This window comes from Coregonus clupeaformis, chromosome 8, assembly GCF_020615455.1.
Source record: "Coregonus clupeaformis isolate EN_2021a chromosome 8, ASM2061545v1, whole genome shotgun sequence".
NCBI classification, from domain to species: Eukaryota; Metazoa; Chordata; class Actinopteri; order Salmoniformes; family Salmonidae; genus Coregonus; species Coregonus clupeaformis.
The window spans coordinates 13,781,854-13,838,905 of NC_059199.1; the positions used below are offsets into that span (position 1 = coordinate 13,781,854).

The following is a 57,052-nucleotide window of genomic DNA, read 5'->3' on the forward strand; positions in this document are numbered from 1 at the left end:
CCAATCACAACCTTAACCATTAGTGGGGGAAATGCAAAACTGACCTAAGATCAGTGTCTAGGGGCAACTTCACCTTACTCGACTTCCTTCACCCTGAGAAAAGCGCAGGTACAACTGCCTTTTGTCTCAGATCGCTAAATGAACATATTAGAGGTGAAGTGGAGGAAAGCTCTCATGGCAGAAAAACAGCAGAGGTGAAGTGGAGGGAAGATCTCATGGCAGAAAAACCGTAGAGGTGAAGTGGAGGGAAGATCTCATGGCAGAAAAACAGTAGAGGTGAAGTGGAGGGAAGATCTCATGGCAGAAAAACAGCAGAGGTGAAGTGGAGGGAAGATCTCATGGCAGAAAAACAGTAGAGGTGAAGTGGAGGGAAGTTCTCATGGCAGAAAAACAACCTCCTCGTTTCCTTATCATAGTCATAGAAAATGACTTGTAAAAAATGTATCTCATCCAACATCTCCTAATTTATCGTACGCTGTAAATTCTTTTAGGAGTCTTCAGGTAGGAGGAAAACCTTTCATTCATTAATTCGGTATATTTCATCCAGCACACTGAGCAAATCCAACAATAATATCCATCTGGAGAAATACATGAACAGGAAAGAAAAGCTAGCCTGTGGATGAACAGTATCATGAATAGAGTTGCAAAATTCTGGGAACTCGTAATAAATTCCCTGGTTTTCCCGAAATTAGAAGGGAATAAACAGAAAATCCACAATCCTCCAACCAGGATGATTATGAAGACCTTAGCAGTTGCTAAGCAAAGTTTAGGAGGAGCGATAGGACTTGGGACAGGGAGGTAGTGGTATTCCGTAGCCAACCCAGGGGTGCTCATTAGAAGACATTAAGGTGCTAGAGAGGGCTTCTACACACTTACACAAAGACAATTACTGTTGAAGACACCCTGTTCTCATTCTAGCAGCCACTCGGCATGTCAAGTTCCAGTAAGCTCATCAGTGATCGCTTGACTTAGTCATCCAAACAATGACAGCGTTTAGAGAAGTGTGATGCTGGGTGGTCGACAAGCTGATTATGAAGCACTGTAGCTGTAACCTGTCTTTCACAATAAAGAACCATTGCCAAACCATTGCAAACATAGCCCTTCTAAAAGCTGCTCGGGCTTGACCTGTAGGCAGTCACAGACACAGTGTCACAGCTCAAATGATATTTCGTTAAACAGAATGAGGTCTAACATATTGACAGGTACTGTAGCGAAGTCATTTATAAGACAGCAGCGGCGCCGGCGGTCAGACATACCTCAAAATGTAGTTTGCCTCTCAAAAAAGGCTATTTGGACAACTTGGGCCAACAATACCTAACATAAATGCCCTTTAAATTCGATCATACGTCAAGCTGAAGAAGAAAAAGAACTGGTTGAGCCTGGCCAAAACAGGTTGTAGAAGAGAGGGAGTAACTGTAAGTTACTAACTGTAGGTCGCTCTGGATAAGAGTGTCTGCTAAATAACTCAAATGTAAATATAGAACAACAGAAACATTCAGAAATAGTGATAGAGAAATAAACCAGAACTTACCATCCACCAGGTCCTGGCTGACATATCGTAACATAGCTGCCATTTGATGGCACTGTCTGTTGCTTTCTGTTCAGCCATTGTTGTGTTTGCTACCTTCATCGGATGCCGCTCAGTGGAGGATGAGATACCTAATCAAGGAGAGATCAGTCACAAGTGGTATGCTGTGCTACATGTAAACCAATCCTACCTGACAGACTGCATTATGGGAAGGAGGCTACAACACGACCACGGACTTTAACCTCTATAATTACAAGGATCATGATCTGTGTCCAGACTCCCTCACATACCCCCAGGTTTCTCTCAGTCTGTGTGTGTACGTCTGTCTATTTCTCTCTCTCTCTCTCTCTCTCTCTCTCTCTCTCTCTCACACACACACACACACACACACACACACACACACACACACACACACACACACACACACACACACACACACACACAAACACACACACACACACATGCAACACAAACACACACACACACACCCCTTCAGTCTGGATTAATCTTGAGAACAGGAGCATCATTCTTTTGTAAAGTCTCAGAGTCAGCCAGTGGTTGTTAAGCTGCTTTGTTGTGACGCAGTGCTGGCTGAAGTTTACTTGTATTCTTGAGTATTTCAACTGGTCTTGCCTAGGTTCCATACAAACATTTTATAAAACAACAAAAGTCATATGGTCAACTTCTGCAGACTAATGTTACATATTATACATCCCCAAACAACCAAGAGAATACCTGCTTTGTTACTTGGTTGGGCCACACAAGAAAACAAGTGATTTTTCTTCTGAGAAACAAGTACCAACATATTATTTAAAAGGGCAGTAGAAAAGACCTTCTCTCTCCTGCCACATTCCAAGCCACCAACTGGTCACATTGTCCTCTTCCAGGCAGCTGGGTTACCCCACGTGAACTGTGGGTGGACTGAGCAGTAAAACATGAATGGCAGTGGTTCTGAACTGTTGGCATTCAGAGTCCATGGCATTTAGACAGAAGGCCATTGGAAATAATACCTTGAGTGTTGTGCAAATAGCCTCTTGCATGTATTTACCCCCATGCTCGTAGAAAGGGGTTGTGAGTTATGAACTCTTCGTCTTGTGAAGCACTTATTGCATGTTGCTAAAGTTAGCTACTTGATTAGTTAATACCAATACAATAAGGGCCTGTTTCCCTGACAAAGATTAAGCTTAGTCCTGGACTACAAAGCTATTTCAATGGAGATTCTCCATTGACCAGGCTTTTTGGTCCAGGACTAGGTTTAATATGTGTCCGGAAAATGTAGGCACCAGCCTACAAATGGTATCATTTTATTACTGTTATTGTTCTAAATGGTACTGCAACATCGTATTAAAATCGAAGGTTCTACGCCCATTTATACTTACTTGAAGATAATGTACTTTAAGATAATATACTTACTTTAAGGTCTGATTCACTATACTGCTTGGACCCCCAAAACCTCTCAAAACACATGGAATAATCTGCCACGAACTGAAAACAAAATACATTATTGCCTTGGCATAACTTACACAATACAATTCTGAATATGTCAAGGATAAACAAACACTGATAACCAAAGTCAACATGTACCTTCCAATAAAAATCTAATCAAAGTGTATTGGTTGCGTACACATATTAGCAGGTGTTATAGCAGGGGTAGTGAAATGCGTATGTTTCTAGCTCCAACAGTGCAGTAGAATGTCTCACAAATACAATAAAAATACACAAATAATCAAAAATCTAAACTGGAAATCAAGAAATAACAGAACAGATCCAATTAACAATCCAGAGTGAGCATGTGTCAGAATCCAGAATATAAATACGTGGTGTGTATAGACAGTATATCATTTGGAAAGAAAATGGCATGTACAGTATTATGGACCACACCCCAAAATGGTCCTCTGTAGCTCAGTTGGTAGAGCATGGTGCTTGTTACACAAGGATAGTGTGTTTGATTCCTGGGACCACCCATATTTAAAATGTATGCACTCATGACTGTTAAGTCGCTTTGGATAAAAGCGTCTGCTAAATGGCGGATATTATTTCCCCTCAAATAGCATGGTCACAAAATGGCTGCCCTCAAACAAATACACTAATGCAGCAACAGCACATTGTACATTCAGAATGAAGCTCTCACCTGAACAGGGTTGTGACTAGTTACCACATCCACAACATCAAAATTGGCTATCTCATAAAAATGCATAAAAACTTAATTTAAGGTTAGGTATAGGCATTAGGTTAGCAGTGCGGTAAAGGTTAGGTTTAAAATCAGATTTTAAGAAGATACATTTTAGAAATAGGCAGGGTTTAGCCATAATAATGACTTTGTGGCTGTGGTACATAGTGATGACCCCTGAAGAGCTCTAGGGGTGCTCTTATACTGTTTGTCATGTCCCTTCTTAATTAGGGCCCCCTGGGAAACACTGACCAAAGAAATGGTAACTACCCTATAAAAATACTTTATCGCACAAGGGCACTTGTGCAGACAGCAATAACATGAGACATACATCATGAAACATGGAAATACAAGTTATAAAAGTTGATTTATTGAAACAGCATAGCCTAGTTGCCTTGGCTTGTTCATGTGGTTCAGGCCTGCAGAAAGGAAAGTCAAGGGCCACGCTCACACACACTGAAGGGTCGACAGTCAGCACGCACTTTATTGATTTGGAACGAAAAATCGATAGATTTCATAGTCTTGATTGGATTAGGCTTAACTGTATGGAGATCCAGCTTTAATTGGATTTCTACTTTCTTCTTTTTTCTTCTAATGTGAAAATCAATAGGCCAAATCAATACCTTCAGTGACCAGTCCAGAAAGTTGTTCTGCTACAGCTGCTAGAGTCGGGAGGGGGGACATTCCAAACACCTGCTAATGGAGACAGTATTGAGGTAGAAAACCCACTTTTAGAACCACCTGCTAATGGAGACAGTATTGAGGAAGAAAACACAGTTTAAGAACCACCTGCTAATGGAGACAGTATTGAGGTAGAAAACCCACTTTTAGAACCACCTGCTAATGGAGACAGTATTGAGGAAGAAAACACAGTTTTAGAACCACCTGCTAATGGAGACAGTATTGAGGTAGAAAACACACTTTTAGAACCACATAACCTTTTACTGCAGCTCAATGTGATTCAAAGCAACTGGTATCAAGTAAAAAAAATTGTTTACTTCATGAAAAACATGTATATTCTTCAGTTGATTAAATCACACGTTTGCTGTCAAGTAACCACAGCATTTTAAAGATTGCAGGATTGTAGATACACTTTTGAACCTCTAACATTCATGCTGATCATGGAAAGTTCTATGTGGTTGCTCTTATGTGAGAAGGCACCAAATATTTCATTTTTATAGAGATGAGACATGTTAGTGGTTTTGGCTATGATTTTCTTTGTTTGAAGATAATTGTGTTCGAATTAATAAAACATTGTTGGAAATATAATTAATGTCCTAAGGACAATTCCAACACACTACTAGATGCATATTGTATATCAATTAAACTGGCAAATACATTTGTATGTGTAGTACATGTATTTGAAGTTTCTTTGTTTACCAATTGAAATAAAGAGCACATCATAACATTTGTATGCAAAGTATCACCAGTCTTTTCTATGCCACAATGATGTGCCAAGAAGACCGAACGCTGCTCAACATTTGTCATAAAGGCTTGGATTAAGCATGACCCATATAGAAACAAAGAGACCTGTAATAAAAAAATAAAAGATAGTCTGTGATTAATTTCCAATTACATTTTTTAAAAGATGTTTCACAAAATGTCTATCGCATACTTAATCCTAGTCTAGGCTTGGTGAAATGGAGCAGAGCCATTTGGGGCAGTAATACCTCCAATCATACTGCTAATAAAGCTCTATGTAGACATGGCTTGCGTCCACCTCGCTTGAGTTATGTTTATATCAAGCCTATAATTGTTTCCTTTGTTCAGCCAGATGTCCTCTCCTGTACTGGTAACAGGTGGCCCACTTGTTTAATTAGTCCACTTGACGAAGCAGGTCCAGAGATTAAGGAAATAAATTAACATGGATTCTTGGTAGAACATTTTCATATCATATAATTACTTAAAAGAAATATGCCATTGGGATCAACCACTCATGATAGGTAAGAAGTAGGCCCATCTCATCTTCATCAATGATTTTGTAAGTTCACTCAGACATACATAATGTATGTGGACATGTCTGAGCATGGGCGTATAGGGTATGTTTCAATATCAACGTTGCACCAAAGTTTCATTGGTTCATAAAAAAAATCCACCCCATTTTCTGAATACCAATTTGCGAAGGGACTCGTCTGGTCCCAGGTGGCTCAGTTGGTAGAGCACGGTGCTTGCAATGCCAAGGTTGTGGGTTTGATTCCCATGGGGGACCAGTACAAAAATGTATGGACTTACTGTAAGTCGCTCTGGATAAGAATGTCTGCTAAATGTAAAGTCTTAGCTCGGTGCCAGACTGGAAGCGTATGGTGTATTTATGCATACAATGCATTGTTCTAAAATCCACTGCAACACAAATCATATTGTCCCAGATTTACTACGTTTTCGCACTAGTCGCAAAGTTTGCACCTGTTCTTTCCTAAAGTAAATTAAACATTGAGAAATAAACAAAAGGTTCAGATTTAGTCAGAAGAAATTATAAAACATTAAGGTCAATTGTAATGTCACTGGATTAGAGAATAGCCCCATAGTACCATACACTAAGTATGAACATTTTTTACTTTGTAAATTTAAAGACAGAAATTGCCTCTATGTCAGCTTTGCTTGGGGCATCCAAAAGGCACAAATCATCAGGGTTTCTGAGGAACGTGTGCCAGACATGTTGCCAGTTTACATCGTCTGAAAGACAATGGTTGCATAAATTAAATTAACGGATCATGCACACACTATGAACGCTTGATTGAGTTGTTTGGACCTGGGGGATAGGGACAATGGAGGACAACCCACATATTATTTTACTGAATTTTAGGACACCATAGTTACATCATGGTCATCTTACGTACGAAGTCATTCAAACAGTGAATATTCATAACTACATCACACACCTATAACCACAACATAAATGTGACATAACAGCTCTATAGAGAATCATATTATCTATTTGTACTTCATTTAAATAACCAGGGAGGTCATAATGAGATATACATTTAAGAGCTTGAATGTACAGGGGTTAATGGCCAGCCTGTTCTACTGAATGTACAGGGGTTATTGGCCAGCCTGTTCTACAGAATGTACAGGGGTTAATGGCCAGCCTGTTCTACTGAATGTACAGGGGTTAATGGCCAGCCTGTTCTACTGAATGTACAGGGGTTAATGGCCAGCAGGTTCTACTGAATGTACAGGGGTTAATGGCCAGCCTGTTCTACTGAATGTACAGGGGTTAATGGCCAGCCTGTTCTACTGAATGTACAGGGGTTAATGGCCAGCCTGTTCTACTGAATGTACAGGGGTTATTGGCCTGCCTGTTCTACAGAATGTACAGGGGTTAATGGCCAGCCTGTTCTACTGAATGTACAGGGGTTAATGGCCAGCCTGTTCTACTGAATGTACAGGGGTTAATGGCCAGCAGGTTCTACTGAATGTACAGGGGTTAATGGCCAGCCTGTTCTACTGAATGTACAGGGGTTAATGGCCAGCCTGTTCTACTGAATGTACAGGGGTTAATGGCCAGCCTGTTCTACTGAATGTACAGGGGTTAATGGCCAGCCTGTTCTACTGAATGTACAGGGGTTAATGGCTAGGAGAGGGCATTATCTGGTTTGCCAGCAAAAAGGAAGTAAAGAAGAGCCTCTGTTGAATTTTCACTGGAGAGACATTGTGTTAAAACACTGCCTGACCAAGACCAGAGGTCTGTTAAGTTTATCCTTCCTCGAAGTCTTTGGGGAAGCAGGCAACAACTGATTGAGTAACTGACTAGTAGAACCAGGTGTGTTTTAGTGGGGTTGGCGCGAAAGCCTGCACACCCAGTAGCTCTCCAGGAGGAGCAGTCGACTACCCCTGCTGTACAGAAATGATCAAGTAAGAAATAACAATAAAACCCATTTCAGAACTTTGTTACACCATTTATTTAATACATTATAATAACTCTTGGCAGCATTCATGTTCCCTTGACAAAAAACTATGGTAAAATAAAATGTATATAATTATAACCCGAGACATTACATTAACTTTACATTATTTCTCTCCTTACATGTTCCCAAAACATATTTAAACTGAACAATAAAAAAATAAAAAATTAAACAGAATTACAAGTCATTAACAAATTCCTTCAATTCCACCAGTCAAATTCTTTTTTTAAAGATATTTTTTTCCCCCTGAAATAGATTCTCAAATGGACAATATTAGGCCCAAATTGATGTGCTATTCCTTACGCCATACGATAATATATCTGGAAGTTAACTAAAATCGGATCATTTTCACAAAATATACTGAACAAACATATAAACGCAACATGTAAAGTGTTGGTCCCATGTTTCATGAGCTGATGTAAAGTGTTGGTGCCATGTTTCATGTGCTGAAATAAAAGATCACAGAAATGTTTGTGCACAAATTTGTTACATCCCTGTTAGTGAGCATTTCTCCTTTGCCAAGATAATCCATCCACCTGACAGTTGTGGCATATCAAGAAGCTGATTAAACAGCATGATCATTACATAGGTGTACCTTGTGCTGGGGACAATGAACGGCCACTCTAATATGTGCAGTTTTGTCACACAACACAATGACACAGATGTCTCAAGTTGAGGGAGCGTGCAATTGGCATGCTGACTGCAGGAATGTCCACCAGAGCTGTTGCCAGAGAATTGAATGTTAATTTCTCTCGAGAATTTGGCAGTATGTCCAACCAGCCTCACAACCGCAGACCACGTGTAACCACGCCAGCCCAGGACCTCCAGATCCGGCTCCTGCGGGATAATCTGAGACCAGCCACCTGGACAGTTGATGAAACTGAGGAGTATTTCTGTCTGTAATAAAGCCCTTTTTGGGGGAAAACTCATTCTGATTGGCTGGGTCTGGCTCCCAAGTGGGTGGGCTGCACCCCTACCCAGTCATGTGAAATTCATAGATTAGGGCCTAATTAATTAATTTCTATTGATTTACTTATATGAACTGTAACTCAGTAAAACTGTTTATATTTTTGTTCAGTATATATATTATGAGTACAATAAAAAACAGTAATGGCGTGTAGGTGGCCCACCAACATCTTAGAGACATTTCCCTTAAATATACATATTATGTTGAGTATATTGACATCTGCATTATGAGTAGAGTAATGGAGATACATAAAACATTAATGTTAATGGAAAAATGTTAATGCCAATTTCTTACCAAAATAAAAAAAGTGCAAAATCCCAACATCATGGCACATAATGAAGTGCAGACCTCAGTGCAGTAGTATGAAGTCCAATGATTACAGCGGTACTGGTACATTACATTACATAGTGCTATAAGACAACACACCATCACAAGTCATTAAGTTAGGGGGAAGATAAGAGGAGGAGGGTTGGGTCAGAATTGGCCCCTACAGTGACTTCAGAAAGTATTCACACTCCCTGACTTTTTCCACATTTTGTTGTGTTACAGCCTGAATTTTAAATGGATTAAATTGAGATTTAGTGTCCTACACACAATACCCCATAATGTCAAAGTGGAATTATGTTTCTCGACATTTTTACAAATTAATTAAAAATCAAAAGCTGAAATGTCTTGAGTCAATAAGTATTAAACCCCTTTGTTATGGCAAGCCTACATAAGTTCAGGAGAAAAAATGTGCTTAACAAGTCACATAAGTTGCATGGACTATAGTGGTTAAAACCACTAAAAATAGTGGTTAACATGATTTTGTTTTTAATTGACTACCTCATCTCTGTAGCCTACACATACAATTATCTGTCTTATCTGTAAGATCCTTCAGTCAAGAAGTGAATTTTAAACAGATTTAAAAAATTGAATCTCCCCTTTGAGCATGTCAAATTATGAATTACACTTTGGATGGTGTATCAATACACCCAGTCACTACAAAGATACAGGCGTCCTTCCTAACTCAGTTGCCGGAGAGGAAGGAAACCGCTCAGGGATTTCACCATGAGGCCAATGGTGACTTTAAAACAGTTACAGTTTAATGGCTGTGATTGGAGAAAACTGAGGATAGATCAACAACATTGTAGTTACTCCACAATACTAACCTAATTGACAGAGTGAAATGAAGGAAGCCTGTTCAGAATAAAAAATACTCCAAAACATGCATCCGGTTTACAACAAGGCACTAAAGTAATACTGCAAAACATTTGGCAAAGCAATTCACTTTTTGTCCTGAATACAAAGTGTTATGTTTGGGGCAAATCCAATACAACACATTACTGAGTACCACTATCCATATCTTCAAGCATAGTGGTGGCTGCATCATGTTATGGGTATGCTTGTAATCGTTAAGGACTGGGGAGTTTTTCAGTATAATAAAGAAACGGAATGGAGCTAAGCACAGGCAAAATCCCAGAGGAAAACCTGGTTCTGTCTGCTTTCCACCAGACACTGGGAGATGAATTCACCATTTTGCAGGACAATAACCTAAAACACAAGCCCAAATCTACTCTGGAGTTGCTTACCAAGAAGACAGTGAATGTTCCTGAGTGGCCTAGTTACAGTTTTGACTTAAATCTGCTTGAAAATCTATGACAAGACCTGAAATAGTCTAACAATGATCAACAACCAATTTGACAGAACTTTGACAGAGACTTACCCAGAAAGACTCACAGCTGTAATCGCTGCCAAAGGTGCTTCTAACATGTATTGACTCAGGGGGTTGAGTACTTATCTAATCAAGATATATTAGTGTATTCTATTTTTTTTTTCTTTTCTTTTTTCAACAAAATTGTATAATTTTTTGTGTAGATCGTTGACAGAAAATGACAATTAAATCTATTTTAATCCCACTTTCTAACACAACAAAATGTTGAAAAAGTCAAGGGGTGTGAATACTTTCGGAAGGCACTGTAAATGGAAAACAGCAGGGGACCCAGCACTGAGCCCTGTGGGACATAGTGAGGATACAGATCCTCACAAAAGTTCCTTGTTAGATGCCAAAGTAGTTTGGTGATTCTGTAAGCAACAGTTGAAGTAGTGTTAACAAAGATTTTTTACATACATCTATGGTTCAAGACAGTTGTTGGTAGCACTCCTATTTGTGACGTGCATTAATGCAACATTAACATTCCCCATTTATTTATTTATTTATATATATATATATATATATATATATATATATAAAATGCATCCTATATGATGAAGAAAGTATGGAGTAGAAAACATACAAATCAATACCAACCAGGAAATTAAAATTAAAGACAATATTGTTATAAAAAAATAATTCAGTGTCCACTACCATTTACGAAGAATCAAGGTACAGAAAAGAGGAAACTACAAATATGACAGACAATTGACAGCAGCTGTCCTCACAATCAACATGAAAACAATTCAACATCAATGTCTAGATACTAACATAAACAGTGTTCTGAGACTCCATTAACCCAATGAGTCCCACCATAACGCCAGCGCGTATTGGACTTCTAACCCCTTTTAAACATTGTGTGTTTGAGCTACAGACTTCTGGGTTGTACCATTGGATTCATCTATTTCTTCTGCATCCGTAGATACTTAGTATGTGTGATTAACGGGGGCTGAGCTTGAGCTGTGTTGTGAGACAAGGGCGGATCCCGAAGGGGCTCAGGGCCGGGTCTTGACGCTCACATGCTACACACGAGTCGTTAGAAGGTAAGGGCTTCTTCTACATAGAAGATCATAGGAAATCCCAGGACATAGTGTCTATAATACTGTACTAAGCTCACATAGTTGCTATCAAACTCCAAAGAGTTGTCACTAACGAGTTGGATATTCGTTTCCCAGTGAGCAAAAAAATTCTGTAATTACAGCATTCATATAAATTCTTTTTTAGCAAGTTTTTGCTTTGGCTGAACTTTTTGTATTGACATTTGTCAAAACTGTGTTCTACTTGTAGCCCTGGTAACACAATCCATTGTGAGGCTAAATATAAGGGCTGTACATGCAGATACATTTAAATCAGATTTTTGCTGGGGTCTCGGGACTGATAGGGTTAAGTCACATTAGGATCAGAAAACTCAAACATTATTATCATACATTCAAATTATCAAAAGTAATCGACTCAGCAGTAGTGAAAACATCTACATAAAAACAAGAAAACTTAAGAGTAAAAAAAAAAAGTGGAACGTGTACAAAAAAATACACAGAGGTACAGTATACATTTAAATTTAAGTCATTTAGCAGACGCTCTTACAAATTGGTGCATTCAACTTAGGATAGCCAGTGGGACAACCACTTTTTTTAAATGTATTTTCTATGGGGGGGTGTAGAAGGATTACTGTTATACTATTCCAGGTATTCCTTAAAGAGGTGGGGTTTCAAGTGTCTCTGGAAGGTGGTCAGTGACTCCGCTGTCTTGGGCGTCGTGGGGGAGCTTGTTCCACCATTGGGGTGCCAGAGCAGCGAATAGCTTTGACTGGGCTGAGCGGGAACTGTGCTTCCGTAGAGGTAGGGGGGCTAGCAGGCCAGAGGTGGATGAACGTAGTGCACTCATTTGGGTGTAGGGTCTGATCAGAGCCTGAAGGTAAGGAGGTGCCGTTCCCCTTACAGCTCCGTAGGCAAGCACCATGGTTTTGTAGTAGATGCAAGCTTCAACTGGAAGCCAGTGGAGTGTGCGGAGGAGCAGGTGACATGAGAGAACTTGGGAAGGTTGAACACCAGACGGGCTGTAGCGTTCTGGATAAGTTGTAGGGGTTTAATGGCACAAGCAGGGAGCCCAGCCAACAGCGAGTTGCAGTAATCCAGATGAGAGATGACAAGTGCCTGGATTAGGACCTGTGCCGCTTTCTGTGTAAGGTAGGGTCGTACTCTGCGAATGTTGTAGAGCATATCAGAGCATATGTAGTGGTAGTAGTAGGAGGATTTATGAACAATGTTAACACTGTCATAAGGCCTGCATAACACTGTCATAAGGCCTGCATAACACTGTCATAAGGCCTGCATAACACTGTCATAAGGCCTGCATAACACTGTCATAAGGCCTGCATAACACTGTCATAAGGCCTGCGTAACACTGTCATAAAGCCTGCGTAACACTGTCATAAGGCCTGCGTAACACTGTCATAAGGCCTGTATAACACTGTCATAAGGCCTGCATAACACTGTCATAAGGCCTGCATAACACTGTCATAAGGCCTGCATAACACTGTCATAAGACTGACATTATAGATATTAATAGGCGTCATGCTAGTTTATAACAAAATTATGTATGACAGACAGTCATGTTGCAAGCAAGGGTCTCTTTCATTGCCGGTCTCTACCATATATCTGTGGCAGGGGCGCAACTTTGATTTTAGAAGTGGGGGGGACATTATTATTATTATTTTTTTTCAGTCTGATAAACACTCCAAACAGCCTACCCGACCGCTCGGAGGCGTCCGCATAGTCCTAAAGCCCACCGTTACCTTGTTTTGTATCAAATTCCAATGATAAAACTGTGGGGGGACAAAAACGCAATTTCAGAATATGGGGGAGGGCATGTCCGCCCGTCCCCAGTGAAAGTTGCGCCCCTGATCTGTGGTACACTAAAACGTTTGTTTCAGTGCATAATATATTACTAATATAACATAATATATAACTTTATTCAGCCAGGTAAGTAAATTCTCCTTCAAACCATTCATTAAAGGTTTATGGAGCAAATATCAAAGATATAACACATAATGACAGTTTCATGGCAACTTTAAGTTTACCTTATGATCTAGGCATTATAGCATTGTTCAAATAAGGTGTTACTAGTGGAATTTCTTTTTGGTAGGAACATCATAACACATTCTTTAAAAAAGATGTGTAAAAAAGTCAAGCAAAGGAACTCTTTTACCATATAATTATGGAATGCAGTTCAATCACGGAACTACTCTTCCTTATAGCAATCCATAAACCAACTTTCCCACAACTTGATATCGAACTTCTTCCCAAAATAATTACTTGTATAGCCTTCTGTAAAAGACTGACTAAAAATGACATTTTTTATCTGGAAAACAACAGGCCACAGCCTACCAGACAACAGCAGAAACACTGTTGATTTATGACACATAAATGGACCAAAAGTCCAAAGAAGAAGGTACAAATTATATCTATTTTTTTAAAGGGCTGTCTATTGGCTATGAGGTTAGAGTTAACATTTAGTGTCGTTTGAAGTTCTACATGGCCCTACAATCAACTTGTGGTTCTTAGTGATTTCCCTTTTGTCAAAGTTTCCTTCAAAATAAATGTCCCATTAAAGTGGTTTCCTCAATGTGACAACAGAGCACAAAGGAGCCCCTAGTAAGTAAAAGAGAGGGCACTAGGTTGCACTGGGTAAAATGTATCTCGACTGTCGCAGAAGTTTGTGACCCAGTTCAAGTACTTTCAATCTGATTCCTATAGAAAAAGACAAAAAAGGTATCCACAGCCAACCAATACTACCACCCAGCTTAGATGGCACAAAACAGGGAGGTGAAGGCAGACGGGGGGCACTGAGAGTGTGCACAGTGTATTCTCTGTCAGAGATGGCAGCCTACCGTCTGGACAGAAGTGGGACAGAGCTCCACTTATCTACACATGACTGCGGAAGTGGTGGGGAAAGGTCAGTGGTTGCCTGCTCCTCAACGGGATGAACCACAGAATTTTCCAGGTAGTGCCAAACACCTCGGCCAGAGTCCGCTGCCAGGATTTATTTGACCCACCACCAGACCCGCCTCTGAAAGAGAAAGTGAAAATAATGTGCACAAGCATGCGCACAGATCTCAAGTCTGAATGGGCCAAAAAGAGAAACACCAAATTCAACTTAATGGTACTGCAATGTTTTGTCAACTAGCTGGACAAATTGTTTCCAATCAGATAAGTAAAATCTGAACCTGAAGAGGCTGTCCACAGAGCTCAGCAAAGGATTTTCTTGTCAGCACAAAGGAACAAACCCATGGTACTTACATTTCATTTGAGAAGTGAGCCATTTTCTCAATGGTGGTGGTGTCCTGTTAGGTGGTAACACAAGAGGAACATAGTCTAAACATTGATAGATTTCACATCTTTGAGTAGGGTGGCTTCGAGCGTTGGGCCAGTAACCAAAAGGTTGCTGGTTCGAATCCCAGAGCCGACTAGGTGAAAAATCTGTAGATGTGCCCTTGAGCAAAGCACTTAAACCCTAATTGCTCCTGTAAGTCGCTCTGTAATGTAACTGTAGTTTGCATGATCACAGGCTGCCCTGGAATATGTATTTGCATGTGTACTAATTAGCCAGGTAAATGTCTTCAAATGGAGGCCTTACACACAAAGCGCTACATCAAACAGATAACACACCACATGCAAATTAGGAGACATTAATGCGCCCGCCCGCCCGTGCTGTGAGGCCCAGGTTTACAAATTAAGTTGTTTTTTGAAAAGGACATCTCTACGTGTTAATTCAACAAGCAAATAGCCTAACTAGCACATTACTATCCATGGTTATTCTCAATTGTTAACATGCTGTTATCATCTTTACTTATTCCTGACGGGTTGTTTTTCTCTGTGAACAACAAACAACTGATCAACATCCTGCCGTTCCCTTCCTTACCATATGATTTGTTGTCTGAAAAGAACCTATGGCTTCTGGTGGCATGCACCCATACATTGAGACCTGGACGTGTAGGGATTTGGCCAATCACCAAATCTGTTACTAAGCTTGTTCATGGGTCTATGCAACAAGACAAGTACAGAACTAACTAGGCCTTCCAGGCCCCAATCCCTTAATGTCATCAAGTAGAAAAAGTATGTGTGGCTACCAGAAAGACCCATGTTTACCCAGAGGGACAGTAACCGAAATAAAGACTTAGCAGTCCAGATAAGAGGGTTTTACACAGCTGGGCTCACATGTAAGCTGTTAAGTCTACTGCACCTTGGTGCTGGTGTATTACATCCTGGAAATCCACTCACAGAGGTTAAAGGTGAGGGCTCATCTGGTTAGGAGTCATGACAGTCAAGGACACGGTCAAGTTTACAAACACATCCTAATATTCTCACTACTCCAACAACAATAGCTAAGAATCTGGATTGAGTGTGCGGACACTAGTCGCATACCCAGGGAATGGAATTGAGGCAGATTGGCATACATCAGAATTAGAAAATAACTAGGTTGCATGAAATGGGCAGTGTAAACAGTGCATAACTTGCTACTTTGATATATAACAAATACATTGATATTTACTTGACTACAATTTTCTGACCACAATCTCTAACAAGAGACAGTAGGAAGAGTAGCTGCTGCTTCTGCAAAAGCTAATGGAGATCCAAATAAACAGGAGAGCGATTTGACTCACTGTCAGGATGCCAGCCACCTGAGTATAGAAGAGGCTGCTCATGCCTCCGAACATCACCAGACCCATGATCGCAGACACTCGTATCAGGGCGAGCTCATGACGTGCCATGAATGCCTCCTGTGAGAGAACAACCAGAAGAGGCCAAAGTCAACTTCACAGCACCATGCACATACCCCCATCCTCCTTTCACACATTCAGCATACTACCCACCTACACCTCCTACTCTGCATGTAAAGACCTGGGCTTACAAACCTTGGAGTCCCGACGCACCCATCTGTGCAGATTCTTTGCCCAGAAGCTTGCAAAATCCCAGGAATACAGCACATGGCTGTCTCAGACGAGGCCGTTTCTGTGGCAGATCTACCCGATCCAGTCAAACGGAACCTTCCCATACTCTCACTGATAAATATGACTACCGCCCTATGCCTGCCTACTTTGTAAGACTGCTCAATGCTGCTTAACTGTGAAAAAGGTTTTACGAAATATGAAATACCAGTAACTTTAAAAATATATTTGTTTTGTTTATTTGCACACGCCTATGTATGCTGCAATTCAGCTTTCAGCTGCAAATGTGTGCATCTCTATTCAAATGTTCATCATCAAGGCATAGAAGGGAGGGTGGTTTTAGGGGTCTGACAGGCAGTTATCTGTAAGAGCTTGATTACACACTTTCCAAGGAAATATGGACAAATCTTGACTTGAATTAGAAAGTAATCCAAATCGTTGTTGACGACATTCTTCCTTGTGATTGCTATTACTAAATAAAACCAAGTCATGAAACCAAGCTGTCCAGTAATTAATTCCTATTCATTCTAGTTTAGTGTTAAAGGCCTCACTTTTCATTCTTGACTTTACCTGGTCCAATGTGGTCAAGGGCTGGAAGTAATAGAACTGGCAGAAGTCCAGAGCCAGGGTGAACAAACTGAGGACCTGTGTGTAAAAACAGAGTTGCAAGAAGAGCCAGTGGTTGTCCTCCCCTACACAATTATTTATCCTGCCAGGAGACAAGAGGGAGAAAAATACATTTTACAGGACTGCTCAAAGGCCTAGTTACAAGCTAGGAAAATATCAAGCACATTTTCCAAACAAGATAAACAGATATCTAGGCCTAAACCGTTCAATTAACTGTCTATCGATTTTAGCAATATGTGGCAATCCTGGAGGTGCTGCTAGAGAAGAGGTGCAGAGCTAACTACTGTCCAGTTGTCCCCCTCTCTTGGCCGGTTCAGTGAAAGACACCCTGACAATATCACCATCAGCTCATTTAATGCAACAGACATTTCTAAATGCCCACCCAGAACAAGCTGTCTTGTTTAGCTGAATGTCCTATGGGAATGCTAGATGTTTTCGAAGCCTTACCATGGACAATGGTGGTCCATTCTACGTACACAATGGCCACAGCGACTGCAGTGGTGGGACCGTTTTGGTCTCATCATGTTGCACTTGGTACACATTTCCCACTGCTCTCGTTCTGAAACAAAGTAAAAGAAAAAGTGTCATGACTGACCATGTCAAATTATATACTGTTGCCATGACCCAGGCAACAAACCTTATATCAGTGGATCTTATCCCAAGTGTACAAAACATAAAGACCAACTTTCTAATATTGAGTTGCCCCCTGTCTATGTCATGGACAGAGCAAGTGTTCTGGTATATATATATATATATATATATATATATATATATATATATATATATATATATATATATATATATATATAGTCATTAAAACTTGTTTTTCAACCACTCCACAAATGTCTTGTTAACAAACTATTGTTTTGGCAAGTCGGTTAGGACATCTACTTTGTGAATGACAAGTAATTTTTCCAACAATTGTTTACAGACAGATTATTTTACTTATAATTCACTGTATCACAATTCCAGTGGATCAGAAGTTTACATACACTAAGTTGACTGTGCCTTTAAACAGCTTGGAAAATTCCAGAAAATTATGTCATGGCTTTAGAAGCTTCTGATAGGCTAATTGACATCATTTGAGTCAATTGGAGGTCTACCTGTGGATGTATTTCAAGGCCTACCTTCAAACTCAGTGCCTCTTTGCTTGACATCATGGGAAAGTCAAAAGAAATCAGCCAAAACCTCAGAAAAAAAATTGTAGACCTCCACAAGTCTGGTTCATCCTTAGGAGCAATTTCCAAACGCCTGAAGGTACCACGTTCATCTGTACAAACAATAGTACGCAAGTATAAACACCATGGGACCATGCAGCCGTCATACCGCTCAGGAAGGAGACGTGTTCTGTCTCCTAGAGATGAACTTACTTGGGTGCGAAAAGTGCAAATCAATCCCAGAACAACAGCAAAGGACCTTGTGAAGATGCTGGAGGAAACAGGTACAAAAGTATCTATATCCACAGTAAAACGAGTCCTATATCGACATAACCTGAAAGGCCGCTCAGCAAGGAAGAAGCCACTGCTCCAAAACCGCCATAAAAAAGCCAGACTACGGTTTTTGGAGAAATGTCATCTGATCTGATGAAACAAAAATAGAACTGTTTGGCCATAATGACCATCGTTATGTTTGGAGGAAAAAGGGGGTTGCTTGCAATGCGAAGAACACCGTCCCAAACGTGAAGCACGGGGGTGGCAGCATCATGCTGTGGGGGTGCTTTGCTGCAGGAGGGACTGGTGCTCTTCACAAAATAGATGGCATCATGAGGAAGGAAAAGTATGTAGGTATATTGAAGCAACATCTCAAGACATCAGTCAGGAAGTTCAAGCTTGGTCGCAAATGGGTCTTCCAAATGGACAATGACCCCAAGCATTCTTCCAAAGTTGTGGCAAAATGGCTTAAGGACAACAAAGTCAAGGTATTGGAGTGGCCATCACAAAGCCCTGACCTCAATCCCATAGAACATTTGTGGGCAGAACTGAAAAAGCGTGTGCGAGCAAGGAGGCCTACAAACCTGACTCAGTTACACCAGCTCTGTCAGGAGGAATGGGCCAAAATTCACCCAAATTATTGTGGGAGCTTGTGGATGGCTACCCGAAACGTTTGACCCAAGTTAAACAATTGAAAAGCAATGCTACCAAATACTAATTGAGTGTATGTAAACTTCTGACCCACTGGGAATGTGATGAAAGAAATACAAGCTGAAATAAATTATTCTCTCTACTATTATTCTGACATTTCACATTCTTAAAATAAAGTGGTGATCCTAACTGACCTAAGACAGGGAATTTTTACTAGGATTAAAATGTCAGGAATTGTGAAAAACTGAGTTTAAATGTATTTGGCTAAGGTGTATGTAAACTTCCGACCAACTGTATATACATACACACACACACACACACTACCGTTCAAAAGTTTGGGGTCACTTAGAAATGTTAATGTTGTTAATGGCTTTTGTAGCTGGAAACGGCTGATTTTTTTTGGAATATCTACATAGGCGTACAGAGGCCAATTATCAGCAACCATCAGTCCTGTGTTCCAATGGCACGTTGTGTTTGCTAATCCAAGTTTATCGTTTTAAAAGGCTAATTGATCATTAGAAAAACCCTTTTGCAATTATGTTAGCACAGCTGAAAACGGTTCTGCTGATTAAAGAAGCAATAAAACTGGCCTTCTTGAGAATAGTTGAGTATCTAGAGCATCAGCAATTGTGAGTTTGATTACAGGCTCAAAATGGCCAGAAACAAAGAACTTTCTTCTGAAACTCATCAGTCTATTCTTGCTCTGAGAAACGAAGGCTATTCCATGCGAGAAACTGCCAAGAAACTGAAGATCTCGTACAACGCTGTGTACTACTCCCTTCACAGAACAGTGCAAACTGTCTCTAACCAGAATAGAAAGAGAAGTGGGAGGCCACGGTGCACAACTGAGCAAGAGGACAAATACATTAGAGTGTCTAGTTTGAGAAACAGATGCCTCACAGGTCCTCAACTGGCAGCTTCATTAAATAGTACCCGCAAAACACCAGTCTCAACATCAACAGTGAAGAGGTGACTCCGGGATGCTGACCTTCTAGGCAGAGTTGCAAAGAAAAAGCCATATATCAGACTGGCCAATAAAAATAAAAGATTAAGATGGGCAAAAGAACACAGACACTGGACAGAGGAAGATTGAAAAAAAAGTGTTATGGACAGACGAATCGAAGTTTGAGGTGTTCGGATCACAAAGAAGAACATTTGTGAGACACAAACCAAATGAAAAGATGCTGGAGGAGTGCTTGATGCCATCTGTCTAGCATGGTGGAGGCAATGTGATGGTCTGGGTGTGCTTTGGTGGTGGTAAAGTGGGAGATTTGTACAGGGTAAAAGGGATCTTGAAGAAGGAAGGCTATCACTCCATTTTGAAACGCCATGCCATACCCTGTGGACGGCGCTTGATTGGAGCCAATTTCCTCCTACAAGAGGACAATGACCCAAAGCACAGCTCCAAACTATGCAAGAACTATTTAGGGAAAAAGCAGTCAGCTGGTATTTTGTCTATAATGGAGTGGCCAGCACAGTCACTGGATCTCAACCCTATTGAGCTGTTGTGGGAGAAGCTTGACCGTATGGTACGTAAGAAGTGCCCATCAAGCCAATCCAACTTGTGGGAGGTGTTTCAGGAAGCATGGGGTGAAATCTCTTCAGATTACCTCAACAAATTGACAACTAGAATGCCAAAGGTCTGCAAGGCTGTAATTGCTGCAAATGGAGGATTCTTTGACGAAAGCAAAGTTTGAAGGACACAATTATTATTTCAATTAAAAATCATTATTTCTAACCTTGTCAATGACTACATTTCCTATTCATTTTGCTATATTTCCTATTCAAACTCATTTCATGTATGTTTTCATGGAAAACAAGGAACCTTTTTCAGGACCTGTCTTTCAAAGATAATTCGTAAAAATCAAAATAACTTCACAGATCTTCACTGTAAAGGGTTTAAACCCTGTTTCCAATGCTTGTTCAATGAACCATAAACAATTAATGAACATGCACCTGTGGAACGGTCGTTAAGACACTAACAGCTTACAGACGGTAGGCAATTAAGGTCACAGTTATGAAAACTTAGGACACTAAAAGAGGCCTTTCTACTGACTCTGAAAAACACCAAAAGAAAGATGCCCAGGGTCCCTGCTCATCTGCGTGAACGTGCCTTAGGCATGCTGCAAGGAGGCATGAGTACTGTAGATGTGGCCAGGGCAATAAATTGCAATGTCCGTACTGTGAGACGCCTAAGACAGCACTACAGGGAGACAGGACGGACAGCTGATCGTCATCGCAGTGGCAGACCACATGTAACAACACCTGCACAGGATCGGTAAATCCAAACATCATACCTGCGGGACAGGTACAGGATGGCAACAACAACTGCCCGAGTTACACCAGGAACGCACAATCCCTCCATCAGTGCTCAGACTGTCCGCAATAGGCTGAGAAAGGCTGGACTGAGGGCTTGTAGGCCTGTTGTAAGGCAGGTCCTCACCAGACATCACCGGCAACAACGCCGCCTATGGGCACAAACCCACCGTCGCTGGAACAGACAGGACTAGCAAAAAGTGCTCTTTACTGACGAGTCAAGGTTTTGTCTCACCAGGGTGATGGTCGGATTCGCATTTATCGTCGAAGGAATGAGTGTTACACCGTGGCCTGTACTCTGAAGCGGGATCGATTTGGAGGTGGAGGATCCGTCATGGTCTGGGGCAATGTGTCACAGCATCATCAGACTGAGCTTGTTGTCATTGCAGGCAATCTCAACGCTGTGCGTTACAGGGAAGACATCCTCCTCCCTCATTCGGTACCCTTCCTGCAGGCTCATCCTGACATGACCCTCCAGCATGACAATGCCACCAGACATACTGCTCGTTCTGTGCGTGATTTCCTGCAAGACAGTGTTCTGCCATGGCCAGCGAACAGCCCGGATCTCAATAACATTAAGCACGTCTGGGACCTGTTGGATCGGAGGGTGAGGGCTAGGGCAATTCCCCCCAGAAATGTCAGGGAACGTGCAGGTGCCTTGGTGGAAGAGTGGGGTAACATCTCACAGCAAGAACTGGCAAATCTGGTGCAGTCCATGAGGAGGAGATGCACTGCAGTACTTAATGCAGCTGGTGGCCACACCAGATACTGACTGTTACTTTTAATTTTGACCCCCCCTTTGTTCAGGGACACATTATTCAATTTCTGTTAGTCACATTACATTTACATTTACATTTTAGTCATTTAGCAGACGCTCTTATCCAGAGCGACTTACAGTTAGTGAGTGCATACATTTTCATACTTAAATATTTTGTTTATTATAAGTATTTGTAATTTTACATCCAACGTTTGTTAAAAAGTCACATGTCTGTGGAACTTGTTCAGTTAATGTCTCAGTTGTTGAATCTTGTTATGTTCATACAAATATTTACACATGTTAAGTTGGCTGAAAATAAACGCAGTTGACAGTGAGAGGACGTTTCTTTTTTTGCTGAGTTTATATACAGTACCAGTCAAAAGTTTGGACACACCTACTCATTCAAGGGTTTTCTTTATTTTTTACTCTTTTCTATATTGTAGAATAATAGTGAAGACATCAAAACTATGATATAACACATATGGAATCAAGTCGTAACCAAAAAAAGTGTTAAACAAATCAAAATATATTTTATATTTGAGATTCTTCAAATAGCCACCCTTTGCCTTGATGACAGCTTTGCACACCCTTGGCATTCTCTCAACTAGCTTCATGAGGTAGTCACCAGGAATGCATTTCAATTAACAGGTGTACCTTTTTAAAAGTTAATTTGTGTAATTTCTTTCCTTCTTAATGTGTTTGAGCCAATCAGTTGTGTTGTGACAAGGTAGGGGGGTATACAGAAGATAGCCCTACTTGGTAAAAGACCAAGTCCATATTATGGCAAGAACAGCTCAAATAAGCAAAGAGAAACGACAGTCCATCATTACTTTAAGACATGAAGGTCAGTCAATACGGAACATTTCAATAACTTTTAAAGTTTCTTCAAGTGCAGTCGCAAAAACAATCAGGCGTTATGATGAAACTGGCTCTAATGAGGACCGCCACAGGAATGGAAGACCCAGAGTTACCTCTGCTGCAGAGGATATGTTCATTAGTTACCAGCCTCAGAAATTGCAGCCCAAATAAATGCTTCACAGATTTCAAGTCACAGACACATCTCAACATCAACTGTGTGAATCAGGCCTTCATGGTTGAATTGCTGCAAAGAAACCACTACTAAAGGACACCAATAAGAAGAAGCGACCCGCTTGGGCCAAGAAAAAACAAGTGCAATGGACATTAGACCGGTGGAAATTTGATATTTGGTCTGGAGTCCAAATTTGAGATTTTTGGTTCCAACCGCTGTGTCTTTGTGAGACGCGGTGTGGGTGAACGGATGATCTCCGCATGTGTAGTTCCCACCGTAAAGCATGGAGGAGGAGGTGTTATGGTGTCGGGGTGCTTTGCTGGTGACACTGTCTGTGATTTATTTAGAATTCAAGGCACACTTAACCAGCATGGCTACCACAGCATTCTGCAGCGATACGCCATCCCATCTGGTTTGGGCTTAGTGGGACTATCATTTGTTTTCAACAGGACAATGACCCAACAAACCTCCAGGCTGTGTAAGGGCTATTTTACCAAGAAGGAGAGTGATGGAAAAGCAACCAACAAGTGCTCAACATTTGTGGGAACTCCTTCAAGACTGTTGGAAAAGCATTCCAGGTGAAGCTGGTTGAGAGAATGCCAAGAGTGTGCAAATCTGTCATCAAGGCAAAGGGTGGCTACTTTGAAGAATCTATAATAAATATATATAAAATATATTTTTGATTTGTTTAACACCTTTTTGGTTACTACATGATTCCATATGTGTTATTTCATAGTTTTGATGTGTTCAATATTATTCTACAATGTAGAAAATAGTAAAAAATAAAGAAAAACCCTTGAATGAGTAGGTGTGTCCAAACTTTTGACTGGTAGTGTATATATATCAGTATTCGTGACACAGAGGCTGTGGAATGTCACATTACCTGAGTGAGGGATGAGGGGGTCATGTGGGAGTCGGCCAGGGTCGGCTGTAGAAGCTCTAAAAAGTGCTGCCATACAGAGGGCTGATGCTACGTAGTAACCTAGGAGCAGAGGTACAGGATGACTATAGCAGTCAAAGTCATTGATGAAGCAGACATAACTAAACACCTGTTCTGTGGGATTAATACGCACTGACAACCAAGGCCCAGGGTATATGCCCCTCATAGAAATGGGGCAGTAGCACCAACTTGGGGACGAAGAAGGAGTTGTAGAGCCAGATGGCGAACACCATACTGATGCAGAACCAGCCCATGGGGTCCACCACAAAGTGCAGCCGAAGCTTCATGGCTCCTGTGACTTTGGGACACCGAGGGACGATGTGTCATAACCTCCCTGGAGAAAAAGATAGCTAAATTACAGCATATGATCAGAGTTAATCAACAGGTTAGGTCGCACCTGTTAAGGCTGTACTCGATAACAATTGAGCTTAGTCAATTTTATCTCTCTTTCTCATACACTTCTTCTGACTCTTTTCTGAGGTGTGTCCTTGAGTCATGAAGGATAGCGTACACCCCCCACCCATAACACGTCTCATTAGATACACACACCCACAACTGCACAATAAGTTAAACATTCTGACACTTTAGAAGCCAGCTCCATATTTGCCGAAAGTAGATCATGTCAAGCAGACAGGTAGATTCTAGAATGTAGATTCTAGAATGTAGACACATTAAACATATTGGGTTATCTACTGTACCTTGCTAGCTAGCTATTCTGACAGGTAGCTAACGCGTTAGCTAGCTAACTAGCTGGGCTTGGTCTTCCTAAATTGAGCTTGATTTGTAAATAACTAGACCTGGTGATAACTAGTTAGCATAGCAGTAACCATTCAAAATGTAGCTTTCACATTACTTTAGTTACTCCACCTACCTATCAAGCTGGGGATATGTATTGCTAAACTTCAGAGGGATACCCACTTATTATCGCTCTTTTTCCATGAGCACACCACCGGTTCAGTTCTTCCGTGGAGGAGAAGCAACACTGTAATGAATGAAATGCCGTCAGAAATATGAGTTCTGCTGCCACCTACTGGACCTGCGTTTGAACTCTTTTTGTAGATGTATTTTTTGCCAGCCCCCAAAAAAATATTCTGGCAGTGTTATTTGTATTCGTAAAAATTATATTCAAACGTCAAAAGCAGAAAAAAAATATTATTTCAAAAACTAAATATAATTGACCCATCATGCAATCTGAGGTCAAGGTTCGTTTTGCCTTGCTGCTTCCGCCTTACTTACTGGCCGATTTCTTGTTGACAAGAAACGCCACTTCTCAGCTCAGAAATTACTGTTAAAACATTGTGATATTGGGGATAAAATGGCATCACCTAACTCATATAAGCTAAGCTGCTCTATACCTGGCCATGAAATGGATGTTAGAGGTCTTTCAGCTGCTTTTTTCCCTGACGGAGCCTTTGTGTCTGTTTCCAGAGACCGAACCGGACGAGTCTGGGTACCAAACTCAAGGTACCGCCAGCTAACATAGCTCAAAATACAATAATGTGGTTCTCACCATTTTAATATCGTTAAGATAATCAGTTAGGAACCCTTAGCCACACACATCGATGCCCCTCTCAATTCACCATAAGCATTATTTAAAGGCAACCCAACAAGTCTCTGCTATTGCAACGATGCTAGCTAGCAAAATTAGCGTTGTCATTCTCTCAGCTGAGCAACCAAGTATTATTATGCGATGTTTTTTCACTTCGGATAGTCCCCGATTCATAACATTGATGTCACACCAACTGTACGTGACACAAGGTTTCTAAACCTTGAAGGACGAGATTTCTCTCTAGACCTCATGGCTATTGTTAGCTACCTAATTAGCTAACGTTATTAACGTTCCCCTTATAGCTAGCTAGCTACGCTTTTCTAGAGCTAGCTAATCACTGGAAATAGCCAGAGCCTGTTCAGAATTTGACACCGCCTAGGTCTGCGTTTTAAATGGAATAGAATTTGACTTTATATTATATGTTTTGTGTCTCTCTTTTACAGCCCAGACAGGGGGTTCACAGAAATGCATTGCATGACAGGTCATCAAAATTTTGTATCCTGTGTATGCATCATCGCTCCAAGTGACACATATCCTCGGGGACTTATAGCCACTGGTGGAAATGACCACAACATATGTGTTTTCACACTGGACCAACCACAACCATTGTTCACCCTCAAGGGACACAAAAACACAGGTAGAGTTAATAAACTGTTGATGCGTTATTGTGTAACACCTAATTCAACTTGATTACTTTACTTCAAATACCAACTTGGTCTGATGACGCTTTCGTTGTGAATAACTAGAACCTATCTATGATATGTATGTCCACAGTGTGCACTCTGTCCTCTGGGAAATTTGGAACCCTACTGAGTGGCTCATGGGACACCACAGCAAAAGTCTGGCTCAACGAGAAGTGCATGATGACCTTACAGGTAAAGTGTCTGAGACTTGTCTAGTTTTGAACTGGGTCGTGTGCAGTAGGGCTCACATGTTTGCAATATAAAACGAAAATCTGTGTTCTTATTGGATACGTTTTGCAACATTTTCTCCCTACTGAACACAACCCAGGTGAGTGAATTATTTTGTATTCCAGGGGCACACAGCAGCAGTGTGGGCAGTGGTCATATTACCTGAACAAGGCCTCATGCTGTCAGGATCAGCTGACAAGACCATCAAGCTGTGGAAGGCTGGACAGTGTGAGAAGACGTTTACAGGTGAGAAATGAATGCACCCACAAACCACCGTGCCCTCCATAAATATTGTGGCGGTTCTGGGGCCAGACATCACTGAATGTGTTTGTCTGTCCCAGGTCACGAGGACTGTGTCAGGGGGCTAGCGGTGGTCAGCGACCTGGAGTTCTTCTCCTGCAGCAACGACACCAGCATCAGGAGATGGCTGGTGACTGGGGAATGTGTGCAGGTATACTACAGCCACACCAACTACATCTACAGCCTGGCCGTCTTCCCCAATGGACAAGGTACAGTATGGATGACGGATCCCTGACAATCTACCTGTGCCCTGTTTGTGGAACCACTATGCCCTAGGAAAGTGTGACAGTCTGTTTGTGCTTAATAGTAGAAAAGATAACTCCTTCACACACGACATTGCCTCTGCACATTTATTTTGTTGAAATTTTTTGAAGACAATCTGTTGGTGCTCTCCTCCCCGCTCAGATTTCGTGAGCACAGGAGAGGACCGGACCTTGAGGATATGGAAGCAGGGCGAGTGCCAACAGACCATCCGTCTCCCAGCCCAGTCAGTGTGGTGCTGCTGTATCCTACCCAACGGGGATATAGCTGTGGGAGCCAGGTAAACCCCAAGCCCCACTGTCAATCCACTGTCCAACCATTTCTATCTCAATGGACATGAGACATAGCAGTATAATACATGAAAACAACTGCATCACCTCTATCAGAGATAATATATATATACATACATACATGCATGCATGCATACAGTACCAGTCAATAATAATACTAATTATTGACTCTATAATAAGGCTGTAACGTAACAAAATGTGGAAAAAGTCAAGGGGTCTGAATACTTTCCGAATGCACTGTATTATACGTATATGTATGTGTGTATACAGTACCAGTCAAAAGTTTGGACACACCTACTCATTCAAGGGTTTTTCTTTATTTTTTAAACTATTTTCTACATTGTAGAATAATAGTGAAGACATCAAAACTATGAAAAAACACATATGGAATCATGTAGTAACCAAAAAAGTGTTAAACAAATCAAAATATATTTTATATTTGAGATTCTTCAAAGTAGCCACCCTTTGCCTTGATGACAGATTTGCACCATCTTGGCATTCTCTCAGCCAGCTTCACCTGGAATGCTTTTCCAACAGCCTTGAAGGAGTTTCCACATATGCTGAACACTTGTTGGCTGCTTTTCCTTCACTCTGCCGTCCGACTCATCCCAAACCATCTCAATTGGGTTGAGGTCGGGGGATTGTGGAGGCCAGGTCGTCTGATGCAGCACTCCATCACTCTCCTTCTTGGTAAAATTGCCCTTACACAGCCAAGAGGTGTGTTGGGTCATTGTCCTGTTGAAAAACAAATGATGGTCCCACTAAGCCCAAACCAGATGGGATGGCGTATCGCTGCAGAATGCTGTGGTAGCCATGCTGGTTAAGTGTGCCTTTAATTCTAAATAAATCAAAGACAGTGTCACCAGCAAAGCACCCCCACACCATAACACCTCCTCCTCCATGCTTTACGGTGGGAACTACACATGCAGAGATCATCCGTTCACCGACACCGCATCTCACAATGACACGGCGGTTGGAACCAAAAATCTCCAATTTGGACTCCAGACCAAAGGACAAATTTCCACCGGTCTAATGTCCATTGCACTTGTTTCTTGGCCCAAGCAGGTCTCTTCTTCTTATTGATGTCCTTTAGTAGTGGTTTCTTTGCAGCAATTCGACCATGAAGGCCTGATTCACACAGTCTCCTCTGAACAGTTGATGTTGAGATTTGTCTGTGACTTGAAATCTGTGAAGCATTTATTTGGGCTGCAATTTCTGAGGCTGATAACTAATTAACTTAATCCTCTGCAGCAGAGGTAACTCTGGGTCTTCCATTCCTGTGGCGGTCCTCATTAGAGCCAGTTTCATCATAACGCTTGATTGTTTTTGCGACTGCACTTGAAGAAACTTTCAAAGTTCTTGAAATGTTCCGTATTGACTGACCTTCATGTCTTAAAGTAATGATGGACTGTCGTTTCTCTTTGCTTATTTGAGCTGTTCTTGCCATAATATGGACTTGGTCTTTTACCAAATAGGGCTATCTTCTGTATACCAACCCTACCTTGTCACAACACAACTGATTGGCTCAAACATATTAAGAAGAAAATAAATCCCACAAATTAACTTTTAACAAGGCACACCTGTTAATTGAAATGTATTCCTGGTGACTACCTCATGAAGCTAGTTGAGAGAATGCCAAGGGTGTGCAAAGCTTTCATCAAGAGAAAGGGTGGCTATTTGAAGAATCTCAAATATAAAATATATTTTGATTTGTTTAACACTTTTTTTGGTTACGACTTGATTCCATATGTGTTATTTCATAGTTTTGATGTCTTCACTATTATTCTACAATGTAGAAAATAGTACAAATGAAGAAAAACCCTGGAATGAGTAGGTGTGTCCAAACTTTTGACTGGTACTGTATACACACATACATATAAGTGTATATACAGTGCATTTGGAAAGTATTCAGACCCCTTGACTTTTTCCACATTTTGTTACGTTACAGCCTTATTATAAATGGATTAAATAAAACGTTTTCCTCATCAAGTTACACACAATACCCCATAATGACAAAGCGAAAACAGGTTTTTAGAAATACCTTATTTACATAAGTATTCAGACCCTTTGCTATGATACTCAGAACTGAGCTCTGTTGCATCCTGTTTCCATTGATCATCCTTGAGATGTTTCTATAACTTGATTGGAGTCCACCTGTGGTAAATTCAATTGATTGTACATGATTTGGAAAGGCACACACCTGTCTATATAAGGTCCCACAGTTGACAGTGCATGTCAGAGCAAAAACCAAGCCATGAGGTCGAAGGAATTGTCCGTAGAGCTCCGAGACAGGATTGTGTCGAGGCACAGATCTGGGGAAGGGTACCAACACATTTCTGCAGCATTGAAGGTCACCACGAACACAGTAGCCTCCATCATTCTTAAATGGAAGAAGTTTGGAACCACCAAGACTTTTCCTAGAGCTGGCCGCCCGGTCAAACTGAGCAATCGGGAGAAGGGCCTTGGTCAGGGAGGTGACCAAGAACCCGATGGTCACTCTGACAGAGCTCCAGAGTTCCTCTGTGGAGATGGGAGAACCTTCCAGAAGGACAACCATCTCTTCAGCACTCCACCAAACAGGCCTTAATGGTAGAGTGGCCAGACGGAAGCCACTCCTCAGTAAAAGGCACATAAAGTTTGCCAAAAGGCACATAAAGAACTCTCAGAAACAAGATTCTCTGGTCTGATGAAACCAAGATTGAACTCTTTGGCCTGAATGCCAAGCGTCACTTCTGGAGGAAACCTGGCACTATCCCACAGTGAAGCATGGTGGTGGCAGCATCATGTTGTGGGGATGTTCGGCGGCAGGGACTGGGAGAGACTAGTCAGAATTGAGGGAAAGATGAGCGGTGCAAAGTACGGAGAGATCCTTGATGAAAACCTGCTCAGGACCTCAGACTGGGGCGAAGGTTCACCTTCCAACAGGACAACGACCCTAAGCACACAGCCAAGAGAACGCAGGAGTGGCTTCGGCACAAGTCTCTGAATGTCCTTGAGTGGCCTAGTCAGAGCCCGGACTTGAACCCGATCGAACATCGCTGGAGAGACCTGAAAATAGCTGTGCAGCAATGCTCCCCATCCAACCTGACAGAGCTTGAGTGGATCTGCAGAGAAGAATGGGAGAAACTCCCTAAATACAGGTGTGCCAAGCTTGTAGTGTTATACCCAAGAAGACTCGAGGCTGTAAACGCTGCCAAAGGTGCTTCAACAAAGTACTGAGTAAAGGATCTGACTACTTATGTAAAAGTGATGTTTCTGTTTTTATTTATTTATATAAATTAGCCAACATTTCTAAACTTGGTTTTGCTTTGTCATTATGGGGTATTGTGTGTAGATTGATGAGGGAAAAAAACAATTTAATCCATTTTAGAATAAGGCTGTAACGTAACTGTGGAAAAGGTCAAGGGGTTTGAATTCTTTCTGAATGCCCTGTATATTATTATGAATTGGTCAGTGAGTAGTTCAAAGTAAATTAAGATAAACAATTAGATGGAAAGAGTGAGGAGAGAGCAATGTTGCTGCTATTACCTTGCTTTTGTGTCACCGATTTGTTATTCTCCTCACAGTGACGGCCTCATCAGAGTGTTCACTGAGGTGGAAGACCGCATGGCCAGCCCTCAGGACCTCCAGGCTTTTGAGGATGAGCTCTCCAAGACCACCATCGACCCCAAGACCGGGGACCTGGGGGACATCAAGATGGAGGATCTTCCAGGAAGGGAGCACCTTGATGAGCCTGGTAATTATATTCCGTACATATTCCATTATATTAATCCATTTTATTCCACTATATATGTATTGATATCTATATATTCAATTAATAGAAAAACGATTAGGACATTATATGCCCAACATCACTGTTTAGCTGTTATTGCTTTTTGCATCTACCGCCCCTGGTCACTGACATCTTTCATGAATGATAAACGTATTTTACCAATCACCAATCTTTACTAGAACCTGAAACTATAATCCACAGATACACATGAAAAGTGGAGTAATCCAGAAACCCCCCTTGTTGTATTGGAGTGTATAAAGTATGTCTGTGTGTCTGTCTCCCAGGGAATCGGGACGGACAGACGCGGCTGATCAAAGAGGGCCAGAAGGTGGAGGCGTACCAGTGGAGTGTGGCCGACAGCCGCTGGATGAAGATAGGAGATGTGGTGGGAGGGTCCAACCAGCAGACCTCCAAGAAAGTCAACTATGAGGGGAAGGTGAGGTGCACCTAGGGCTGTGGCGGTCACGCAATTTCATCAGCCGGTTATTGTCAAGCAAATAACTGTCGGTCATAACATAAACACATAACATTAACATAAACACATTTAGCATCTCCTGGCTTCCCCACTGATGCAGACCTTTGGAACATCTACATTTTAAAAAGTGTAATGTGTTTATGTTGTTGTAAATCCATGTAATATAGCCTACACCTTCACAATAAATCCATTATTTATTTTAGACAGGTCTAAAGAAGCATGATATAAAGAAAATGTAGTCTATTTCAAAAGAACAGAATAGCATACTCTGAGTTGTCTTTGTTAGGTCCTGATCTGGCTATGACAAATGGCTGTGGGATACACTAGTTCATTTAGCAGACAAGATTTGCTTAGAATTCCATGGCATTATTTTATATTATTTTATAGTATGAAGAATACAATTGAACAAAGCTGAATAAAATAGAAAGGATATTTTCTCCAAACGATTTTAGGGAGTGCGCACATGCGGCTATTCTGTGTTGAGTGGTTAACAAAGAAATAGGTACTCCTATATGCTTAATTTAGAGTTATTCATGTAACTTTAGTTGTTCTACAAATGTTGGGCTATATGTTTTGATTGTTAATACATTGTAAGGATGCATGATGCGACTCTAATGATGATTTGAAAAAAGTTGCTTGAAAGGTGTGAGCTCTGCTTTGTTTTTTTGCGCAGGCTGTACACACTTCATCAGTCTCTCATTCACAATTTGACAAGCACTTGATAATGCCTCAAATTTCACAGCGGCATCCCCTTTGTGTGGCCGTAATGCACCCTAAAAAAATCCTGCGCTTTTTGCAGCCAGGGCGTTGTGCCCTTCTCCCTGAGTGCTGCTTGTTCCGAAGCACCTCTCACTCACATGGCTCTCCATCACATGATCGGGTCTTTCTCACAGGCTACAAGTGAAGACCGACACATCGGGAAGCAACTGCTCGCGTCCTTATCCAATTCCGAGGTGCATATTGAAGATATTGGAAGAACTGTCCACATTTACTTTTCGTCAGCCAACAAGATGAATAGGACTAACGAACAGCAAAGCCTATGCACTAGCCTATGTCAATCTACTATCCCCAATAGAACAAAAGTTGACCTATTCTGTGCGATAATTAAATATTCCAAACAAAGTCTGGGACAGTTGTGGGATGCCATAGAACCCAAATTAATACAACCACTAGCATCAAAAAACCTTTTTTACGCAATGTGGCTGACTCAACAGATCAGAACGTTTAGCTTTAAATGTTGATAAACTATTAGGCTATTTCTTCACATAAGCTCAGCAATGCGCACATGGCAGTAGGCTATAAGCGCGAATGTTCCATTAGCGGGAAAACAACATAATTATCAAAAGTGACCGCAAATGCGATTATGCATGTAATACTTTTATGGTGAAAATGATCTTTCCCAAACTTGAAACTCATGCGCTGCTTATATAATGCCAGTTAGGCTCTAAACCCCTTGTAAAGCGGATAAATGTGCTTCATTTTAAGAAGTTATTTGGTCACTTTTGTTGTGATTCAAACCTTATCAAAACATATAGGCCTATGGGCTAGGCTACATGAGGTGTGCGACTATGATTCAAAAAAGTCGCAAAAAAATAGCATTGTTTCTTGCCTTATGCTGGGCATGATTCACAAGTGATAGGCGAATATTGTCACCCATCAGACTATTCTTGATGTAATCTGATCTTTACATATATTATTTAGTATATGTGTGAAATTTGTTTTGATTTAGAATGTACCTTTTATCATGCACCTGTCTCAAAACAGGGGCAGGTGAAAAAATACATGTCATCTATACACTTAAATAGCGAATGGAGGACGCTTTTCCCGTGGTTCATTTTCATGCCTGCCAGGTAGGCTATACTCCTGTTGTAAAGAGAAGCAATGTGCTTAGTATTAGGAAAGTTGAGAAATAAATATAGTAGGCCTAGCCTATAGAAAGCTGATGGGATCCTCCTCTTTTTAATAGAGGCCATCACTGTTTTCTCGCGCAATTGCATAGCCTATAGAAATGTTACGCAACATGAGCTCATGGGCTCTCATGAAGAGTTTGATTAGATTTTCGATTACATTTGCGTTGATGTCAGAGTGATTAGAGGGACAATAGAGTGCTGAGTACCAGGCAGTTAGCAAGTTTGGTAGGCTACTAATGACCATCAGCAGCATCAGAGCTTGGAGAAGCCTAATTACAGTGACTAAACGGTCACGTGGAATTTGACTGCCTTCATGACTTGTGACTGCCGGTGTGGCGGTAATACGGTCACCACAACAGCCCTAGGTGCAGCCCAACGTTAGGTCAATGATGATAACAATAGATGGACAGACGGATAGAGATACTTTATTGTCCTCAGAGGAAAATTATGTGATCTACTACAAGACTACTCTGGTGAGTGGAGTCCAGAGTACAGACGCAAGGAAAATAATTCACAACAAGTGCTTTTGATCTTCACTGAGGCGAGCTGTCAGACAGTGAATCACTCAACCCGTCTTCCGAATGATTTTCCAGGAGTACGACTTTGTCTTCACCATTGACATCAACGAGGGCGGCCCGTCCATGAAGCTGCCCTACAATGTGACGGATGACCCCTGGCTGACGGCTCACAACTTCCTGCAGAAGAACGAGCTCAGCCCCATGTTCCTGGACCAGGTGGCCAACTTCATCATCGAGAACACCAAAGGACACACCTTGGGAGCCGCCCCGCCCAGCGCTGCCGACCCATTCACTGGTAAAGCCACTGGATCAACGAGCGCCATAGACTACACTTAGGGCAATGTTTTCTTCTGAAGAAGACGGGTAGTGGGCCAAGTTCCCATAATGTTTGAAATAGACCAGCCCAGTAGTATCAATCCATTCACTGCTGAAGCCACTGAGCCATATTCACTCTAGAGGCTACACCTGGAGCAGCATATTTCTCTTCTAAGGGCAATTCCACTGTAACAGAGTTATTGAGTTTTCACTTTAAAATGTATGTCAAACAAAAACCAGTGATTGCAAAGTTAAACAAACCACACAAGTCTTTGCACAAGGACGACGTTCTAAAAATGTTAACTGAAAATGTAACAAAAAACGCATTGACTTGAAGAACAGTGCAGATGCAAAGTTTGGTAACAGAATGATGGCACCAGCAGCACAAACCGTCATTCCGTCATCTGCACTCATCTTCACGTAAATGTGTTTTTGTAAATTGTTCTGTGGAAATTGTTAAAAGTCATCCTTGTGCAAAGAGTTGTATGGTTTGTTTAAATTTGCAATCATTGTTTTTTTGTTTGACAAAGTGACAAATCGGAGTCTAAGCATCACTCTGTTACAGTGGAATTGCCCCTAACAAACATTGTGCAACATTACCGTAAACATTTGGAATAGACGGGATCACAGCAAATAAATACAAAATGTGTTTGGAATACCAGACTAACTGTATATTTACCCTGCTTTTGTCACGTTCACCATCAGGCTCAGGCCGATACATCCCTGTAGCTACTGACAATAGAGCAGGTTTTGGGGCTGACCCCTTCACAGGTAAATAAAAACAAATATCCTTTTCTTTTAGATTTCAGTTTGTTGAGAGCATGCTTTTCTAATGCATTATATGGCATTTTCATTCTATGACTATGCTAATACATTATTACGGCGCTTTCCTCAGGCACTGGGCGGTACATCCCAGGATCGGGGACTCCCACAGGGGCACCGGTGGGCGTGGCAGACCCCTTCACAGGTAACAGTCACTATAGCAACTCCTTCAATGTCTAGGGTTCAATCAAATGTTGCATTGACATGCAACCCTGTTTTTTATTTTATTTTCACACATAGAAAAAGACAACCCAATAACACTGCTAAAGCAAATGAAATCTAGTCCCTAGTATTGTTTAGTTGAGGTGTAACATTCGCTTGTCCTTTTCTCTTCCCAGGTGGGGGTGCCTACTCCTCAGCTGCCTCGAGGCAGACCTCCACCAACATCTACTTCCCCAAAACAGACGGGGTAACCTTCGAGCAGGCCAACGCCACACAGATAATGGGTAAGTAAGCACTAAACAAAACATCCCTTGATATTCTATTCCATATTTTCATACTAGCAGAATAATCATGGTCTATTTATTCAGTTTACAAGACTTATCAACCAGCACTGTGGCTGAACTGAAATAATGTGGATAGCAATATCAAAACCTCACTACAGTAAATAAATACCGGATATTAAAGTGTCCTAACATACTCAATTGCCTCTCTATATTAACGTTGCCCTTTTCCCTTCCACCACCAGCCAAGCTGAGGGAGCTGAACAGTGGGGCCCCTGGGGAATACAGGCTGTCTGAGGAGGTGCTGGGGAGCCTGGAGAAGCTGCTAGTATCTGTATGTGACCCCCATGCCTCAGAGCAGCCCACCACCGAGCAGATCAGCCTTCTCTGGAAGACCTCTCACTGGCCAGAAGGTAGACTAACACACATCATGGGTTTTGTACACTGCTCAAAAAAATAAAGGGAACACTTAAACAACACAATGTAACTCCAAGTCAATCACACTTCTGTGAAATCAAACTGTCCACTTAGGAAGCAACACTGATTGACAATACATTTCACATGCTGTTGTGCAATTGGAATAGACAACAGGTGGAAATTATAGGCAATTAGCAAGACACCCCCAATAAAGAAGTGGTTTTGCAGGTGGTGACCACAGACCACTTCTCAGTTCCTGGCTGATGTTTTGGTCACTTTTGAATGCTGGCGGTGCTTTCACTCTAGTGGTAGCATGAGACTGAGTCTACAACCCACACAAGTGGCTCAGGTAGTGCAGCTCATCCAGGATGGCACATCAATGCGAGCTGTGGCAAGAAGGTTTGCTGTGTCTGTCAGCGTTGTGTCCAGAGCATGGAGGCGCTACCAGGAGACAGGCCAGTACATCAGGAGACGTGGAGGAGGCCGTAGGGAGGGCAACAACCCAGCAGCAGGACCGCTACCTCCGCCTTTGTGCAAGGAGGAGCAGGAGGAGCACTGCCAGAGCCCTGCAAAATGACCTCCAGCAGGCCACAAATGTGCATGTGTCTGCTCAAACGGTCAGAAACAGACTCCATGAGGGTGGTATGAGGGCCCGACGTCCACAGGTGGGGGTTGTGCTTACAGCCCAACACCGTGCAGGACGTTGGCATTTGCCAGAGAACACCAAGATTGGCAAATTTGCCACTGGCGCCCTGTGCTCTTCACAGATGAAAGCAGGTTCACACTGAGCACATGTGACAGACGTGACAGAGTCTGGAGACGTCGTGGAGAACGTTCTGCTGCCTGCAACATCCTCCAGCATGACCGGTTTGGCGGTGGGTCAGTCATGGTGTGGGGTGGCATTTCTTTGGGGGGGCCGCACAGCCCTCCATGTGCTCGCCAGAGGTAGCCTGACTGCCATTAGGTACTGAGATGAGATCCTCAGACCCCTTGTGAGACCATATGCTGGTGCGGTTGGCCCTGGGTTCCTCCTAATGCAAGACAATGCTAGACCTCATGTGGCTGGAGTGTGTCAGCAGTTCCTGCAAGAGGAAGGCATTGATGCTATGGACTGGCCCGCCCGTTCCCCAGACCTGAATCCAATTGAGCACATCTGGGACATCATGTCTCGCTCCATCCACCAACGCCACGTTGCACCACAGACTGTCCAGGAGTTGGCGGATGCTTTAGTCAAGGTCTGGGAGGAGATCCCTCAGGAGACCATCCGCCACCTCATCAGGAGCATGCCCAGGCGTTGTAGAGAGGTCATACAGGCACGTGGAGGCCACACACACTACTGAGCCTCATTTTGACTTGTTTTAAGGACATTACATCAAAGTTGGATCAGCCTGTAGTGTGGTTTTCCACTTTAATTTTGAGGGTGACTCCAAATCCAGACCTCCATGGGTTGATACATTTGATTTCCATTGATCATTTGTGTGTGATTTTGTTGTCAGCACATTCAACTATGTAAAGAAAAAAGTATTTAATAAGATTATTTCATTCATTCAGATCTAGGATGTGTTGTTTAAGTGTTCCCTTTATTTTTTTGAGCAGTGTATTTGTATTTATTAAGGATCCCCTGGCAGCAGCTACTCTTCCTGGTTTCCAGCAACATTAAGGCAGTTATATACAATTTAAAATATTACATTATGTAATTACATTACATTTCATAAAACTTTTCACAGCACATTAAGTGTGTGCCCTCAGGCCACTACTCTACTATCACATATCTACAATACAAAATCCATGTGTACGTGTGTGTAGAGTGCGTGTCTTATCGTGTGTCTGTGCCTGTGTGTCTCTTCACAGTCCCTGCTGTTCCATAAGGTGTATTTTTAACTGTTTTTTTAAAAATCTGATTCTACTGCTTGCATCAGTTACCTGATGTGGAATAGAGTTCCATGTAGCCATGGCTGTATGTAGTACTGTGCGCCTCCCATAGTCTGTTCTTGACTTGGGGACTATGAAGAGACCTTTGGTGGCATGTCTTGTGGGGTATGCATGGGTGTCCGAGCTGTGTGCTAGGAGTTTAAACAGACACCTCGGTGCATTCAGCATGTCAACACTTCTTACATAAACAAGTAGTGATGAAGTCAATCTCTCCCCTACTTTGAGCCATGAGAGATTTACATGCATATTATTAATGTTAGCTCTAGGTGTACATTTAAGGGCCTGCCGTGCTACCCTGTTCTGAGCCAATTGTAATTTTCCAAGGTCCCTCTTTGTGGGACCTGACCACACGACTGAACAGTAGTCCAGGTGTGACAAAACTAGGGCCTGTAGGACCTGCCTTTTTGATAGTGTTGTTAAAAAGGCAGAGCAGCGCTTTATTATGGACAGACTTCTCCCCATCTTAGCTACTGTTGTATCAACATGTTTTGACCATGACAGTTTACAATCCAGGGTTACTCCAAGCAGTTTAGTCACCTCAACTTGCTCAATTTCCACATAATTTATTACAAGATTTAGTTGAGGTTTAGGGTTTAGTGAATGATTTGTCCCAAATACAATGCTTTTAGTTTTGGAAATATTCAGGACTAGCTTATTCCTTGCCAACCATTCCGAAACTAACTGCAGCTCTGTAAGTGTTGCAGTGATTTCACTCGCTGTAGTAGCTGATGTGTATAGCGTTGAGTCATCCACATACATAGACACACTGGCTTTACTCAAGGCCAGTGGCATGTCATTAGTAAAGATTGAAAAAAGTAAGGGGCCTAGACAGCTGGCCTGGGGAATTCCTGATTCTACCTGGATTATGTTGGAGAGGCTTCCATTAAAGAATACCCTCTGTATTCTGTAAGACAGGTAACTCTTTATCCACAATATAACGGGGTGTAAAGACATAACACACATTTTTCCATCAGCAGACTATGATCGATAATGTCAAAAGCCACACTGAAGTCTAACAAAACAGCTACCACAATCTTTTTATCATCAATTTCTCTCAGCCAATCATTAGTCATTTGTGTAAGTGCCGTGCTTGTTGAATGTCCTTTCCTATAAGTGTGCTGAAAGTCTGTTGTCAGTTTGTTTACAGTAGAATAGCATTGTATCTGGTCAAACACAATTTTTCCAAAAGTTTGCTAAGGGTTGGTAACAAACTGACTGGTCGGCTATTTGAGCCAGTAAAGGGGGCTTTACTATTCTTGAGTAGCAGAATTACTTTTGCTTCCCTCCAGGCCTGAAGGCACAAACAGTTTTACTATAGCCTTGGGCAGGACTCAGGTTTATCTCACTAGACTAGAGTTCTGAAAAGCATTTTATTGTTTGACTTCAGTTTCAGTGTTTCAAGAAGAAAAAGCCCTATTGGCCTTTTCAAGCATGTGAAACCATTACACATTACAGTATTTCAACAAATGGTGATGTACCATGTAAGCCTACTATCACTTCATTGACCTGTGATCACCTCTTCGCTCTCCTGTCCTCCAGACATCGTCTTCCCTGTCCTGGACATCCTGAGGCTGGCGGTGCGCCACCCACAGGTCAACGAGAGCCTGTGTGGCGGCGACGCGGACGATGGCGTTGCGCTCTGCAACCACCTGCTGAGCCTGATGAAGCCGCAGGCCCGGCCAGCCAATCAAATGCTGGCGCTGCGGACGCTCTGCAACTGCTTCAGTGGCTGGCGTGGCCGGGCCCTCCTATTGGCCCAAAGGGAGGCTGTCCTGTCCCACGCTGCCGACCTGTGCTCCGTGTGCAACAAAAACATTCACATCGCCCTGGCCACTCTCGTCCTCAACTACGCCGGATCCCTCCACGGCCAGCCTGACCTGGAAGCCAAGGCCCAGTGTCTGTCAGTGGCCAGCGCGGCGCTGGAGTCGGTGCAGGACAAGGAGGCGGTGTTCAGGCTCCTAGTGGCCCTGGGAACCACAGTGGCCTCCGACCAGACGGCCCAGGATCTGGCCAAGTCCCTGGGGGTCACGTCACAGATCGCCAAGTACACCTCCGTCACCGACCCGGCCAAGGTTGGCGAGTGCTGCCAGCTGGTTTTAAAAGAACTACAGTGATCTGTAGCCACACAGGTTTCCCCTTTCCCCTTACACTATTACTAATCTCTGTTCAAGTGTTTTATTGATTTCTGACTGGTGGACTGTTGGATTGCATGTGCTGCAATAAAAAGATGTACAAATTGAATCTTTCTTTCAGCCTGTCTTGTGTCTTTATTAATGATGAATGGAGTTGGTGAGAAAGTAGAATTTAAATACAAATGGCTGCCTTTACACATGCAGCCCAATCCTGATCTTTTGACCAATCAGATCAGCTCTGAAAAATATCTGATGTGGAAAGATCTGACGGGATTGGCCAGTAGACCAATTAGTGGGAAAAAATATCAGAATTGGGCTGGGATCAGGCTAGGTTATCACCCCATCTGCTACATTACCTGGGTTAGACACATGTGAATTATCAGATTAATACTAAAAGGTCAAGAACAAAACCTTTACCCTTAAAGGAATAGTTCACCCAAACTACAGAACGACACATTGGATTTCTTACCCTGTAAGCAGGCTATGGACAAGGTATGACCAATCCATGCTTTGGTTTAGATTCCAAATGCTAACATTTTAGCTTTTGTGGCACAAATCCCATTCAAGTCATGGGACCAATATTAGCATTTTTTGCGCATCATGTTCAAATCATCCAAGTGACTTTGTTGAGCTTCACAATAAAAAATGCTAATATCGGTCCCATGACTTGAATGGAATATGTGCCACAAATGCTAAAACGTTAGCATTTGGAAACCGTGCCAGGGAAACTAAACCAAAGCATGGATTGCTGTTATTTCTTGTCCATAGACCGCTTACTACAGGGAAAGGAAAGCAATATGTAATTTTGGAATTTGGGTGAACTATCCCTTACATTTTAGAAAGTCATGTAACATCAAGCAAAAGCAAGTTTTCACCTGGCATCGTGATCCAAGACAAAAAAATTCATCAATAGCAGATCAGATTGCAGGTGAAAGCATGAAATGAACGTCAACTCTGCGACAATGAAGTTAGTGGCATGTTGTCCCCAGTGCCACCCTCTCTGTGGTGAACTTATTTACCCAGCACCTTAGTTCCTCATGGTAAATACTATAACTGTAAACAGTGGAATCTCTCAAATATGGTGCTGCATTGGGATAGCAGCTGTCGTACGGGCTCATAACCAATTCTGCTATGTTTTTTTTACGCTGATCTTAACAGTTTTTGTGCATAATGTTCCCCCCGTCATTTCCTATGACCGAAAACAGCTTCTGGACATCAGAACAGCGATCACTAACCTCTATTTGGACGAAAATGTCTACTTCAACAAGTTCTGCTTACTCTGGACCAGGCCCTAATCCCCGAGAATCGAAAGAGGAAGCGGCGGGGAAAGAGAGTAAGGCGAGCCGGCACCCTGACGAGACTACGTCGACGAGCAAATAGACCGCCATTGCCGTCTGTTCTATTGGTGAATGTGCAATCACTGGAGAACAAACTGGATGAGCGCCGTTCAAGACTATCCTATCAAAGGGACCTGAGAAACTGTCATATCCTATGTTTTTCCAGAGTCGTGGCTGAACGAGGACATGGATATACATCTCACTGGTTTTTCTATGCATCGTCAAGACTGGACAGCAGACTCGGACGAAGGAAGGAGGGGTGTGTCTCTTTGTTAACAATAGCTGTGCGCGATCTATAATGTTAAGGAAGTCTGGAGTTTTTGCTCGCCTGAATCACATTACCTAATGATAAGCTGCAGACCATACGATTTACCAAAAGTGTATCTATATTTTTCATAGCTGTCTATTTACCTCCACAAACCGATGCTGCCACTAAGACCAAACTCAACGAGCTGTATAGGGCCATAAGCAAACAAGAAAATGCTGATTAAGGCAGCGTTTCTCGTGACCGGTGATTTTAATGCAGGGAAACTGAAATCCGTTTACCACATTTTTTCCAGGATATCACCTGTGCAACTAGAGGCGACAAAACACTACCTCACCTTTACTCCACAAACAGAAACACATACAAGGCTCTCCCTGGCCCTCCCTTTGTCAAATCAGACCGTAACTCTATCCTCCTGCTTCCTGCTTACAAGCAAAACATTTAACAGGAGGTACCAGTGAAGCGCTCACTACGGAAGTGGTCCGATGAAGCAGATGTTAAGTTACAGGACTGTTTCTCTATCACAGATTGGTATATGCAACATGCTCACTGAGCTAGAGGCTAGAGCTGCCGCTTTCAAGGAGTGGGACACTAATCCGGCCTCTTATAAGAAATCCCGCTATGACCTCCGAAGAGCCATCAAACAGGCAAAGAGTCAAAACAGGACTAAGATCTCATTCCTACAAAGCCGGCTCTCATGCTCGACGGATGTGGCAGGGCTTGCAAACTATCATGTATTACAGAGGGAAACTGAGCTGCCCAGCGACACAAGCCTACCAGATGAGCTAAATGTCTTCTATGATCGCTTCGAGGCAAGCAACACTGAACCATGCATGGGAGCACCAGCTGTTCCGGACGACTGTGTGATCTCACTCTCCGTAGCCAATGTGAGTAAGATCTTTAAACAGGCTAACATTCGCAAGGCCGCGGGGCCAGAAGGATTACCAGGATGCGTACTTAGAGCATTCGCAGACCAGCTGGCAAGTGCCTTCACTGACATTTTCAACCTATCCCTGCCCGGTCTGTAATATCAACTTGTTTTAAGCAGACCACCATAGTCCCCATGCCCAAGAACGCCAAGGTAACCTGCCTAAATGACTATCGCCCTGTAGCACTCACAAATATAGACATGAAATGTTTTGAAAGTCTGGTAATGGCTCACATCAACACCATCATTCTAGACACCCTGGACCCACTCATTTCGCATACTGCCCCAACAGATCCACAGATGATGCAATCTCTATTGCACTCTACACTGCCCTCACCCACCTGGACAAAATTAATACCTATGTAAGAATGCTTTTCATTGACTACAGCTCAGCATTCATCACCAAGCTCAGGACCCTGGGACTGAACACCTCCCTCTGCAACTGGATCCTGGACTTCCTGACAGGCCGCCCCCCAGGCGGTGAGGGTAGGTAACAACACATCCGCCACGCTGACCATCAACACAGGACCCCTCAGGGGTGTGTGCTTAGTCCTCTCCTGTACTCCCTGTTCACCCACGACTATGTAGCCGCATACGACTCCAACACCATCATCAAGTTTGCTGATGACACGACGGTGGTAGGAATGATCACCGACAACGATGAGGCAGCCTATAGGGAGGAGGTCAGAGACCTGGTAGTGTGGTGCCAGGACAACAACCTCTCCTTCAACATCAGCAAGACAAAGGAGCTGATCGTGGACTATGTGAAACAGAGGGGTGAGCAGGCTCCCATTCACATCGATGGGGATGTAGTGGAGCGGGTCAAGAGCTTCAAGTTCCTCAGTGTGTACATCACTAAGGAACTAACATGGTCCACACACACCCACACAGTTGTGAAGAGGGGGCACGACAGCACCTCTTCCTCCTCAGGAGGCTGAAAAGATTTGGCATGGGCCCTCAGATTCTGAAAGAGTTCTACAGCTGCACCATTGAAAGCATCTTGACTAGCTGCATCACCGCTTGGTACAGCAACTGCAAAGCACCCGACCGCCAGACACTACAGGTGGTGGTAAGTACGGCCCAGTACATCACTGGGGCCGAGCTCCCTGCCATCCAGGACCTCTATACCAGACGGTGTCAGAGGAAGGCCCAGGAAATTGTCAAAGACTCCAGCCACCCAAGCCATTGACTGTTCTCTCTGCTACCGCAAGGCAAGCAGTACCAGTGCACCAAGTCTGGAACAAACAAGACCCTGAACAGCTTCTACCCCCAAGCCATAAGACTGCTAAGCAAGACTGCTAAATATCAAATCAAATGGCTACCTGGACTACCTGCATTGACCCTTTTTTAAACTAACTTTCTTACACTGACTCTATGCACACACACTGGACCCTACCCACACACACATACTTACCCTGGCACCCCAACATACACATACACACACAAAGGTAGGTCCAGATAGATAGATCCGACCAGATAGGAAGGTTCTGCCGGTCGGCCGGCTAGATAGGTAGATCCGGTAGGCCGACTGGCCAGACAGGTAGGTAGGTTCTGCCAGTCGGCCGGCTAGATAGGTAGATCCGGTAGGCCGTCCAGCCAGACAGGTAGGTCCGGTAGGCCGTACAGCCAGATAGGTAGGTCCGGCCAGATAGGTACCTACGTAGGTCCAGCCGACCGGCCAGATAGGTAGTTTAGGTCTGCCAGACAGGTAGGTCCGGCCTGCCAGATAGGTAGGTCCGGCCAGACAGGTAGGTCTACCTGGTAGTTAATTGGTACATTTATATCATGAATTGACCAGAAAATGTACTTAGCTGGTATCCCAGGTCAGATGTAGCCCTTAATTAGAAGTATGAAAGCCAGACATTTCTTCCCTTCGGGCCCTCCATTGAACAACCCTGCTGTATACTGTATACTGTTTCCTCAGGTGCACATGAACCCTCTGACAGTGGACGAGGGTGGGGAGTGCTGGGTTGGTCCGGACCACCTGTTGCTGACGGACCATGACTCTATGGAGGAGAGCCTGAGAGTGGAGCTGAAGAATGAGCCCCAGCACGGAACTGTTCAGCTGGATGGCTTCCCCATTAAACCTGGCCTTCACTGTCCGCAACCAGAAAAGCTTAAAAGTTAGGTCAGATTTGATTGATGACACCTCATTCCTTGCACTTTTAAACACAGCAGCACTGATGTTAAGTTTGGATATGTTGACTGCATTCCAATGGCCACATTAGAATACAGTTTAGATCTCAGGAGGCTTCTGAGGGGAGGACCTCCTTCTCCAACAGTGACATCATGAACGGACACCAGGGGATCGAGCCGACCGCCGACCAGTTCATGCTCTGTCTCTCTGACGGGAAACACACCTCTGCCCACGTTCCCTTCTACGTCATCATTAACCCCATCAATGACGAGGTCCCGGAGTTCCTCGCCAGAAACATCACAGTGAGTCACCTGGCCGTCGTCAAACCATCAATTATCAACAGCGGAGGTTACCACCAACTCCGGTCCTGGAGAGCTACTGGATGTGGAGGGTTTTATTCAAGCCCATCACTAACACACCTGGTCCAGGCTGAAGACCATGAATAGTGGAATTAGATGTGCTAGTGCTGATCTGGAGCGAAAGCCTGCACATCTTTTAGCTTTCCTAGAATCGATTTGGAGGCCCCTGATCTATACCATGTAAACACTGTAAAACATTTTTATTGTTGTTTCAACTAATTATTATTACAGTGGGGGGAAAAAGTATTTAGTCAGCCACCAATTGTGCAAGTTCTACCACTTAAAAAGATGAGAGAGGCCTGTAATTTTCATCATAGGTACACGTCAACTATGACAGACAAATTGAGAAAAAAAATCCAGAAAATCACATTGTAGGATTTTTAATGAATTTATTTGCAAATGATGGTGGAAAATAAGTATTTGGTCACCTACAAACAAGCAAGATTTCTGGCTCTCACAGACCTGTAACTTCTTCCTCTGTCCTCCACTCGTTACCTGTATTAATGGCACCTGTTTGAACTTGTTATCAGTATAAAAGACACCTGTCCACAACCTCAAACAGTCACACTCCAAACTCCACTATGGCCAAGACCAAAGAGCTGTCAAAGGACACCAGAAACAAAATTGTAGACCTGCACCAGGCTGGGAAGACTGAATCTGCAATAGGTAAGCAGCTTGGTTTGAAGAAATCAACTGTGGGAGCAATTATTAGGAAATGGAAGACATACAAGACCACTGATAATCTCCCTCGATCTGGGGCTCCACGCAAGATCTCACCCCGTGGGGGTCAAAATGATCACAAGAAAGGTGAGCAAAATCCAAGAACCACACGGGGGGACCTAGTGAATGACCTGCAGAGAGCTGGGACCAAAGTAACAAAGCCTACCATCAGTAACACACTACGCCGCCAGGGACTCAAATCCTGCAGTGCCAGACGTGTCCCCCTGCTTAAGCCAGTACATGTCCAGGCCCGTCTGAAGTTTGCTAGAGTGCATTTGGATGATCCAGAAGAGGATTGGGAGAATGTCATATGGTCAGATGAAACCAAAATATAACTTTTTGGTAAAAACTCAACTCGTCGTGTTTGGAGGACAAAGAATGCTGAGTTGCATCCAAAGAACACCATACCTACTGTGAAGCATGGGGGGTGGAAACATCATGCTTTGGGGCTGTTTTTCTGCAAAGGGACCAGGACGACTGATCCGTGTAAAGGAAAGAATGAATGGGGCCATGTATCGTGAGATTTTGAGTGAAAACCTCCTTCCATCAGCAAGGGCATTGAAGATGAAACGTGGCTGGGTCTTTCAGCATGACAATGATCCCAAACACACCGCCCGGGCAACAAAGGAGTGGCTTCGTAAGAAGCATTTCAAGGTCCTGGAGTGGCCTAGCCAGTCTCCAGATCTCAACCCCATATAAAATCTTTGGAGGGAGTTGAAAGTCTGTGTTGCCCAGTGACAGCCCCAAAACATCACTGCTCTAGAGGAGATCTGCATGGAGGAATGGGCCAAAATACCAGCAACAGTGTGTGAAAACCTTGTGAAGACGTTTGACCTGTGTCATTGCCAACAAAGGGTATATAACAAAGTATTGAGAAACTTTTGTTATTGACCAAATACTTATTTTCCACCATAATTTGCAAATAAATTCATAAAAAATCCTACAATGTGATTTTTCATAGTTGACGTGTACCTATGATGAAAAGTACAGGCCTCTCTCATCTTTTTAAGTGGGAGAACTTGCACAATTGGTGGCTGACTAAATACTTTTTCCCCCCCACTGTAAGTAACTGCTTCCACAGCCTTTTTTAGTTTACTAAATTTTTCGATCAAAGTGTTACCTGAACTTAACATTTTTAGTTGCCCAAACATAGCTCCAACTTGAGAAAACTTAGACAGAAATTCATTCAGCTTAAAATTATGTATTTGCTCAACTTGTCTCATATGTTAATTCAGCTAGAAATTATTATTTGGGCATCTTCACTAAAAATGTCTGTGGAACTAGTTACACACACACTGTGCTTTTGACATACAATGTTTTCAACTTACATATTTGACACACGTTGACATACATGATTACATTGTGCATGCTCATTGAAACAGTAATTATTATTCAACACCTGGGATTTAAAATCACTAACTCTTGGTTCACGGCATACCGATCTTCCTGCTACACCACCATGTCTGTGTTAATGACTGATTTCACCTGTATTGCTACACTTTGCACTTCAAAGTAAACATCAGCTCTGTTAAAGGTACACTCAAGTAAAACTATTTCATTTATCATAGTGATTAAGGAGTAATATTAAAACAGAGTAATATGCTCCACCAACTATACAGAAAACCCTAAAATTGCTGAAATAAGTCAATCAAATCAATGATGAGAGAATAGTCTGATTAATAATTGACACAGACATGGTGGCGTTGCAGGAAGATCGAAATGCCGTTAACCAAAAGGTTGTAATTTCAAATCCCAGGTGAGGTCGTTGAATAATAATTACTGTATAAATGAACATGCACAATGCAATCATGTATGTCAAATATGTAAGTTGAAACCATTGTATGTCAAACATTGTACAGTTGAAGTCGGAAGTTTACATACACCTTAGCCAAATACATTTAAACTCAGTTTTTCACAATTCCTGACATTTAATCCTAGTAAAGATTCCCTGTTTTAGGTCAGTTAGGATCACCACTTTATTTTAAGAATGTGAAATGTCAGAATAATAGTAGAGAGAATAATTTCTTTCAGCTTGAATTTCTTTCATCACATTCCCAGTGGGTCAGAAGTTTACATGCTACCAAATACTAATTGAGTGTATTGCCTTTCAAATGTTTAACTTGGGTCAAACGTTTCGGGTAGCCTTCCACAAGCTCCCACAATAATTTGGGTGAATTTTGGCCCATTCCTCCTGACAGAGCTGGTGTAACTGAGTCAGGTTTGTAGGCCTCCTTGCTCGCACACGCTTTTTCAGTTCTGCCCACAAATGTTCTATAGGATTGAGGTCAGGGCTTTGTGATGGCCACTCCAATACCTTGACTTTGTTGTCCTTAAGCCATTTTGCCACAACTTTGGAAGTATGCTTGGGGTCATTGTCCATTTGGAAGACCCATTTGCGACCAAGCTTTAACTTCCTGACTGATGTCTTGAGATGTTGCTTCAATATATATCCACATACTTTTCCTTCCTCATGATGCCATCTATTTTGTGAAGAGCACCAGTCCCTCCTGCAGCAATGCACCCCCACAGCATGATGCTGCCACCCCCATGCTTCACGTTTGGGATGGTGTTCTTCGCATTGCAAGCAACCCCCTTTTTCCTCCAAACATAACGATGGTCATTATGGCCAAACAGTTCTATTTTTGTTTCATCAGATCAAAAAACCGTAGTCTGGCTTTTTTATGGCGGTTTTGGAGCAGTGGCTTCTTCCTTGCTGAGCGGCCTTTCAGGTTATGTCGATTTAGGACTCGTTTTACTGTGGATATAGATACTTTTGTACCTGTTTCCTCCAGCATCTTCACAAGGTCCTTTGCTGTTGTTCTGGGATTGATTTGCACTTTTCGCACCCAAGTAAGTTCATCTCTAGGAGACAGAACACATCTCCTTCCTGAGCGGTATGACGGCTGCATGGTCCCATGGTGTTTATACTTGCGTACTATTGTTTGTACAGATGAACGTGGTACCTTCAGGCGTTTGGAAATTGCTCCCAAGGATGAACCAGACTTGTGGAGGTCTACAATTTTTTTTCAGAGGTCTTGGCTGATTTCTTTTGATTTTGCCATGATGTCAAGCAAAGGTGCACTGAGTTTGAAGGTAGGCCTTGAAATACATCCACAGGTACACCTCCAATTGACTCAAATGATGTCAATTAGCCTATCAGAAGCTTCTAAAGCCATGACATCATTTTCTGGAATTTTCCAAGCTGTTTAAAGGCACAGTGAACTTAGTGTATGTAAACTTCTGACCCACTGGAATTGTGATACAGTGAATTATAAGTGAAATAATCTGTCTGTAAACAATTGTTGGAAAAATTACTTGTGTCATGCACAAAGTAGATGTCCTAACCGACTTGCCAAAACTATAGTTTGTTAACAAGAAATTTGTGGAGTGGTTGAAAAACGAGTTTTAATGACTCCAACCTAAGTGTATGTAAACTTCCGACTTCAACTGTATGTGTAACTAAAATAGTTCCACAGCCTTTTTTAGTGAAGATGCCCAAATAATAATTTCTAGTTGAATTAACATATGAGACAAGTTGAGCAAACACATTATTATTGTTAGATGATTGCAAACAAACTTGTCGCTTGGTTAATGAAAAGGGAAGTCTAACGTTTTACATGGTGTTGTAAACTGGTGGCTGTAGGTTCCATGTGTTGGATTATTGGTGAGGTAAACTCTACAGAACCTGTGGACATCAGTCAATGGAAGGTCACAACAGAAATGTTTTCAATGTAATGAGATGTGGGTGAAGATGGGCAAGTCCCGTCTGTTCCCTTATCACCCGAGGTTCATCATATTTTGGACTTTGTTGGTACGTACAGTATCCAAAACACCTTCCTTACAAAATAGGAACGTTCGCTACAAAGGGTTTGTATGAGTCGTATGTGTGCCAGTGCCTTCCACTATGTGTTCTGTCCATGGTCCCCTCTCAGGTAGGCTCTGACTGGGTGACCCAGTCTGCGGGGATGAATTGCACCCAGGAGACAGTGGACACGAACCTGTTGCGCTACCTCCATATGGGGCCACACAGGACTTCTTTGTGTTCCACCTGCTGGACGGGAAGAACCGCTCCCCATCACAGCACGGCCACATCTCCCTCAAGGACATGGAGAAAGGTTTGTGGACAGACAGACTACCAAATGGCACTTGTTATGACCTGAGTTCATTGTCAGTGCTATAGCCTGTCATATCAGCTGGTAGCTATCTACTGTACCATATTAAACAAAGCAAAAAACTCTTATAAACTTTGTTATATGCTGAAAATTGGGATTTGTAAAGTAATTGAAAAATCTACTTTGCAAAGAATAAAAATGTCTAACTGCTTAGCTACGGTATTACCATGTATAAGCTACACTACAGTATGTACAGTATATGGATAATTGTTTATACCTCAAACATGCAGGAAACTAAAAACCCAATTGCCATAATGCTAACTTAACAATATTTTGTTTTCACATTGTCTATCACAATTTTCCGGAAACATTTCCTTCTTTGTGCAGCCGGTGAAAACCAGCTGCGGCGAGCGTGTGGTTCTGACAACAGGCGTCCTGCTGGCGACAGATGGTACAGACAAACCCGAGGAGCTGCTGTACATGGTCACGGTCGCCCCCGGCAACGACAATGGAATACATCAAACACCCCGGGTTGGCCATCAGCACCTTCAGCCAGATGGACATCGCTGCCAACCTGGTGGGCTACGTCCACGGCAACAGAGCCACTACAGTAATGGCAACACCTCTTCCAATATATACAGTTACTCTCTTAGGGGTCAATTCTAAGTAGATTTATGCAAACCTAAATATCCTGTGAAATCACTTTTTGTATTACATTTACAGTGTTCATTAAGCCCAAAAAAAAATGTATACCCGCTTTTCCAAATATACAATCAGGAAAATTATCAAATGCATTGAGCAATGCAAGCTAGATGCAAGAATACCCTAGGTTCACACCCACAACCTTACCTAATATACAGGTACATTGTATATTTAGTATCTACTGTTTATGAATGATAAGGCCTATTGCCTTACCCCGGTCTTTAACAGGTTTGTAGTCAGCAACAGCAAGGCCACCCGTAACGGCACCCTGGTTCTGCCCTCGCTGGCGTGTAACGGCGGCCTAAGAGTCCCCCAGGACTCCTCCATGGCAGTGACCTCCGAAGCCCCGCCCAGTGACCTGCTCTTCTTCCTGGCCCAGCCTCCACAGTACTGCACCCTGCTCCGGGGCGGCGTCCCACTCACTGCCGGGGGGAGTAACTTCACCCAGTGGGACCTGCAGGAGCTGGAGGTGACCTACAGGCATGGGGGTGGCCCCTCACAGATCGGCCTCAGACACTACCAACAGGGGCTTCCTGCTGGAGGGGAGGGTACAGACTGAGGCTGTGTACTTCACCATTCAGGTAGGACATATTCATCTGCATACACACCTCTGCCCAGATATTTAGCTAGAGGGGCCGATTCATACAGGTATAAATCAGCACAGCAACTTATTCGATAGTAATGGAATTTAAATAATTAGTAGGTTTTGATGGACACATTTGATGGTGCCTATTGAACACAACTCTATGTTCCAGATCGAACCGTTGGACAGGTCGGCCCCTGAGGTAGTGCAGCTGCAGTCTCTGTGGAAGGCTGAAGTCCTGTCTGATGGTCGCTATGGGATCTACCTCTCGTCCCGGGAGCTGAGAGCGCAGGACGCCAACACCAAGGATGAAGACCTAACCTTCCACATCCACAGACCACCATACTTGGGTTACCTGGAGAGCACTAGCACAGTGGCAGCCCCTTATCCATGGGTGTCAGGCCCCCTTCCCTCAGTTGTACCATTTTGTACACTTAAAATACAATGTTTTATTTTACTCATAATTAATCAAAATGCATTGAATTTGGCAATCAGTGCCCCTTCAAAAAAACAACAACATTACCATAGCCAAAAAACCTTAGGTTAATTGTGTTTGCTCTTCAGTAAACAGTCAACTTTGCACTGTACTCTTTGCAGGCAGCTTTGCCCAGCAGCGTTTCACTCAAAGGGACCTGAGCAAGAGGACTATTGTGTATATCATAGACCCAGCAACGGAAGCTCTGTCGGAGGTCAGATTTTCTGATAATCTGGGGAACACTGGACCCTCCCACATGTAAGATGCTGCTCCGTGCACCACACAAATAATATTAAAAAATATGCTCTATACAGTGGTCAGTTAAGGGAGGAGAACCAATGGTCACATACATACTATATGACAATGCCAATTTCTATGATAGTATATGAAGATTTGGTAAATGGTCTCCAACGACTGTATTAATCTCTGTATGTCAAATCAAATCAAATCAAATTTTATTGGTCACATGCGCCGAATACAACAGGTGCAGACATTACAGTGAAATGCTTACTTACAGCCCTTAACCAACAGTGCATTTATTTTAAACAAAAAAAGTAAGAATAAAACAACAACAAAAAAAGTGTTGAGAAAAAAAGAGCAGAAGTAAAATAAAGTGACAGTAGGGAGGCTATATATACAGGGGGGGTACCGTTGCAGAGTCAATGTGCGGGGGGCACCGGCTAGTTGAGGTAGTTGAGGTAATATGTACATGTGGGTAGAGTTAAAGTGACTATGCATAAATACTTAACAGAGTAGCAGCAGCGTAAAAAGGATGGGGTGGGGGGGCAGTGCAAATAGTCCGGGTAGCCATGATTAGCTGTTCAGGAGTCTTATGGCTTGGGGGTAGAAGCTGTTGAGAAGTGTTTTGGACCTAGACTTGGCACTCCGGTACCGCTTGCCGTGCGGTAGCAGAGAGAACAGTCTATGACTAGGGTGGCTGGAGTCTTTGACAATTTTGAGGGCCTTCCTCTGACACCGCCTGGTATAGAGGTCCTGGATGGCAGGAAGCTTTGCCCCAGTGATGTACTGGGCCGTACGCACTACCCTCTGTAGTGCCTTGCGGTCGGAGGCCAAGCAGTTGCCATACCAGGCGGTGATGCAACCAGTCAGGATGCTCTCGATGGTGCAGCTGTAGAATTTTTTGAGGATCTGAGGACCCATGCCAAATCTTTTAGTCTCCTGAGGGGAATAGGCTTTGTCGTGCCCTCTTCACGACTGTCTTGGTGTGTTTGGACCATGATAGTTCGTTGGTGATGTGGACACCAAGGAACTTGAAGCTCTCAACCTGTTCCACTACAGCCCCGTCGATGAGAATGGGGGGCGTGCTCAGTCCTCTTTTTTTTCCTGTAGTCCACAATCATCTCCTTTGTCTTGGTCACGTTGAGGGAGAGGTTGTTGTCCTGGCACCACACGGCCAGATCTCTGACCTCCTCCCTATAGGCTGTCTCATCGTTGTCGGTGATCAGGCCTACCACTGTTGTGTCGTCGGCAAACTTAAAGATGGTGTTGGAGTCGTACCTGGCCATGCAGTCATGGGTGAACAGAGAGTACAGGAGGGGACTGAGCACGCACCCCTGAGGGGCCACCGTGTTGAGGATCAGTGTGGCAGATGTGTTGTTACCTACCCTTACCACCTGGGGGCGGCCCGTCAGGAAGTCCAGGATCCAGTTGCAGAGGGAGGTGTTTAGTCCCAGGATCCTTAGCTTAGTGATGAGCTTAGAGGGCACTATGGTGTTGAATGCTGAGCTGTAGTCAATGAATAGCATTCTCACGTAGGTGTTCCTCTTGTCCAGGTGGGAAAGGGCAGTGTGGAGTGCGATAGAGATTGCATCATCTGTGGATCTGTTGGGGCGGTATGCAAATTGGAGTGGGTCTAGGGTTTCTGGGATTATGCTGTTGATGTGAGCCATGACCAGTCTTTCAAAGCACTTCATGGCTACAGACGTCAGTGCTGTAATGAAAGAAGGTACCATCACACTGAACCAACTTGGAAAGGCAATACAGAATCCTTGGTTGGTGTGTAAAACAATTTTTGGCTCCCTGCTGCAGACTGGACCTGAAGTGGTCTCGCGTGGAGCTGGCTGTGTCTGAGCACCAGGCATGTGAGGACCAGGGCGCTGTCTCACTGGACGTCCTATGGAAAGGCAACGTGGCAGAGTCCTCGTACATCACCATTTCTGATCTATCCCTTTTAAACAGTCTATGATTCTTATACCTGTCATCTAGTGAATCGAGTGATAGATGGGCACATTAAATGAATTATAGTGCAATGAATGTCACTTTTGGATTCTGTTTTTCCTAATATCTTAGGTGAGAGAAGTCACAGCGACTGCTGGAGAGGATTACATTCTGAGCCCTTCCAGCCTAATCCAGTTTGATCCTGGTATGTGTGGCTTTGTAGTGGGATGTTGAACTACCATCATAGGTTAGATAGGAAACTAAAACCTCTGCTCTTTATGAAGGTGTGTCCAAAAGGAGCTGGCGGATCGAGATTACCCAAGACCAACTGGAGGAGGCGGAGGAGACATTTGAATTGACTCTGGTGTCCCCTGAGGGGGCCATGCTGGGCAGCAGCTCCAAAGCTCTGGTCTAGATCAGGGACTCAGGAAAAGGTGAGACTTTTGGGCAAAAGTACAGTTGTGCTGGCATAACAGTGTGTTTATGTGTAAATGTGTATTTCTTATCACATTTCCTTTTTTTACATAATATGTAGAGAAATTACATCAAGAAACATGATCTACCATGATAGATTGTCTCTCCAACTACTCCCTTGAGCTTGCTTGTTGTGTCCGTATCCTACAGAAGTATTGACATAGCTACAACATTTCTGACGGTCCATCTCCAGCTCCCACATACAAAGCCTGAGCCGCCCAATAGGAAGGTGAGTCATCGTTACATTTATTCGTAACAGTTTCTATATCGGAGCGACTTTAGTACAACACCAGCAATCACATCAAGAGGTTCGGATCTTTTGGTGTAACAGCTAAACTGTTGGATTGACAGTCGCAGACACTGAGGGTTATTCAGACATTGGTGGCATGTGCTATGTAAACAAAACCAAAACATTACAGTCTCTCTCTTGGCCTATAACCTACTTCCAATATGATGAAAAACTGAACTAAATGTGTTACTTACTCTGATGGTTTTGTCCCTCAGGAGGCTCCAGGTAGCTCTGGCCCTAAACCCTGAGTCCCAGAGGTGATGGGGCTCCTGCACTTCAACCAGAGCTCAGGCCGGCTCCTATGCTGCAACGGGGTCTCCTGGAAGCCTTGGGCTCCCACTGATGAGGTAATCAACCTGGGATGGATAGTGCCTGAAACAGAATAGCAAATAATGTACCCCCATCAGTGGAGGCTGGTGGGAGGAGCGGGCTCACTGTAATGGCTGGAATGGAATCAATGGAACGGTATCAAACATATGGAAACCACGTTTGACTCCATTCCATTTACTCAATTTCAGCCACCAGCCTCCACTGACCCCCATCATTTACCCAATTGTGTTGTGAATATCATACGTAGACTATTTCAGGGGGTTATATAGTATGGGTTACCCGGGAATCATATCTCAACATTCTGGGACAGATTCCTGGACTAAGCTTGATATGTGTCAGGGAAACCGGCCCTGTATGTTAGTTGTTTCATGTTTCAGTAATTTCCTCTAACGTCATTGGTTGGCCATTTTCCTCCTCAGCAACACAGATGGTCAGTGCGCAGACGTGTCGTAAGGGCTGGACTTATCACAATGGTTACTGCTACTTCCTTAGCACCGAGTGCAAGGCGACGTGGAGCGCTGCCGTCAGGGAATGCAGGGAGAGGTGAGAACACCTACACAAACTGGAGGAAGAGCCCGGCCAGAGGAAGGGCACCAGGAGGTGTGTTCTGTTGTGGAGGAGGGCCGAGTGGCAAATCAGACTGTAATATGGGCAGGGGACATTGCTACATGTGTTACGTCAAGACATGAGCCAAGGGGGATCTCTACGTTGGACACATGCTGTGAAACAGAAAAAATTTTCTTTCCACTGCCGTTGCAACAGGATTGGAGCTGACCCTCAAGACAAGTTGCATTCATAAAGCTAACCAACCGATTACCTAAAGGTACCCAAAGGACATTTAATATGGTACTACAGCAATAGATAAATGAAAAGGTCAGCTTCAATTAAAGGGTTAAAGTAGTAGTGCATTAAACACATCAGTTGCAAACATGTCTTGATGCACCGCGTAAGCTCTCAACATCACCAGTTTATTAGGTACACCCATCTAGTACCGGGTCAGACCCCCCTGTAGCCATGAAGGGATGCACCTGGTCAGCAACAATGTTCAGATACAACTGTGGCGTTCAAACGTTGCTCAATTGGTATCAAGGGACCTAACGTGTGCCAGGAAAACATTTGCCACACCATTACACCACCAGCCTGTACGGGTCCATGGACTCTTGCTGCTTACGCCAGATCCTGACTCTGCCATCAGCATGATGCAACAGGAACCGGGATTCGTCGGACCAGGTGATAATTTTTCCACTCCTCAATGGTCCAGTGTTGGTGATTGCGTACCCACTGGAGCTGCTTCTTGTTTTTAGCTGATAGGAGTGGAACCCGGTGTGGTCGTCTGCTGCAATAGCCCATCCAGACAAGGACTGACGAGTTGTGCGTTCTAAGATGCCGTTTTGCACACCACTGTTGTACTGCGCCGTTGTTTGTGGCCCGCCTGTTAGCTTGCACGATTCTTACCTTTCTCCTTTTACCTCTCTCATCAACGAGCTGTTTTCTCCCACAGGACAGCCGCTGACCGGATGTTTTTTGTTTGTCGCACCATTCTCAGTAAACCCTAGACACTGTCGTGTGTGAAAAGCCCAGAAGACGGCCGTTTCTGAGATACTGGATCCGGCGCGCCAGGCACCGACGATCATACCATGCTCAAAGTCGCTTAGGTCACTCGTTTTGCCCGTTCTAACGTTCAATCGAACAGTAACTGAATGCCTCGATGCCGGTTTGCCTGCTTTATATAGCAAGAGCACGGTCTGTAGGAGCGAACCATTTTTCGTGAACAGGGTGGTGTACCTAAAAAACTGGCTACTGAGTGTATTTCATCTAGTAACTGTCAACCTGCTCCTAAGTGCTATTCCAGCTACAGTAGTTTAAAGGGATAGTACACTCAAATTACATTGGTTTCTTTAACCTTCTTAATGTGAACTATCCCTTTAATGATGTATAGTACTGTTCACCTGAGTAACATTGTGTATCGTTATACTAATTATTATTGAGAGCTGTAACTGCTGCACTGGTCATCTGTGTAATATGTCATATCGGTGTATAGTAGTATTGTGAGTAATGGATACCTCTTCTGTACATTTCAAGTATTATTTGACTTGCTCAGTGGTAGCAAGGCTGTATTCAAATGTATGTCCTTGATGGTAGTAACACGGTCACGTCT

The 57,052-nt window shown here is 43.0% G+C and overlaps 3 protein-coding genes across 7 annotated transcripts; 2 read left to right on the forward strand and 1 right to left on the reverse strand.

Moving 5' to 3' along the window:
• Positions 1 to 12,417: 12,417 nt before the first annotated feature.
• LOC121572711 (palmitoyltransferase ZDHHC21-like) lies at positions 12,418 to 24,916 on the reverse strand. Of its 2 annotated transcripts, XM_041884733.1 has the most exons (9): positions 24,830 to 24,916; positions 24,092 to 24,292; positions 23,902 to 24,000; positions 17,282 to 17,393; positions 16,778 to 16,916; positions 15,923 to 16,039; positions 14,559 to 14,602; positions 14,150 to 14,328; positions 12,418 to 12,459 (listed from the first exon to the last, which is right to left on the reverse strand). In XM_041884733.1, the coding sequence occupies exons 2-8, from the start codon at positions 24,243 to 24,245 to the stop codon at positions 14,184 to 14,186; spliced, it is 810 nt and encodes a 269-aa protein (XP_041740667.1). In that variant the 5' UTR covers positions 24,246 to 24,292; positions 24,830 to 24,916; the 3' UTR covers positions 12,418 to 12,459; positions 14,150 to 14,183. The 2 variants fall into 2 exon arrangements, with proteins under 2 accessions (XP_041740667.1, XP_045078255.1); XM_045222320.1 differs by lacking the exon at positions 12,418 to 12,459 and having other exon boundaries at positions 12,993 to 14,328.
• Positions 24,917 to 25,173: 257 nt separating this feature from the next.
• LOC121571174 (phospholipase A-2-activating protein) lies at positions 25,174 to 40,114 on the forward strand. Its single transcript, XM_041882519.2, has 14 exons — positions 25,174 to 25,422; positions 25,951 to 26,144; positions 26,282 to 26,382; positions 26,544 to 26,664; positions 26,760 to 26,927; positions 27,124 to 27,259; positions 30,836 to 31,005; positions 31,326 to 31,477; positions 34,020 to 34,239; positions 34,965 to 35,030; positions 35,155 to 35,226; positions 35,420 to 35,527; positions 35,770 to 35,937; positions 39,413 to 40,114. The coding sequence occupies exons 1-14, from the start codon at positions 25,274 to 25,276 to the stop codon at positions 39,985 to 39,987; spliced, it is 2,400 nt and encodes a 799-aa protein (XP_041738453.1). The 5' UTR covers positions 25,174 to 25,273; the 3' UTR covers positions 39,988 to 40,114.
• A 4,199-nt stretch (positions 40,115 to 44,313) lies between these two features.
• On the forward strand, positions 44,314 to 56,141 carry LOC121571175 (FRAS1-related extracellular matrix protein 1). Of its 4 annotated transcripts, none has more exons than XR_006001652.2 (10): positions 44,316 to 44,974; positions 49,684 to 49,866; positions 50,251 to 50,440; positions 50,794 to 51,146; positions 51,321 to 51,881; positions 53,934 to 54,006; positions 54,086 to 54,235; positions 54,426 to 54,504; positions 54,780 to 54,911; positions 55,314 to 56,141. XR_006001652.2 is itself a non-coding variant. In XM_041882520.2 (6 exons), the coding sequence occupies exons 2-4, from the start codon at positions 49,857 to 49,859 to the stop codon at positions 51,122 to 51,124; spliced, it is 564 nt and encodes a 187-aa protein (XP_041738454.2). In that variant the 5' UTR covers positions 44,314 to 44,974; positions 49,684 to 49,856; the 3' UTR covers positions 51,125 to 51,146; positions 51,321 to 51,881; positions 53,673 to 53,925. The 4 variants fall into 4 exon arrangements, 1 of the variants encoding a protein (XP_041738454.2); XR_006001650.2 differs by having other exon boundaries at positions 44,317 to 44,974; positions 50,251 to 50,473; XR_006001651.2 differs by having other exon boundaries at positions 44,317 to 44,974; positions 49,688 to 49,866; positions 50,251 to 50,473.
• The last annotated feature ends 911 nt before the right edge of the window (positions 56,142 to 57,052 follow it).

Excerpts from the sequence above, each read along its gene's own strand:
- LOC121572711 (XM_041884733.1), bottom strand. The coding sequence starts at position 24,245 with ATGAAGCTTCGGCTGCACTTTGTGGTGGACCCCATGGGCTGGTTCTGC. Across the intron at positions 16,917-17,281 it reads ATGGACCACCATTGTCCATG|GATAAATAATTGTGTAGGGG; the intron begins GTAAGGCTTCGA and ends GTCTCCTGGCAG. Across the intron at positions 16,040-16,777 it reads CCTTGACCACATTGGACCAG|GAGGCATTCATGGCACGTCA; the intron begins GTAAAGTCAAGA and ends GTTCTCTCACAG.
- LOC121571174 (XM_041882519.2), top strand. The coding sequence starts at position 25,274 with ATGGCATCACCTAACTCATATAAGCTAAGCTGCTCTATACCTGGCCAT. Across the intron at positions 26,928-27,123 it reads CGTCTTCCCCAATGGACAAG|ATTTCGTGAGCACAGGAGAG; the intron begins GTACAGTATGGA and ends CTCCCCGCTCAG. Across the intron at positions 31,478-34,019 it reads AAGTCAACTATGAGGGGAAG|GAGTACGACTTTGTCTTCAC; the intron begins GTGAGGTGCACC and ends ATGATTTTCCAG.
- LOC121571175 (XM_041882520.2), top strand. Across the intron at positions 50,474-50,793 it reads ACGGCAACAGAGCCACTACA|GTTTGTAGTCAGCAACAGCA; the intron begins GTAATGGCAACA and ends GGTCTTTAACAG.